At 38.6% G+C, this 70611-nt stretch overlaps 5 protein-coding genes across 7 annotated transcripts; 3 read left to right on the top strand and 2 right to left on the bottom strand.

The window, feature by feature from the left end:
- Nucleotides 1-34877: 34877 nt before the first annotated feature.
- Nucleotides 34878-35832, bottom strand: LOC111915237 (uncharacterized). The gene is made up of 3 exons (XM_023910914.1): nucleotides 35339-35832; nucleotides 35121-35268; nucleotides 34878-35030 (listed from the first exon to the last, which is right to left on the bottom strand). The coding sequence occupies exons 1-3, from the start codon at nucleotides 35830-35832 to the stop codon at nucleotides 34878-34880; spliced, it is 795 nt and encodes a 264-aa protein (XP_023766682.1).
- Nucleotides 35833-37929: 2097 nt separating this feature from the next.
- On the top strand, nucleotides 37930-43813 carry LOC111915217 (putative white-brown complex homolog protein 30). 2 transcript variants are annotated; one of them, XM_023910892.3, is made up of 14 exons: nucleotides 37941-38554; nucleotides 38641-38717; nucleotides 38808-39104; nucleotides 39192-39255; nucleotides 39365-39511; nucleotides 39603-39637; nucleotides 39744-39817; nucleotides 39906-40768; nucleotides 40872-41168; nucleotides 41265-41687; nucleotides 41752-41900; nucleotides 41984-42273; nucleotides 42363-42493; nucleotides 42583-43813. In XM_023910892.3, exons 1-14 carry the CDS (start codon nucleotides 38301-38303, stop codon nucleotides 42734-42736), a joined length of 3255 nt encoding a protein of 1084 aa, XP_023766660.1. In that variant the 5' UTR covers nucleotides 37941-38300; the 3' UTR covers nucleotides 42737-43813. The 2 variants fall into 2 exon arrangements, with proteins under 2 accessions (XP_023766661.1, XP_023766660.1); XM_023910893.3 differs by lacking the exons at nucleotides 42363-42493; nucleotides 42583-43813 and having other exon boundaries at nucleotides 37930-38554; nucleotides 41752-41896; nucleotides 41984-42148.
- Nucleotides 42842-46465, bottom strand: LOC111915218 (probable leucine-rich repeat receptor-like protein kinase At1g68400). 2 transcript variants are annotated; one of them, XM_023910896.3, is made up of 4 exons: nucleotides 46164-46465; nucleotides 43990-45943; nucleotides 43523-43909; nucleotides 42842-43449 (listed from the first exon to the last, which is right to left on the bottom strand). In XM_023910896.3, the coding sequence occupies exons 2-4, from the start codon at nucleotides 44894-44896 to the stop codon at nucleotides 42842-42844; spliced, it is 1902 nt and encodes a 633-aa protein (XP_023766664.1). In that variant the 5' UTR covers nucleotides 44897-45943; nucleotides 46164-46465. The 2 variants fall into 2 exon arrangements, with proteins under 2 accessions (XP_023766664.1, XP_023766662.1); XM_023910894.3 differs by having other exon boundaries at nucleotides 43990-45954; nucleotides 46164-46463.
- A 2936-nt stretch (nucleotides 46466-49401) lies between these two features.
- Nucleotides 49402-51340, top strand: LOC111915219 (uncharacterized). Its single transcript, XM_023910897.3, has 7 exons — nucleotides 49402-49814; nucleotides 50241-50337; nucleotides 50428-50543; nucleotides 50642-50683; nucleotides 50773-50798; nucleotides 50882-51017; nucleotides 51111-51340. The coding sequence occupies exons 1-7, from the start codon at nucleotides 49442-49444 to the stop codon at nucleotides 51218-51220; spliced, it is 900 nt and encodes a 299-aa protein (XP_023766665.1). The 5' UTR covers nucleotides 49402-49441; the 3' UTR covers nucleotides 51221-51340.
- Nucleotides 51341-56325: 4985 nt separating this feature from the next.
- Nucleotides 56326-57741, top strand: LOC122194420 (serine/threonine-protein kinase PCRK1-like). The gene is made up of 3 exons (XM_023910915.3): nucleotides 56326-56679; nucleotides 56820-57080; nucleotides 57160-57741. The coding sequence occupies exons 1-3, from the start codon at nucleotides 56326-56328 to the stop codon at nucleotides 57739-57741; spliced, it is 1197 nt and encodes a 398-aa protein (XP_023766683.3).
- Nucleotides 57742-70611: the final 12870 nt, after the last annotated feature.

Raw genomic sequence — 70611 nt, 5'->3', positions numbered from 1 at the left:
TTAAATGGCCGCGTATCTTTAAGGTCTACTTGATGAGTTGGAAGGCCCCAACTCGACGAGTTGAGGGATGAACATGAAACCCTAATTTTCAGGGTTTTGCACCCTTTTTAAAGACCTTATGACCCATTTTTAGCCTCCTTCACCGTCCCCTCAGTCCATAGAAACCCTAGTTTGCGCCTCATTTCTCATTTTGAGTGTGTGTAAGCTTGGAGTGTGATTTTTGGTGCTCTTTTGGAAGGAACTTGAAGCTTGAAGTGGATTGATTCAGATGAAGGCTCCATGCTAATTACATCAACCCTAGAAAACTAAAACATAAGTAAGAAAACATAACTCTTATGTAGCCCTTGATCTCCATGATTGAGATCTTGAACCTCCATGAAGTTGCTTGGATGAAAGGACCCAAACCAGAATCCCTCTAATGGTATCACACCCAATGACACCAAAGAGTGGAATAAAAATAACTAGGAGAAGGGTCAATTTCACAAACCCAAAGGGGTTAGGATTCGTCCCTAAGAGGGGGAGGAAGAAGGGTTGGCGAATACTTCAAGCCAATGTGCAAGGAGGAATGAAATCCCTAAGGCCCTATTTATAGCCTTGGATGTCTCCTAGGTTTAGTACTCCTTCCCATGTGGGATGGAGGCCTAACCATGAAATTTCACTCCTTTCCCATGTGGGATGGAGTGATTTTCATCCAACCCTAATTACATAAGGGTTTTGGAACATTCCTGATTAACCAACTATCGATTAATGAACATTCAACCCTTTAATTAATTAAACTATTAATTAATTCCCAAAATATATTTCCAATTAGTTTCTAATTAATTATTAACCATAATAATTAATAAACCAATTTCTCCTTTATTTATTCTACTCAATTTGGGTCTTGAGGGCAACCCAAAAGGACCCTGCTCTTACTAGAGATATTACCAATAGTTAATGACCTTGGACACTATTCCAACAGTCTCCCACTTGGACAAGTCATCAACTATATGAGGACTAATATTTCTCCAATAATCAACAGAGAGTTAGCCATCCAATGCAACTACTGAACTATTGATCTAATCAAGATTCTGTCCTTAGATAAGTGATCCATTATCCCTTCGTTCTATGATATTTGTATGAATTCGAGACATGGATAATGGTCAATCTCAAGAATTCAATATTATGTTTCCCGATATAGATTTGTGACGACTGCATCTAACTACTAAATTGAACACATCAATTCAGTCAGGGCTTGGCCAAGCACTTTAGTTGTCAGCACCAAATCATCGAGGGGCCCTTAGATATCGCTTCTCCTATTAAGGCAGAAGGAACAAATCAACTTTGACTACATAGTTTTTGTCTATTTCATCATGTCACACATGGACATACCCTTTATAACTACCAGTTACAGTTAGCATTGGAGTAGACCAATACATAACAGAATCATAGAGCAAAACCCCACATGCATCTAGGTTTGAAGAATAGAAGATATTATCGTCTTAGAATTACTCGTGATTAAATCCATGAAGTAATCTCTAAGCGTGGGTTGGTCCAATAGTTAAATCTCTATTAAGCACTCATGAGTATTAGCACAATCTCTATGTTATGTCCAATCAATATGCACAATCCACTAATACTCACGACAATCTTGAATCACTACTTACTTCCAAAAGTATGGACGAATGTGGACGTTTGAGTAAATTAATACTCGGGAAGTGGGTTCCAAACATGCAAAAGTGAGAACGCAGTGATAGGCTAATTGAAATGACCGAAATCCATCATATATTAAGATCACCACTTAATAATCGCCAAATCAAATTAAAATTTAATTGCTTAAAGTTCTCGGGTTTTAAAACAAACCAAACTAAGAGCGTTTAAGCCAATTCATTTGTAAATCTAATGCCTCTTGACTTTGTCCGATTGTCAGACTTGGTCAGTGACATTGGCTTAGGAATGGATTAACAAGATTATCTTTCGATATGAATCATTGACTATGATGTCTTTACATTTGACTCACTATCAAATGCGTTGGTACTTACTGAGTATGTGTAATGTGAGCTTGTGTGACTTGGGATCCATACTCGAGGTAAGTTCACCCCTAAAGTCACAAGAAACTTCATAAGGACCGTCAATGATTGAATTTCAACAAAGATGTCACTAATGAATCTCTTTCAGCCACATTGTCCACTTTGCAATTTAACCAACTGCAGCATACTCTAAATATGTTAAATCCACTATGGTGTATTATCTGGTACTCTTCCAATCTAATATATCACCATTTAGTAAAAGCACGAATTCCGGCTGCAAACGGAATTGCCTTTATCAATATGGAACTTAGCACCAATGTAACTCTTACATTGATCTCTTTGATATTATCAAGATCACTTCTTCTATCCTCCAAGGACACTTGAGAATGTTCTTGATTTAGATTCGTTGATTCTTACCAAATTGATCTAATCCAACTTGTCATGCACAAGGCATGCGAGTCATCGGATTTGGTACATGTTATGGCATATATGATCGATCCCATAGTAGAAGCATGTGGGACACAAATCATTTGCTTTAGCTCAATAGTAGAACCACTTAGCATTGCTCAATGTCATGCCGTATTGTAATAATCCTAAACTCCTTTTCGAGTTTCCTCAACATTCCATGTACTTTGGCTTAATCCAATGAATCACTTTGATCTATCTCCATAGATCCCTATTATGCACATGTCTTGTATCTCCCATGTATATCATAGTGAAACAGTTCTCATACCAAGCCAATCTTTTACACCTCCCAAGTTAGAATATTGTTTCCTATAAATTGTACATTGTCTATGTACAATACAAGGGTGACTACAGTGCTCCCACTAGCACTGACCACTACTAGAAAAAAGGTCTTTAATGACGCGCAATTTATGACGTGCACGAATTTACTATACGCAAAAGTGTGTAACGTAAAAATAACGTCATATCTACAAAATTTTGAAGGATTTTGGACGCGCATTTTTGCGTGCCCTAAAATTTGTGCCAGAAAAAAATAAAAATAAAAACACAGAGGGTACCCATCATAAAAGGCGTGTCGTGTAAGTAAGTCGCTTTATAATTCTTGAACGTGCCTCCAGACTATTTATTTTATCAAAAAAATCAAAGGGATCATTCTAGGGTTCTTTTAAAGATGGGAGTGCTCTCTGCAACATTGCTACCTTGGCTCACCTCATCTACCAACAATCTCGACTCATCTCTTTTCGCCGGCAAGCTTGGGCTAACCTTACCTCGACGGAGACCGCCACACATGCTCAAGTTTACAAGCCCTAGGTCAGGTTTAACGACCATCAGATCTTCTTTGTGATTTTTCTCGCACAACAAGCCTCCCTCTCAATAACGTAGTCTTCCTTGTGTTGATCAGAAGTCGCAGGGCTTGATTCCGAGAGTTCAACGACCATTAGATCTTATTTCACCCCTCTCTCTGTGCCTTCTGTAAATTCCTCTCTGAATCCTGTCTTTGATGTCGATATCTCTAACTAGCCGAGAGAACAAAGGAGAAACATAACTGATTTTTTTGTTGCTCCTTATCGGAAAACACACACAAACACACTTTTTATGTGCTTTCTCTTTCCTCATTCCTAAGCCCTAACTTCGACTCGGAATCCTACATCTCCGATCTACGAACCTTTGTCCCCTTTGAAACCCTAAGATCAGATCGCCTTCTCAAATTAGGGCTTGTGGTATCGATTCAAAACATGTATCCCACCGCATCCATCATCCATCAAAACATCTATATCCCAAAATGATTGTTTCTTCTTCAAAACCAATTGAACGATCGTGCGTATGAAAAGTTAGAGAAAAACATATGGCATGTCGAAGGTGAAGCATATTCATCCAGTGGATCGTGATTTTTGGTCAAGATAACTCCATTTTCCTATTATAGGTCAACTACAATCCATTATATGTCCTTCGCCTCTTCCCTTGTTCCCCCAATGCCTTCCCTATGCCACCTTCTTCTCTCTTCTTTCAGCGACACCCCAATTCCTCAATCAGACTCATCTCCGCTGCTTCACCAAGCGCCTCTCTATTGCACTGATCTTATTGTTTTCTTATAGTTGTCAATTTGAAGTGTATAAGGTATTTGATTCAGCGTTTGACTCTTTCTGGTCCCCTGATTCAGATTATTCTAGCCCTAATTTGTTTTTTTCATAGCCTTAATTGCATTTTTTACATTCTTTTGACTATATCAGCTAAACACTTAACCATGTTTCATAAGATACTTAAACACCATATATTTTTACAATTTGTAATGATGTGCTTGTGGTGTGATAGCAAACCAGCAATTTTTGTTAATATGAAAAAAAATCAAAGTTTGAAATGCCCTTGACTGTGAAAATTTGTTTATATACAATCTGGTCTTGTAAACTTAGAGTTGGCTTGCACCTGTTTCATAAAATAGAGTACCTAATCTTTTTGAAGATTTCTTATGATATCTAAATTGCATGAAACTTTTCAAAAGAAAATTAAACTGAATAATTAGTTGATATTTGCATTTAAGTATAATAATTTTATTTTTCTGTTAATTGATGTTGATCAACTTTTTGAATTGAACCAGATCTTGAAGTGCTTATAATATTGTTTGGCATCTATCTTTTAATATGCCATGTAGGAAATAAAAGCTTATTGGTAAAGGGATGCTTCATCCCTACTTGTTGCTATTGGTTCTCATTACCAGACCTTGTAAGTAGATAGAAACAGTCAAAAAGAATATCATCATTCTTTCACATCTATCTTTGTTCCAAAATGTATGCACAAAACTCAGCTCTTCCAGAAACTCAGCAGAAAGAGGCATCCATTACAACAATGGTTGATGACCCTGTAAAATCAAAGCACACTCGGTGGAATGCAAAGGTATATATTTTCTCTCCTAGATTTCTGACTTGAATTTGAGATTAAAATTTGTAATTTCTTTTGCTTATTTGATTCAGATTGTATTAATGAGTGGACTCAGTCAAAATGCTTTGATTCAGATTGTATGCCAAAGTCCTCACAGGACTTGATTTGAAAAACTGCCAACATTGGAATCCTTTCCTCGAGGTAATCCGTTATTGTTTCGAGAGTTTATCTAATTAATTAATTAGATTTTCTTGTTATCTAATCATTTGATTGTGTCCATTTTTGCAGATTCATTATGAACGAGTTAAAAAAAGATGAAATATTTAGCCATAAGGAGGTCAAAGTACTCTATGTTCCTGATTTATCAGATTGTTTACCTTCTACAGATGCATGGAGGGATCAATGGCTTTCACACAAGAAAGCTATTGCTGAGAGAGAGCATCGATATGCTCTTAAAAGAGAGGTATATTGTTACTGCTTCATATTTTACATATATATTTAAAAATATATTAGAAAAATGGACAGATAAAACTAACATATTAAAACTAAAAGTTGTTTCTTCCATCATATGTTTTGGTTTATATAGATAGCTCGAGGAAAGAAGGAAGGATTGAAAGGTAACTAACTTATTGATTTTATGATACCTGAAAGTTATTTGTTTTTATAAAAATGTTGTAAGTTTACCTTTTATAACTCTGTTGATTCTATTTAGATAAGGAACCTGGGACACCCAAAGATCTGAAGAAGGCACGCAGAGGTTGTTGCATATGATCATGTTATTTTTGGTTAAAGTTTTCTAATATGTTTTTATAAAGTGCAAACATCCAGTATCGGTAAAAAGCATAAGTACATTGTTGTTTTTGGTTAAACTTTTCTAATATAAGTTTTTATAAAGACTTTTAGGAGGCATGCAGAGGTTGTTGCATATAATCATGTTGTTTTCCCAATCTTTAACAAACATTACTATTTTATTTTTTTATTTATTTCTTACACATTATTATTTTACTTTATAACATTTACCATTTCTTATATTACTTTCTTATTATTATATTGCAGAAAGAGCAACAACAGCAGAATTGCATCCCAGATGAACATTATGTCCCCACCTTGCTTGCAGTAAGCAAAATCTTGAATCTTGATGTTTTGCCTTTTAGTGATGAAATTTTAAATGACAATTTTACCCTTCCAAATAAATTGTGATTAGATGAGCAAAACCATAAAAAGAGAACTTTTTTTCATCCATTACGAAAAAAAGAAGCAACGCCTTAAGTAACTATTCATGCTTTTCATATCTATCAAGTAAATGGCAATTTTACCGTGCTTACCAAATCTAACAGTTGTTCTTTCTCTTTTTTTGTAGTGATTCAATCTCAATCTCATTAATGGCAGCCGCAGCAAGCACAAGTGAAGCGCAAGGACTTGGCATGGAGGAATTCCATGGGTGCACCCTCCTCCATCTTGCTTGTGAAACTGCAGATATTTGGATGATTGAGCTGCTCTTGCAGTATGGTGCAGCTGAGATGATGTGAAACACTCAGAAGGTATTTCTATTTTACCCTTCTGCACTTTATCAAAATTACATGAGCAAATTAAGCAAATGGAAGTTGCAGTTGAGATGATGGTGCTAAAGAAGAGATTCACCAGGTGTATTGCGTGTCTGAAAGAACAGAAGGCAATCCCTTGCTAGGTGTATTTTGCTAAAGAAGACCTTCTGCCCAATTCATTATATTTACTTGTGATTCTTCTCGATTAATGATATCAGGACATGAGAGAATGTTATATGTAAGAAATCCTTCTATTTCTCCCAAATGTTGAGTTCTGTCATGATAATGATATATATTTCTTTTCAGGTTGTTAATGTTGGAAGCCAGAATTTAAGTCATTGATTTATCCCATGTTGTAAGGAGTCAAATTCAGAATTACCACCTGCAGTCAACTGTTTTGGAGATGAGTAATAATCAAGTAATCTAGCTAATATATGTGTATGTATGATATTTGTAGGGCTAATCTGATGTAATTTTGTTTGTCTGTTTGAGCAGGCAACACTAGTTCATTCCAAAAAGGTTAATTTTTTTGCATTCCCTAAATTTATTTTTAAACTATAAATACTTTATAATGAAATGTTGTATAATGTTTATCTGGATAAAATCCTATTTTATTACAAGAAGGTACCATGGTTGCTGCGTCAGGTATGTTCACAGATCATTATTTTGAAATATTTGGTGGCAGTTTGTTTAAATGTTTGTTGTTGACACATACATGAGTTGAAGACATGGAAATTGAGTTATCGGATAATAAGGGCATAAGATTGTCCCATTGTTCAAATACATTGAGAAAATGAGAACAACGACCATAAAAATAAACAAGGAAATCAAGGTGTGATTCATCTTTTTTATGTATATAAATAATAATACCATGAATAGACATTAAATTAAAAAAGGTCAATGTTGAGTGCTTTTAGCCAGCTGGCAGTTGCAACACTATTAGGCCCTGAAAGGAGAGAGAAATCAACTGGTACTTACAGCCTGGACATAAGGAGAAGCTGATTAGACAGTTGACACCAATTATTCACAAGATTTCAGAGATTGTTTTACGTTGTGCTATTAGTGTAAGTAAAATTAATCCCTTTCATATTAGTCAATATACTCATGCAAAATGCTTGGTCCATAAACATTACAGCCATAGGGCTATCACCTGAGGATTGGATACAAGTTCCACCAGCATGAATTTTTCCTCTTCTGTTTTATAAATTATCATCATCACTCAATCATGATGGCGAAGCATGAGCTTGTATAACATCATACCTTATTCGGTCATGGCTTGCATCCATACATTGCAAGAGCAAGAACTAGGTCTAGGTTATGCATATACAATATATTCTTAAAACATCTAACTAGTGATGTGCATGTTATTTTTAGGTCTGTAATGCAGGCATAGGAAGGAACATCAAACTTTTGAGTTACAACAGTTTGCCCACTTTGTCCCTTCTTTAAAAAAATTGTTACGGGCACCAAAAGAGTTGGGTTTTGGGATATGAGAGATCAGTTAAAGCTGTTGAAGAATTCAAGAGATTTGTAGTAGAAGGCAATGTATATGAAACCATATGTTCCAAGATTGCCCCTTCCATATTTGGCCATGACTATGTAAAAAAAGCTGTGGCTTGTCTCATGTTTGGAGGATCAAGGAAGGTATAATGCCAACTTTACCCTTGAATATTGTTGTCTGTACTTAATCATTTAGGAGCTCATTTCCTCTATTTCGACAGACTTTACCTAATGGTGTAAGATTGAGGGGTGATATTAATGATTTGCTCTTGGGAGACCAGAAGACAGGTTGGATTAAAAATTAAACAAGGTCTCTCTTAATAGCAATGTAATAATAGGTTAGATAGTTAGGGATTGTATTTTATGCAATGGATTGTATTTTTTGTATATGATTATTTGTAAGACATTAAATTTTATGCAATGGATTGTATTTTTTGTATATGATATTTTATTTTCTATTATGATACATTGAATACAAATTTAATTTGAAAATTAGTAAATCTAAAAATACTATTTTTTTTAAACATTTAAAATTATGATACGCAAAAATGTGTGTCATCTTTATTTATGACATGGCCTTTCTTGACATGGGCTTTCTTGATACGCATTGCGTGTCGTAAACGCGCGTCGTAATTGCGCTTCGTAAATGAGCGTCGTCTCTCTTTATGACAGAGCCTTCCTTGACGCCCATTTGCGCGTCGTCTGAGCCCTTTACGACGCGCAATGAGCGTCGTAAAAGGCTGTTTTTCTAGTAGTGGACATATATATAGCTTATCTATGTTTCTCGAAATTCAAACTCCTTGAACTTTTCTCATTGAAACAAAGATTCCAATTACTCCCACTAGCTTTGACATATATATGGCTTATCTTTATTTCTCGAAATTCAAACTCCTTAGACTTTCTCATTGAAATAATGATCCCACTAATGAGAAGCTTATTTCGGTCCATAGATGAACTTATTAAGCTTAAACATCCTTCAAAACCTTTCTTGGTTTAATTATGTGTTTGTTCTTATCCATGATTGTCTCTACTTAAAGATCCACTTGCACCTAAGGGTTAAGGTCAAGTGCTAGGTCTACCAAATAACAACATACATGGATTGAATCTCGCTTTCCAATTCCTCTTTCTATGTTGTTGCCTTTAGGGCTTACCATAGCTTCTAATAGCTGGTACACTCTACTTGCTATCTACCGGTGACTTAAATACCTTAGCAATACGAACTCTTATATAACTAGGTCCATGACGTCTTCTATCAGATCTATAAGGAAAAATGGAAATATGTTAGTTTCCTTAATAGCTCTTTCAATTCCAAATTGAATGATATCTCCAACTTTAGGCTCTTCGATGGTTGAATCTCGAATCTTATCAAGAGTAATGTGGCTCCCACTAGCTCTTTTGGAAATCAACTCCCTCTCTCGGAAGACTGCCCTTCGAGCAACATACACTTTTTCCTCATAAGGATTGTTAAACAATTATCCAAAATGATTGATGGGCTCACCAACGAGATAACACATCTTTATTCAAAGTCCTAGATTGTCGAGCGCTTCATGACGAGCGTAAGCCTCATAATCGTAGACTTCCATATATGGCAGTGAGGATAGAATCCCACTTCACATACCATAGAGTGTTTCAAGAACCTACTTAGTTGGCACAAGACCAAAGGACTTCTTGTAACATTATTCATGGTATAATCCACGAGTTGTTAGCAAACACAGTGCGACTCATCTATTACAAAATCAATGAACAATTTGTTTCTTTATCCAACTAACACTTCCTAGTGGTAGGGTTTTGGGTGGAGATAGATCATGAAACTCTTTCACGATCACTTAGATGGTCGATAAAGTTTGGACTGAGATTCCCACTATAAGTGTTTCATCCTTTTGGGCTTTGATTCTTGGGCCCTAATGGGCTATTTGAGTAGTGTGTTCTGGACTAATTGGAAGATTGGAACTTAGGATAAGGCCCACTAAGGATTTGGGCCCAATTTAGAAAATTAGGCCAATCATGGGCTTTGAAGTAGTTTGGACCTTTTTAGATCAAGAATTGGACTTGGGTCTTGGCCCAAATCGAGAAAGGGTAAAATGGATATTTGCCCTAAGTATCGATCATTAGTCAAGGATGGTGATCTAATTGTTAATTGGATGTTTGTTTTGTTGTGAAGTTCAGGATTCTTCGTGAGCCAGCAGTCGGAGGTTTTCAGTATGATTCGACATTGCAAGGTGAGTTTTCCTCACGGTACTTTCGGGTCGAAGGCACCAAGGCTGGCCCATTGGTTTGATATCCTGCTATTTGATGATATGTCGATTATGGAATAGATATGCATGAGTATGCTAGTTCTTGATATGCTAGTTTGGTAGATCTGTAGGACTACCTATGATTATGTCTGCATGATTTTTTGCGCATGTGGTTATCTGTCAGCATACTGTATTGGGTTGAGGTTGTACTGCTTCGTGCTATAACCAACAAACCCTAAGGCATTCCAGATATGAGCTAAGGGTCGGGTAGGGCATGTCAGACTCATATTGACGGCTCAATAGCATTCCAGATACAATTTGAGGACCCAGTTAGTATGCCAGACTCGTACTGAGGGCTTGAGGGTAGTGGAGCAATCCAGATATGAGTTGAGGGACGGGTAGGGCATGCCAGACTCATACTGAGGGCCCAATAGCATTCCAGATACGAGCTGAGGACCCGGTTGGTATGCCAGGCTCGTACTGAGGGCTAAACATTGACATTTCGGTTCGATGACCGTACACATCCTCGTGTTTTGGACTTATGATTTCTAGGAAACTCTGATAAAGTAAATGTTTTGAAAACTATGTCGAAAGGGATTCTGATTTTAAATAATGTTTTGGGAACAATAGTTTTTGTAAACACTTCTTTAAAAAAAGGGTTGTTTTGAAAAGTTGAAATTTTATGAATTTTTATGGATGTCACATACCACCACACAACACATAACATATAGAAATCAGCATGCTGGGTCCACAACCTCCCGATTAGATTACCCTAGCCCACAACCTCCCGATTGGATTGCCCTGCATATCACATATTAGGTCCATAACCTCCCGATTGGATTACCTTGGCCCATAACCTTCCAGTTGGAATGCTTTGGCTTACAACCTCCTGATTGGATTGCCCCAGTCTGTTGACTGATGGCACAAAACATAAGTCTCAACCCTAACATAACATGTTGACATATAATAGATAACATACATATTCGACGAATAGATAATCCTACAAACAATAATCATAGGATGTCCTACAGATCTATCATTATAACGCATCTAAACAACTATCAGATAATCATACATATCTATCGCATACTTATACATCATCACCCAATATATAATAGGATATCAATCCATTGGGTCGGCCTTGGTGCCTTCGACCCACAAGTACAATGAGCAAAACTCACATATCAGTCTGAAAAGATAGCTGAACAGGAGACAACTCCAAATATCAGCTCAATGGTAACCTATTTATTAGAAAATGACCAGTCTCAATTACAACTCTAAATACCCAAATATACCCGCATGTCAAACTTGGTCAAAGTCAAAATCAACTTCAGCAGGTCACCACACCATGGCCACCAAATGACAAAACATTCGAGTCTCAGCCCAACCGCCATGCCATGGAAGCCTTGGCTACGCCGTGGGCCTGGGCTCCCCAACAGCTTAACAAATTAAGTTAATTTCCTTAGTCTTAAAGGCTCCAAAGCCCATATCTGGTCCACTCTAAGGTCAAAGTGGATAAAGTTTCCAACATTAACCCTTTAGACTCTATAAGGGATAGAGATCCCATTTCTAGACCTAAAAAGGGCAAGACCAAAACTTAGCTTAGCCCATTAAGAACTTTCTCTTGAAGATTATTATATCCCCATTTCCATAATGTTTCTAGCATCAAATAACAACATAAAAATCCTTACTTTCTAGACATGCATGTTCAATGCATGTCTTAGACTCTATTAGGTCAAAATGAGGATTTTTGGCCAAATCTTCCATGCATGATGCTAAAACTCAATGCTACTCTAGATCCAAAACATCTAAGGTCCAAAATGACCTGGAGACTCATAAAGTTTCAAACTTTATGAGATCTCACCACCCAATAATCAAAGACATGAAGAGTAAGGCATAGAAACCTAGATCTATGCATGAGCAACCAAAAAGTTGGGAAATTGGGGACTTACAGGAGTGTAAAAGATGCACAATAATATGGTGAGAAGAGTTGCTTGCTGAATCTAAGCCTAGAAGTGACCTCCTTATTCTTTAATCCCCAAAAACCAACACAAAAAGCTTAGAGAGCAAAAATGGAGGCTAGGGTTTGCTTGGAGGCTGAGAGAGTGTGATAGTGGCTGAGGGTGATCAATCCTAGCCATCACATTCCCTTAAATAAGGCATAAACCCTAGATATTAGGGTTTCTTATTAAAAAGCTGCCACAATGTGGACACAGGCTGCCACGTCATGGCGGCCATTTTAACCCCGCGCTACAACGACCATCGCCACGTCACGGGATGCCTTCTCCACGACGTGCCACTGCCTAAAATCCAAAATATTATAAATTAAAGTACCTCCAAGGATCCAGATGTTACACCTTCTTAGGTCTGAAATAACAAGTAACTGGTAAAATTTGAGTCTTTTTGAAAAAAAAAAGTTTTAAGTCTAAAAAGAAAAAATAAATCAAAATATAAGGCTTTTTTTATGGAAATAACCCAACAAAAAAAAAGTTTAGTTGGTTATAAAATGAAGGGAAATTGAGTAATCTAACCCTTATAAACAGACTTGTTAATAAAAATAAGCACTCTATTTTTTTTAGAAATGACCACATTGTAACGTCCCAAAATTCAAGACTAAAAATTTCTTTTAATAAAACATTTCTTTAATCAAATCATCATTCCAAAACATAAATAGAGTATTAATTTCCAAAATACATGTTCGTTATCAGAGTAAACATTCCCAGGCTGTCTAATCTATGGTGTGTGTGCCATGTGATCACCCCGAGCTCTTCCCTCCGCTACCGGAAGTACCTGAAACCAAAACTAAAAACCGTAAGCACGAAGCTTAGTGAGTTCCCCACCCTACCACATACCATACAATCACATATCATACACACTGTCGGGCAATTCTGGGGTGCCCGACCTACCCGGTACGGCCATTCTGGGGCGCCGACCAACCCGTGTCAAGCCGTTCTGGGGTGCTGACTACCCATGTCAAGCCATTCTGGGGTGCTGACTACCCATGTCAGGCCATTCTGGGGTGTTGACTACCCATGTCAAGCCATTATGGGGTGCTGACTACCTATCGGTCCTAACAACCGATCCTCGGGGACTATTTCACCCCCTACTGCTACTATCACATATATTATAACATAACATATTATCAGACATATCTGGGGTGTCCGATCTACCCTTCGGTCCTAACGACCGAACTTGGGGACTATTCCCTTCCTACTACCACTATCACATATAACATAACTTGCCAGCATATAAACATATCATCACATACTGTCAGACGTTTCTGGGGCGTCTGACTACCCTCCGGTCCTAACAACCGAACTCTACTGATTAGTCATGGAACCCCATCCATGATCCTACTAATAGTGAGATACGGGCCCAGCCCACACTCACTCTTTCCCTAACTTGGGCCTCGCCTCTGATTTGCTGCTAATGAGATGTGGAACACCATCCACACTCTGCAATTGGTGAGACACAGGACCTCGCCCACACTCACCTCCCTACCAGGCACATACAAGTATCACACGGACAACAAGTATAAACTATCACATAAACCATTCCTTGGGCACCCGCCCTCTATCATTGGACCTCATCCCGAATATCATACTAGCATACTGTGCCTAGGGCTAACCCCCGGGTCTTATACTCATAACTACATGGGCCGGCATTGTGGCCGTAGACCCATTCATACAAAGGGAAACTCACCTGCACTTGCTGAACTCGCTGATGATCCCACTAGCTGCTGCCCGGCAACTCTCTGAACTCCTGCTCCACTCGCTCCCCGAGCTACCAATATCAATACAACACTGAGTCAAACTGACCCCCGACAAACAACCAAGTCAACTCTGGTCAAAGTCAAAGTCCTAGTCAAAGTCAACCTTCCAGGTCAACCCTACTCGCCGAGTCACCCTATTGACTCGCCGAGTTCATATGTTCAGAGTCCTTCTATTTGCGACTCGACTCGCCGAGTCAGTCCATGACTCGCCGAGTCTACCGATTACCGAGTCCTGACCTGTCCAACTCACCGAGTCTCCATTCGACTCACTGATTCGAGTCTCAACTTGAAGGGTTTGGGGTTTTGCGACCTAACTCGCTGAGTCCAAGAACAGACTCGCCGAGTCCAAGACAACCTTCAATAGACTCACCGAGTTATTCATCCAACTCGCCGAGTTCCTGCCCAACTTCATCTGACTCGACGAGCTGTTCATCCCACTCGTCGAGTTCCTCCTCATCTTCATGCTACTCGCCGAGTCCACTCAAAGGACTCGCCGAGTCCATTCAGATCTCCAAACATGCAGAGGACTTTTGAGTCATGCAGGGAATCCAAATCATAGATCCATACTTCCAAAGCTCAATCCCCACGTAAAGTTGCAAACTTTACGTATAACTAAAGAGATCTAGGCTCAAAACATACTAGGGTTTGGTTTAAGGACAAAAGAGCTTCACCAACTACTCATCTCCTGATGCTTTATGACATATTGGACCATCCCAACACTAGATCTGAAGTGGCAACCACATATCTAAGCCCCTAACTCGAATTGGGTCTCAATCAACCATAAAACCCCCAAATCTCATAACAAAAATAGATCTAGATGCAAAGAAGGGAAAATGGCAGCTTAATACCTCCAAGATGAACACAAACTGAAGTAGATCTCGGATCTACACCTCTCCTTTGAAACAACCTTCTTGATCTTCAAGTTCATTTCCAAAATTTCCTTCCTCCAAAGCTATTTCTCTCAAATGATGGAAGCTCCCACGAAATCTAAGGTTTACAGGTTCTCTAGGATGATATGGAGGCTGAGGGAGGGACATAACACCCTTTATATAGGATACAACTCCCGGAATTAGGGTTTTCCTCGTACAGACCAGACTCGCCGAGTCTCCTTGGCCGACTCGCCGAGTCGGTCACTTACTCCCCGACCCAGATCCCGCTCGGACTCGCCGAGTCGACCCCTAAACTTAGGGTTTTCTTTCCTTTCTTGGTCTTCAAAACTTTGGGTGTTACAACTCTCCCCCACTTAAACTAAACTTCGTCCTCGAAGTTTGCGATGGCCCACCGCCTGCGATCTGCCTCCAATATCCCACCAATTAATCCAACACTAGCTGCCTACCTTCGCTGGCCTCCCGCTCGGTCATTCTGACTATCATCAATCCTTGCGAATAATAAACTCGGGTCACCCTGACCCTGAACATCCTGGAAACACAACTTGCCTACCGACACTCCTTCTGGTACTCATCGAGTGCTGCACTGAACCTATAGGGGTTCACCCCTTCTTCCTTACGCGATTCCCTTGCCTTCCCAAGGCGATGCTCCATAACCGACTATCTCCTCTGTCACTGTGAAGATCCTATCTTCACCAATCCATTATTCCCGCTAAATCCAGTACGGTTCATCACTGCCAGTAACCACTGACACTCCTCTTTGCCAAAACTTGGTGTCGAGTACCCCTCGATTCAACTAATTGAATTCCACCATACACTGCTTACCCGCAGTACTACTGACTGAAAATTTTGCTATTCCTTGTCTGCCTTCTGGATGAACTGAGACCACCCTGGTCCCTACCAACCTATCAGTGTCTGGATTACCGGCTCCCACCGGTAGCTAGTCCCAACACCATCACTAGTCGCTCCCAGCAACTTCCGAAGAAACTTCGACCACCTATAACTGCTCAATCAATTCTGCCATTCAGGCACTACAAACCTGGGATCCCCGATCCCCTAACTTGACACTAAGGTCCCTACCAGGTCCCACCTGCGCTGCTAAAACTCATGGGCCTCACCCATGGGTCTCACCCAACTATATCCTGGAGCGGCCTCTCCCAAGGTCTCACCTCTCTAGGGCTATACAGGCAAACTCCCTATCATTCACATCTACTACCCATTCCTGACCCCTATCTGATCACTAAGAGATAAGGGCCTCGCCCCAACTCCGCTAACGAAGCTACTAAGGAATGCTACGGCTTACCCGTAGCCTTACATCACCATCCATTGCTGACTGCTAGTGAATGCTACGGCTACCCCGTAGTCTTACAACACTTCCACCACTGACTGCTAGTGAATGCTACGGCTGCCCTGTAGTCTTACATCACTTCCTACCAGTGACTGCTAACACGAAGGCACCCATGTGCCATTAGCTATCAAGATCCTCATTTCGACTCCCTCGAGTCCTACGGGCGATCAACAACCTGAATTCCCAACCACGCACTAACCATTACCATCACACGCACTAGCTGATGGGGAGTTTCTCAAACTGCCAACCCTGAAATCCTTAATTCATCAAACGCTGAACTACTTCCTTTCCTTCTCGGAGGTCGCGCACTCATCCTGGGTCTACGTGCTCCTACCTTTGCACACTCGGAGGATTCTCCCTCACTTCGATCCTGCTTACCCCTTGTTACTCAATACTCAAAAAGAAATCCCAATCCTTGCTACCATTCCATAATCAATCTGCTGAGGAACCCAAGCTTACCATAGCTAGGGATCTAACCAATCCATCTCTAACACTATACAACTCCGATCTAGCGAGACATACCAAGTCTCTCCCAAGCATGCTACGGTTACTGCATCCTATGTAACCTTCTCCAATAGAGCACATCCCCTCACTACCATTCGAATATCCAAGGTATGCAGATGGCATATAACTCGATCACAATCAACCGCTCACAAATAAAATACTCATACCGATAATGATGCAGAACCATAACTATATAATCATGCACAAATAAAAGAACTAAAAACGGAAATCGCATACCTGCAACGTCTGGTGCTGATCGCGCCTCCAAGGTAGTCATCTGAAGAGCTCTGCCCCCTACCGCAGACGCCTCTGCACGGCCCTGACGGTCGTCTGTGATCCTCAAAGTTGCAGGGGCAGGTGCCATCACCCGTCCTGCTGAAAACAAACTGGGGCACTGGGGCTTCTTGTGGCCCCGCTAATGGCAATGAAAACATAACAAGTCAGATCCCTGCGTGGTGGTAACAGTACAATCCCTGTTGTAATGACCAGTCCGACTGCACTTGAAACAACCAGACTCACCACCGCTACCACTCATGCACGCGCCCCTGTGTGCCCTGCCACACTTCTCGCACCCACTGCAGTCCTGATAATCCCTCGATCTCGGATCCGATCCCTTGGGCCTTTTTCCCGAACCTGCAGCTACCTGAACCTCATCTGGCTTCCTCTTCCGGATCTGCTCCAAATCAATTTCCCTCTCTCTAGCCCGAGAAATCATATCTTCCAGCGTCTTATAGTTGGATCTGCTCACGAACTCCCTGATGTCATCCCTCAACATCTCGTGATATCGGGCCTTCTTCATCTCCTCATCCACGACATACTGCGGTACAAGAAGAGCCCTCTCCCTGAGCTTGGCGGTGATCTCCGCCACAGTCTCAGTGGTCTGCGTCAAATCCTGAAACTCCCGTGCCAACTGCTGCACCTCAATAGTCGGCGAAAACTCTGCCCTGAAACTGGCCGAGAAATTGCTCCAAGTCATCGCGTCCAATGCAGAATCATCACCCATAGCATGACCAATCTCCTCCCACCAATCCCTCGCTCTACCCTTCAGAATACAGGAAACGAGTCTGACCTTGTCCTCCTCAGGGCACCGGCTCGTACGGAATGCGTTGGCAACATCAGCCAACCATCTGCTTCTAGCGATGGGGTCCCTAGCCCCATGATAATCTGGTGCCCCGCAAGCCCTGAACTCCCGAAATGTCAAGGTACGCGCTCCCATCAAAGCCATCATCTCAGTACGGAAGGCTCCCAGCCTCTCATCCAAAATCTTCAATATACCCTCCTTGACCGTGCCAAAGATCACAGGAGTCTGATTCAAAATACTGCGCGTAACCTCGTCGGATATCAACTCCCTCATTCGCTCCTTGAGCTGCTCGGCCCCTGAACCCGATCCTGATCCATCTCCGGTGCCTGATCCGCCGCTGGTCTCTCTCGCAACGTCACCATGCTGAAAATATACCACAACCACTATCAGAATACTCCTCACTGATGCGAGACCAAACACACCCTACCAGGTTCCCGGTCTTGCCTCGGCCTTTCCCGAATCGAGTACGGATCCTATGCTTTCAGTAGTACAGACTACCTTACACATATATCCGTACTTTCCTCAGGAATTGCTTTGACTCCACCAGGTCCCTTAACCACTACTACTGCTCCCAGCACTATCTCATCCTAGGCTTACCCTAGGGAAACCTATGACTCAACTCAAACCATTCCTCAGCTGCTGAAGGTCTCCTTGTGATGCCAATTAGCCATCACCTGGATACCATCACATGTGACGAGGCTCAGATAATCCTTCAAGTAAAGACTCGTCCCTACAACGGTTGGACTCAAACAAGAGCTGCGCAATAGGACCAAATCTAGCACTATGAGATTATTCAACCATGATCACATGTGACGTGTCGTATCCACTTCATGGCTAACCTCCATCACTCAGAATCCCACAATGCATAAAGCAAGCAACATTCAGACAAGGGAAAATCTAACCACAACATACTCAGGCAATCATATCCACATAGCAAGAAACTGAACTAGCATGCAACACGAACTCATAAACTCAGGCATAACCTAAACAGGCCATCCTACTACTCTCTAATCAGCACCTATCATGCAGCTCAACACATATAATAGGCACATAAGGCATCATCCCTAGATCCTTAGTCCTAATCTAGCATGTTGTTCTATCAACTGATAATCATAACATAAACTTGTATGGGTATTTTGGGGTGCTTACTTGAGCTCGGCTGATTGCATGCACCACACCCATTTTTCTCTTTTCAAAGTTCTTTCCTTTCTGAATTATTTTTTGCTTTTCTAAAACTGTTTTCTTTCCCAAAACTCTCTTTTTACAAAACTGTCTTTTCATTTTGAAAAACTTCTATACCAATTCCTCAGTTTGAGTTCACCCACACCCGAGAGCATGTCCGAATCCCTCAAACCAAGGCTCTGATACCAACTTGTAACGTCCCAAAATTCAAGACTAAAAATTTCTTTTAATAAAACATTTCTTTAATCAAAATCATCATTCCAAAACATAAATAGAGTATTAATTTCCAAAATACATGTTCGTTATCAGAGTAAACATTCCCAGGCTGTCTAATATATGGTGTGTGTGCCATGTGATCACCCCGAGCTCTTCCCTCCGCTACCGGAAGTACCTGAAACCAAAACTGAAAACCGTAAGCACGAAGCTTAGTGAGTTCCCCACCCTACCACATACCATACAATCACATATCATACACACTGTCGGGCAATTCTGGGGTGCCCGAACTACCTGGTACGACCATTCTGGGGCGCTGACCAACCCGTGTCAAGCCGTTCTGGGGTGCTGACTACCCATGTCAATCCATTCTGGGGTGCTGACTACCCATGTCAGGCCATTCTGGGGTGTTGACTACCCATGTCAAGCCATTATGGGGTGCTAACTACCTATCGGTCCTAACAACCGATCCTCGGGGACTATTTCACCCCCTACTGCTACTATCACATATATTATAACATAACATATTATCAGACATATCTGGGGTGTCCGATCTACCCTTCGGTTCTAACGACCGAACTTGGGGACTATTCCCTTCCTACTACCACTATCACATATAACATAACTTGCCAGCATATAAACATATCATCACATACTGTCAGACGTTTCTGGGGCGTCTGACTACCCTCCGGTCCTAACAACCGAACTCTACTGATGAGTCATGGAACCCCATCCATGCTCCTACTAATAGTGAGATACGGGCCCATCCCACACTCACTCTTTCCCTAACTTGGGCCTCGCCCCTGATCTGTTGCTAATGAGATGTGGAACACCATCCACACTCTGCAATTGGTGAGACACAGGACCTTGCCCACACTCACCTCCCTACCAGGCACATACAAGTACTACACGGACAACAAGTATAAACTATCACATAAACCATTCCTTGGGCACCCGCCCTCTATCATTGGACCTCGTCCCGAATATCATACTAGCATACTATGCCTAGGGCTAACCCCCGGGTCTTATACTCATAACTACATGGGTCGGCATTGTGGCCGTAGACCCATTCATACAAAGGGAAACTCACCTGCACTGGCTGAACTCGCTGATGATCCCACTAGCTGCTGCCCGGCAACTCTCTGAACTCCTGCTCCACTCGCTCCGCGAGCTACCAATATCAATACAACACTGAGTCAAACTGACCCCCGACAGACAACCAAGTCAACTCTGGTCAAAGTCAAAGTCCTGGTCAACCCTACTCGTCGAGTCACCCTATTGACTCGCCGAGTTCATATGTTCAGAGTCCTTCTATTCACGACTCGACTCGCCGAGTCAGTCCATGACTCGCCGAGTCTACCGATTACCGAGTCCTGACCTGTCCAACTCACCGAGTCTCCATTCGACTCACTGATTCGATTCTCAACTCGAAGGGTTTGGGGTTTCGCGACCAGACTCGCCGAGTCCAAGAACAGACTCGCCGAGTCCAAGACAACCTTCAATAGACTCGTCGAGTTGTTCATCCAACTCGCCGAGTTCCTGCCCAACTTCATCTGACTCGACGAGCTGTTCATCCCACTCGTCGAGTTCCTCCTCATCTTCATGCTACTCGCCGAGTCCATTCAGATCTCTAAACATGCAGAGGACTTTTGAGTCATGTAGGGACTCCAAATCATAGATCCATACTTCCAAAGCTCAATCCCCACGTAAAGTTGCAAGCTTTTGGTTTAAGGACAAAAGGGCTTCACCAACTACTCATCTCCTGATGCTTTATGACATATTGGACCATCCCAACACTAGATCTGAAGTGGCAACCACGTATCTAAGCCCCTAACTCGAATTGGGTCTCAATCAACCATAAAACCCCCAAATCTCATAACAAAAATAGATCTAGATGCAAAGAAGGGAAAATGGCAGCTTAATACCTCCAAGATGAACACAAATTGAAGTAGATCTCGGATCTACACCTCTCCTTTGAAGCAACCTTCTTGATCTTCAAGTTCATTTCCAAAATTTCTTTCCTCCAAAGCTATTTCTCTCAAATGATGGAAGCTCCCACGAAATCTAAGGTTTACAGGTTCTCTAGGATGATATGGAGGCTGAGGGAGGGACATAACACCCTTTATATAGGATACAACTCCCGGAATTAGGGTTTTCCTCGTACAGACCAGACTCGTCGAGTCTCCTTGGCCGACTCGCCGAGTCGATCACTTACTCCCCGACCCAGATCCCGCTCGGACTCGCCGAGTCCCTCCTTGGACTCGCCGAGTCGACCCCTAAACTTAGGGTTTTCTTTCCTTTCTTGGTCTTCAAAACTTTGGGTGTTACACACATTCTCTGGAATATTGTATTATGAAGCGCACAATTTTGTTATGGACTTGGGATCCAGAATATGATATTCCAGAGTATTTATGATGTTCCAAAGTTGGTGCTGGTTGGTGAAAATTTTGGTCTGGAATCTGACACGTTGTACGTTCTGTACTGATAAAGTGTATTCCAGGCTACAGTATGCAATGTCTGTACATTCTGGAGAGCTAAAATTTGGGTATTTGTATGGTTTTGTTACATATATGCAATATATTTGTGTGTTTGATATTTTCCATATACATTCCGGAATGAGTATGTACATGAGATTTTTTCGAGTGTCAGTTTCTAGTGGAGGGCAATGACAACATATCAACAAATGTATGCAATATCTTGCTCCAGACTACACATTCTTTGGTGTAGATATAAGCAATGATATCAACTGTTGGGTTAGTTACGTTGGTTGCTTCTAAGTCCAGGTTACACATTAATCAAATGCGTATATCTTTACAATAACATGGATCATATATAATTAGGCAGATTCTTGACGATAGTGATGTTAGATATTTTCTTAGTTTTGTTAGTACTATGCCTCCTAACATAGTACAATTGGTTTTTGTTAATAATGTTATGAAAAATGGGACTAGTCAATTTGTCGGGGAAAACCGTTCTAGTGGAAATGGGTATTACAATGCTGGAAGTAACCAAATTTGTAATTTATTAACTATGACAACCAACCATGTTCCGTCTTACAATAACCCAATAAATGGGGGTGATTATAGGTCTAAAAGTGACGTTGTTCACGTTGAACCTATTGTTGATGTTGATGAATTTGTGAATGATGAGACAAAACTAATGATGGTGGTTGATGATGGTAATATAATTCCACATGGAGAACCAGTTGAACATTTTCAGAGTTAAACTAAATTTGATATGGATGATCTTAAAGGTGGAGAGGAGGAAACTGATCCCTTACCTCCCCGAAAAGCACAAGAGGAAAATTTTCCTTTTTATTTTCCGATTATGAAGAAACACAAACCACCCACTGGGGTATGTCTGAACCTTTACCATTGCCCGAATTAGCTCAACAAAAATGTAACTATACTTCCCATGCGAAGTTATACTAACCCTTCAAAGGCAAAGAAACACTTAGGCTTAGTTTAGGATTCAAAAGTGTTAGTGAATGGTTCCAATATAACATGAAAAAATCTACAAAAGACAGGTTTGAAGGTGTTTGCTTTATGGATAATTATGAATGGCGGTTACGGGCAACAAAACATAATACTACTGATAGATTTAAAGTGGTTAAACTATCGGAGAAACACACTTGCTCAAACAGACAACTACGTCCCCATCACCGACAATCTAACAAAAAAATATTAGGTCACTTCTTTAAGACATATTAGCGGATAGTACGAGTAATATGTTGCGGGGGAAACAGATACAACGAACTTTAAATGACCGTCTTTGAGTACATATTTCATACTGGAAAACATGGAATGCTAAAATGTATGATCTAAATCTATTGAGAGGGACCCCTAAAGAAAGCTTTCAAAGACTAACTTTATATTGTTACAACTTGGAGAAGAAGAATCGACAGACGGTCACATATATAAGGACGAGTGATGCCAAAAAAATTGAATACTTTTTGAAGGCTATCGGTTGCACGGTAATATTTTTTATATACTGACTTCTTTATATTTAATTTCTATACACGTGCGTTCTTTTTAATTAGATTATTAATTACTTTTTAGGTTCGAGAGTTAAACAAGTTTGCATCCTATTATTATCATTGACGAAGCACACCTTAAAGGGAAATGCTTGGGCATGATGTTCCAAGCAGTAGGCATGGATGGTAATAATCAAATCCTACCTATTACATTTGGTGTTGGGAAAACTTAAAGTGGAGAGTCATGGATTTGGTTTTTATCAAGACTCAAAGAATGTATTGATGACATTTCATCTTTGGCTATTATATCAGATAAAGCCAATTCAATTGAAACGGTCATTCAAGCTGTGTTCCCGAATACATGTCACGGACTCTGTTGTCGCCATTTGTTGATGAATATGAGAGCAAAGATCGACAAACAAGAGAGAAAAAAGATTTTGTTTTGGGAGGCAACAAAAGCCTACCGAGAGTATGATTTCAAAGAAAGCTTGGGTAGGCTACGTCGTGTACTAAACGATGATCGTCGTACATTGCTAGACATAATCGGTAACGAGAGATGGGAAAGGTCATGTTTCCCTGTGGGTTGGTACAATCTTATGATATCAAACAGTGCTGAGTCCGTCAATGCATTATCAAGAGACGCACGAAAACTACCCATAACAATGTTGATTGATTTCTTTTGAGCAACTATGCAACAATGGTGGTATCAACGACGTAATGCAGGAGTTAAGTGTTTATATTGTAATACTTCCATGATAATTGTAGTGTAATTTATTGTGCATGAAAACATATACGTAAACGTTTTTTATAAATGGAAACAAAAAGATGTTACTAAGTATGCTGAGAAGGTCATCGATAGGATGATCAACAATGTAACGATCCAATTTTCAAGTCCAAAAATTTCATTTTTAATTAATTGACTTGCAAAAACATTTATAAGAAAACACCATCTAATCATAACTTTTCATAAAACCACAGCTCATGTCTGAAAACCATTCACAAAAATAAGAATAATGTCAGAGTACAATCCCAAGAAACTCTAGTGCGGAAAACCAACATGTGTGTATGATGTGCCGCTACCACGCCAACTCCTTCCCCTTTGCTGAAGAGGTACCTGAAACCAAAACTGTAAATTGTAAGCACGAAGCTTAGTGAGTTCCCCCATCGTACCACATACCATACAATCACATAGCATACATACTGCCAGGCAATTCTGGGATGCCCGACCTACCCGGTGCGGCCATTCTGGGATGCCGACCTACCCGTGCGGCCATTCTAGGGTGGCGACCTACCCATGCGACCATTCTGGGGTGCCGTCCTACCCGTGTCAAGCCTTTCTGGGGTGCTGACCTACCCGTCAGTCCTAACAACCGACCCTCGGGGACTATTCCACCCCCTACCACTACTATTACATATATCATAATATAAACATACTATCAGACATATCTGGGGTGTCCGAACTACCCTTCGGTCCTAACAACCGAACTTGGGGATTGTTCCCCTCCTACTACCACTATCCCATATAACGTATCATGCCAGCATATAAACATATAATCACATACTGTCAGACATATTTGGGGTGTCTGACCTACCCTTCGGTCCTAACAACCGAACTCTACTACTATCACATATAACATATCATGCCAGCATATAACATATCAGATAGCAGCAACCTAGATGATATCACAAACACAATCATCTAATCATACAACTCCTATTGGTGGGCCGACATTATCGTCGTAGACCCACCGCTACTGGTAGGTAACTCACCTCGAACAAGTAGCTGCTGATAATCTGTGCGGGAAACCTCTGCCTCCTGCTGCTCCGGAAATCCTCCGGCTATAATCCCCACAAAACACTCAGTCAGAAACTGATATCTACTCTTGGGGTAAAATGACTATTTAACCCCCAACCAAGTCCAAGTCAAAGTCAACTTCCAGTTTACCCGACTCGCCGAGTTGGGCCGTCAACTCGTCGAGTCCCTTTCCTTTACTCGTCCTTATCCACGACTCGACTCATCGAGTTTGGCAACGAATCGATGAGTTCCCCTTCTTTACGAACATCAATGAAACTTCATCCGACTCGCCGAGTCGGATGAACACTCTTCGACTTCACCTTCATCTGATGAACAAGTCCTGACCCTGACTCACCGAGTTGTATGAACAACTCGTCGAGTTCATCTTCATCCATAAGGAGATTGCCTTGGACTCGCCGAGTCTGTTCTAGCACTCGTTGAGTCCCATGAATTCCAGGTCTAAGGCTAAGTTTGACACGTTGGGTCACTCCCTCGGACCTTCTACAACCCTTCTAACACCCAACTGGGATCTTTTGACCCTCAACAGATAAGGGACTCTATGCCTTGGACTCGTCGAGTCCCAAGAACGGACTCGCCGAGTCGATAACGTCCACACCCTAAATCCTCGATTTCTGATGTAGAACCTTTGACCAAAAGATAGATCCAAGCCCCTAAGCTCGATCTAGCATGTAAAGTTTTGAACTTTACGTGCATGCATGGGACTTTTGAGCCAAAAAAGGCTCTAAAATGGCTCTTATGTTGCATGGTACCTTCCTTGGGTGCAAAAGCAACCCAAATCTGCTTTGTGACTCCTTCCAAGACTTAGATCCGAATTCTTGACCCCCAACCATGTTTGCAATCATGGTTGGCCACCTCATATGACTTAAAAAGCCCTAAATCTTCCCCAAAAAGGGATCTAACAAATGAACAAGCAAGGTACATACTTTATACCTTTCAAGGACTGAAAATGATGCAGCAAACTCGAATCCTTCAGTCTCCTCTTGATCCTTCTATGCTCTTCCTTCTTACTTGAGGTCAAAACCCACAAAAATCACTCAAAAGCCTTAGATCTTGCACTAAAACACTTAGGGTTTACTACAGAGGGTTTCTGGCAGCATTAGGGACGAGTGGTGGCTAAATGAGATGATTAAATAGGGTGCAAACCCATAGATTAGGGTTTTTGTCCAGTCAGAGCCTACTCGTCGAGTCTGGGACCCGACTCGACGAGTCCATCACTTAAATCCCGCGCCCCATCCCGCTTCTACTCGGCGAGTTGGTCCTTCAACTCGCCAAGTCCAAGGCCAAAATTGCAAAATATTTAAATAAATTACATACCAGGAACCATGTGCTACAAACAAATCCTTTGTTTTCGGGTATATCAGATTGATCAAAGCAAATATAAGGTGATTGACCAAATGAAAAATGGTATAGTAAACTTGGAAAGTCGTTGTTGCACGTGTGGGAAATGGAAATTGTAGAGTATACCTTGTACTCATGATATGGCGATATTTAAGGAACTAAGATATCAACACTGCAGTGCATGGGTGTCATCGTCATTCACAATGGAAACATACCGATCGACATATATAGAGGTTATGTTCCATGTGCCAGTTCCAGCTGAATACGAAGAACCGGATGAAGTCATGGTTGTATTGCCACCATTGAAGGACAAACGACAATTTGGACGGCCTAAAAACCATAACCATATCCCATCCCTAGGTGAAGGTCCGATTCAGAAAAAATGCAGTCGTTGCCAAAGGATCGGTCACACAAGCAGAAACTGTGACACTTTGTTTCCTGCAGAGTCAACAAAAAATGAATTTTCAAGTAGGACCATGTCAAGTGCCAAAAGTAAAGTTAAGTCTAAGAGTAAACCTAAAGTTAATACTAGTAAAAAAGTAGCCAACAATATGATGTTGTTGATCTAAAAAACTCATAGTGATGTTTGTACGAAATCATAATATTCTACAAAATGTTGTTCAGAATGATAAAAAAATTTTTGCTACATATTCCTAAGAAAATTGTTTTAAAACATAGACAAAGAAAACCAAAAGTCAAACATTAGCATAGTTTGCAACATCTATCCACGGGACACTCTCAATCCACCATAAAGCAACACACTCCTATGTAGTAGGCTGCAACAATTCGTTGGGGGGACGTTGCATAAAAACAATATATAAAGGTTAATATTAATTTATTTATGTCATAACAACTTATAACTTACAAGGTCGACTAAACTATTGGAATAGTGTCTAAGGCTGCAACTATATTAGGCAAGTATTTGACCCGATTGTGCATGGTCCTTTTGGGTTGCCTTCACCATAGCAACTTGACAGGATGGTTTATTATGAGAGAATAAATATTATTGATATATTATGAGAATAATATAATGAATAATAATATTTTTATTTGATTAATATAAGTCATAAATTAATTAGAATTAATTTGGTGACTTAAAGAGATTAATTAAATAAGAGGGTATAAACTGTCAATTGTTTGATAGTTACACTTTGGGCTGTAAATCCTTCTTGGATAGGGTTGGACGATTTCTAGGGCTTGGGATAAGCCACAAATCGTCTAAGGACTTATCATGGAAAGGATTTGGATTGCTTTAAGGAAAGATTATCCAACTAGGGTTTAAGGGTGAAACCCTAGGAGCCTTACAAGTATAAATAGACCCCTAGGGTAAGGGAAATCGGCACCTTTGCTAAAGCAAAGAAACCCTGGCCGATTTCTAATCCCTCTCCTCTTTCTCAAATAATCCTCTTGCTAGTTGGTGTTTGTAAGCTATTAGAGGAGTGACATTTGTGACTCTAGAGCTCCAAGAACAAGAAGATCAAACAAGTGTTTCGAGGTAAGCTTCTAACTTTGATTTTTTTGTATAGTTCTTATACTCAATTAGCCATTAGAATTCTTGGATTCAATGCATATTTAATTAGAGAAACCTAGATCCAAGCATTAGGGTTTGCATGTGCACGTAGGAATGTTCATATGGCCAAAACCCATCAGTGGTATCAGAGCCTAGATTGGTTTCTATTAAATTGATGCGTGATTGTTTGTTTCTTGCTTGCAAAATTCGAATTTCGTGTTTCTGAGTCATGGACTCGGCGAGTCACATTGTGGACTCGGTGAGTCTAGTTGGGCACTCGGCGAGTCCGAGCGTCAGGAAGGGCCAAATTCGGGATTTTTTGATATTTATCTTATGGAAACTTGCCTTTATCATATTAGATCAACCCTAATCCGATTTTTTGATATATATGACTATAATTTGATCTAATTAAAGATATTTATCAATTAATAAAATATTTAATTTCCTTATGTGATAATTAATTAATTATTTTGATTAAATTGGTAAATTATTTTGCAAAAAATCTTTAAATAAATCAAATATGGATAATTATGGAATTAATTGTTAATTAAGATTATTTGTTATTTGATCCTCCATGTTTTTAAATGTTTAAAACTTGCCCTCAAGTTTTGAAATTTATGTTTTGTGATTAAAAGTTTAATTTAGACAATTTAAATTTCAAACCCTAGAATTTTACAAGTTTAAAATACAACCCTATACTAATATAATATTACAAGATTAATATATATATATATATATATATATATATATATATATATATATATATATATATATATGTATGTATAACTAAAATGCTAGTGTTACCGTTAGTAGGCCTCATTCACGAAGCCGATCTATAAGGTGGGTATAAGGTTGCGGCCTATAAAATGGTGCTTAATGGGTGTACACTCACACCTACCGCTTGCTTGATCGGTGGAGGGTCGTTAGCTGAACGGGTAGGATAGGGAAACCTCATCCTCTCATTAAAAGTATAATATGAAATACAAAGTAACTACATATTTTTTAAAATTTCCCAATCTTAGTTACTTTAGGAAAATTGAATTGATGCAATCCCATGAAATTACACTTTGCACCCTTGCTAAGAAGTTAGTGGAGCGTGTGTGGTTTACCGGCACACTAATTGGTTCTAAGCAAAGGTGGCAAAGGGTGATTCATTGTTTATCATAGTTCGATGAAGCGTGTGTGGTTTATCGGCACATCGAATAGGTGATTGTTACAATGAAGGCACCATGTGAATTTGCATGGTAATTCACACCCGCTTTGTGATCCTCGGTATCCCAGTCACAAACAAGAGGGGCATATCGAGATTTAAACATGCCATTGAAAAGTTTCAATGAATCTCATCTAAACCTAGGAATTCTCGAATACATTTAGAACTCAAAGTTATGTTTTGTGGTGAAGAATTAGTGAATCGTCATTCACTTACCTTCAAATTGTTTACATGTTAGATCACGACATCCCTTTTCTAATATGTAAATATTGTTGTTGGATCCTAGCCCTAATTTTTCTTATTGGGTGATAATTAGGGATTCATATTCTAATCTATCTATGTCCTTTCTATTTGTAGATGTCAAACGCAAACAACGCTGATGCTAGTTCATTCACATTGATGAGCCTTTGTCAAAAGGTCACCTTCAATGGGACGAACTTTAGTGAATGGATAAGATACATTCACACTATTGCTCGCTATGAGGATAAGGAGTATGTCCTCGATGAGAAGCTCGAGAAAATCAACCCTGAAATCGCTACTCCGGCTGAAATGACCGCTTTTGAAACTCACGAGCATGATGCAACGAAGGTTCATTGCATCATGATAGCCACTATGAACTCCGAATTCCAAAAGTCCTATGAGGACATGTACCCGTACGAGATGCACCAAGACTTATTGGAGAGATACCACCAAAACGTGAGACAAGAGCGTTATGAGATTTTCACTAACATGATTTCCGCTAAAATGGGTCATGGAGAGTCTCTTACCGTGCACCTGTAAAAGATGCAAAGGTATGTCGACCGTCTTCGCAAGTTGAATGTTGACTTTGGGGAAGACTTGGCGATCGACATGGTGCTTCACTCTTTACCTCCAAGTTACAATCAATTTAGGATGACCTATCACATGAACAAAGAAGAGGTCACCCTAAGCAAACTCCAAGGTCTCTTGAGGGTTGCTGAGAGCAACTTCAAGGATAAGCCTGTTGGACCAACTCCCAATCCACCCGCTGCTCCTGTGTTGGCTATTGGACAAGGAAGGGGAAAGAAGAAGAAGGCTTCGTCTAAGAACCATCGCAAGTTTAAGCCCCGAGATGGTGCCTCTTCTAGTGGGACCAAAGTTGATCCTGCTAAACCCTGCCCTAACCCAAAGGAGGCAGAGTGCCACCACTGCCACAAGATAGGACATTGGAAGAGAAGCTGCCCAGAGTACCTGCAAGCCATCAAGGAAGGAAAGATCAAGCCGTCTTTCGCAGGGACTAAGAAGAAATAGAGACGTGGAGCATGGAAGAATAAATCTAATCATGGGGAACAGAAGATCGTCGCCTGTGACCAAGATTGGAGTGTATTCTTTAGTGCTTAGGAATAGTTTGTCTTTAGATTTGAACAATTGTTGCTGTTCGCCAGAAATGGATAGAAACATCATTTCATTTCATGGTTTGTTTAGACAAGGTTTTAGATTTTCTTTTAATAATGAGAATGGTTCTATTTTGGCTTATCTAAATGGTGTCTTTTATTTTGAAGCTATACCATGTAATGGAATTTATGAAACCGTTATGATTGTAGATAACATAGGAAATGATGTTTTATGCATGGATTCTTCCAATAGTATGGATAGAGCATCCTTGTGGCATTGTCGTCTTGGACATGTCAACAAGAAACGCATAGCCCAACTCCAAAAGGATGGAGTGTTGGAGTCATTCGACCTTAGGGAAGATGACACATGCGAATCTTGTTTACTTGGAAAGATGACTAAGTCACCCTTCACAAGTACGTGTGAAAGGGGTGAGGGTCTATTGGACCTAATACATATCGATGTATGTGGACCGTTTAGATCAACTACGAAGGATGGGAACCGCTTCTATGTGACTTTTACCGATGACTATAGTAGATATGGGCATATCTACTTAATCAAGCAAAAGTCAGAAACTTTTGAAAAGTTCAAAGAGTTCAAGAATGAAGTGGATAATCAATTGGGCAGGAAAATCAAGATGTTTCGATCCGATCGAGGAGGAGAGTACCTAAATCTTGAATTCCACGATTATCTCAAGGAGTGTGGAATAGTTTCACAATTGACGCCACCTAGGACACCACAATTGAATGGTGTGGCAGAAAGGCGTAATCGAACCTTGTTGGACATGGTTCGCTCTATGATGAGTCGTGCTTCACTACCTATCTCCTTTTGGAGGTATGCCTTAGAGACTGCCGCCCATATCCTTAACCGAGTCCCTACTAAGAAGGTTGCCAAAACACCTCACGAGATGTGGACAGGGAAAGCTCCCTCGTTGGCACATATCAAGGTTTGGGGTTGCGAGGCTTTCGTAAGACGAGATACTCACGACAAGCTCGAACCTCGTAGTGAGCGATGTATTTTCATCGGCTACCCGCAGAAATCCTTTGGATATCTCTTCTATAGACCGAAGGACAACGTTGTCTTCGTTGCGAGGAGAGGAGTTTTCCGAGAGCGAGAACTCATAAGCCAAGGAGACAGTGGGAGGCAAATTGAGCTTGAAGAAATTCAAGAGTCGATAGATGAAGGAACCTCTACCGCTGGCACTCAACCCGAGGAGGAAACTCCGGTTGAACCGATTGACGAATCCTTACCTCTTAGACGTTCCGAAAGAGTTAGAGTTCAACCCCAGTTTTATGGTTTTCATATTACTACCGAAGGGGACACGTATATTAGTGATGGTACACTAATAAACCTTGATGAACCTAATAGCTATAAGGAAGCCATGGCAGGCCCGGAGTCTGCAAAATGGAAAGAGGCAATGGATAGCGAGATCCAATCCATGTATGATAACCAAGTTTGGAATTTGGTTGATAATGTGCCCGGACGTAAGACCGTTGGGTGCAAATGGATCTTCAAGAAGAAGACCGACATGGATGGAAACGTACACACATATAAAGCGCGATTGGTCACGAAGGGCTTTACTCAAACTCCCGGAGTTGACTATGACGAGACCTTCTCACCAGTTGCGAAGATAAAATCTATTAGAGTGAAGCTACCTATTGCCGCATTTCATGATTATGAGATTTGGCAAATGGATGTCAAGACCGCTTTCCTTAACGAAAAGTTGGCTGAGGATGTTTACATGGCTCGGCCAGAGGGGTTTGTGGATCCGAAGCATCCGAATAGAGTGTGTAAGCTTGAGAAGTCTATTTATGGACTTAAGCAAGCATCTCGCAGATGGAATCTTTGCTTCGATGAGAAAGTCAAAGAGTTTGGATTTGTACGAAGCGAAGATGAATCGTGTGTATATGTCAAAGCCAGTGGGAGCATAGTTAGCTTTCTCGTTTTGTATGTCGATGACATACTGCTCATAGGAAACGACATCCCGACTCTGCAGGAGGTTAAGTCCTGGCTCGGGAAGTGCTTCGCTATGAAGGACCTCAGAGAGGCTTCCTATATTTTGGGAATAAGGATAGTAAGAGAGAGAAGTAAGAGACTAATAAGACTTAGTTAGAACACTTACTTAGAGAAGGTACTAAAACGTTTTAGTATGGAAAACTCAAAGAAGGGAGAATTACCGATACAAAGTAATGCCAAGTTGAGTAAGACTCAAAGTCCGAGTACCGAAGCTGAAATAGCATAAATGAGCCGAGTACCATACGCTTTCGCAGTTGGCTCAATCATGTATGCTATGACTTGTACTCGCCCTGATGTAGCCTTTGCCTTGAGCAGGGTTAGTAGATATCAAGGGAATCCTGGCAGAGCTCATTGGGTTGCGGTTAAGAATATCCTTAAGTACCTTCGGAGGAAGAAGGAATGGTTCTTAGTCCTTGGAGGGAGTGATGACTTGAAGGTGCGAGGGTATAGTGACGCCAGCTTTCAGACCGACAGGGACAACTACCGTTCACAGTCGGGCTAGGTCTTTACCCTGAATGAAGGAGCAGTGACTTGGAAAAGTTCCAAGCAGGAAACCGTAGCTGATTCAACGTGCGAATCAGAGTACATTGCAGCGAGCGAAGCGTCGAAGGAGGCGATATGGTTGAAGAACTTCATTGATGATTTACGAGTTGTACCTGCCATAAAGGAGCCCATGGAGATTTTCTATGATAATGAAGGAGCGGTTGCCTTGACCAAGGAACCAAGGGATCATGGTAGATCTCGACACATCGACAGAAAATATCACTTTATTAGACATCGTGTAGAAGAAGGACAACTCGTAGTAAAGAGGATATCGTCGGAAGATAACCCAGCAGATCCGCTTACGAAGGGATTGAGTAGGGTTAAGCACTTACAGCATGCTAGGAGTATTGGGCTGAAGGATGATATTAGCATAGATTAGATAGTAGTAGAAACGTGTAATAGATAAATGTAATTAACATTTGAAGATTAAATAAAAGAGTATTATTTATGAGTAATGTTACTGTCTTATGTTAATTGTTTACTATTGTTTCATTTTGCATGTTTTGACTTCCAGAATAATTGAGTTTATTAAGAATAATCGAATTATTCAAATTGTCCACAATCGTTCATATGTTGGAAGTAGATATGAATGAAGATTGTCATGAATTGGTGTGTAGATTGTCTAAATGGTTTTAGACATAGCAAAGGGTTGTTGCAACATTCATGAGTGCTTATGAACTAGTTTTGAGCATTGGAACAAACCTGCGCTTGCTGGAATCACCTTATGGAATATGATATAAAAGGGTGATCGCAAGACGATAATATCATATAGTCTTAAAACCTAGATATATGGTTTGTTATTTGTTAATTGGTTATACATTGATAATGCGAAAACGCATCAGTAACTCGGTGTTATAAAACACATTGTTGTGTATAGTTGATTAATGAATAAGTAAATGCATATAAGTCGAAGTTTATCTGTAACTTTTATCCGAAGAGGATAAAAGCGATATCTCGGCCGCTCGATGATTTGATTTGACTTATGTGCCGGGCCCGGTCAGAACTGAATTGATGTGTTCGATTAAGTTCTATGTCAAATAAATCGGAGATCGAGAAACCAAAATGCTAGACTAATTATTCCATAGAGTTGTCAGCATGATATCTAACAGAGGACTGTACGATCCCTTATTTAAAGGACAAGATCGATTAGATCAGAGTTTGACAGCGTCTTTGAGAGCTACGATTGCAAATCGAATTGTACTTGTGCATATAGTTACTAGACTTATCCAAGTGGGAGACTGTTGGAATAGTGTCTAAGGCTGCAACTATATTAGGCAAGTATTTGACCCGATTGTGCATGGTCCTTTTGGGTTGCCTTCACCATAGCAACTTGACATGATGATTTATTATGAGAGAATAAATATTATTGATATATTATGAGAATAATATAATGAATAATAATATTGTTATTTGATTAATATAAGTCATAAATTAATTAGAATTAATTTGGTGACTTAAAGAGATTAATTAAATAAGAGGGTATAAACTGTCAATTGTTTGATAGTTACACTTTGGGCTGTAAATCCTTCTTGGATAGGGTTGGACGATTTCTAGGGCTTGGGATAAGCCACAAATCGTCCAAGGACTTATCATGGAAAGGATTTGGATTGCTTTAAGGAAAGATTATCCAACTAGGGTTTAAGGGTGAAACCCTAGGAGCCTTACAAGTATAAATAGACTCCTAGGGCAAGGGAAATCGGCACCTCTGCTAAAGCAAAGAAACCCTGGCCGATTTCTAATCCCTCTCCTCTCTCTCAAATAATCCTCTTGCTAGTTGGTGTTTGTAAGCCATTAGATGAGTGACATTTGTGACTCTAGAGCTCCAAGAACAAGAAGATCAAACAAGTGTTTCGAGGTAAGCTTCTAACTTTGATTTTTTTGTATAGTTCTTATACTCAATTAGCCATTAGAAGTCTTGGATTCAATGCATGTTTAATTAGAGAAACCTAGATCCAAGCATTAGGGTTTGCATGTGCACATAGGAATGTTCATATGGCCAAAACCCATCATAAACTACATATATTAGTAACATTGAGAATACGTTGACAGTCAGGTAACTGCAAACGCCTCATCCTAGGGTATGAAACTGCCCGAGGGATAACACTTGGTATAGGGGAACCAACTATCCTACTGTTGGGAAATGTCTCCATGATCCAAATCTACAAAATTAAGATATCAAACAACTTACCAACTTAACAAAATTACAATACTTGTTGCTTAAAAACTCTTATTAAACATAGTGTACATACCTTAAATGCATAGACAAATCCCTGTAGAGTATATGTGTGTCTACTGCCGACTCTTGGCGTATTTGGGCTCAAATGGTCTTTAATCTTATCAAACACAGTACACATCTCTTTGTAAGTGAAATCCCATATCACTCTGCCCCATGAGTACCTATGTCAAAAATTGCACTTAATAAGTATATGTATCATTTTGCTATAATGTGTGTAAAAAAACTATGTACCTGTTAAACTTGTTTAAATTATAGACAAGTGTCATGCGTTCATTGGTAACTGGCTGTTGAGGGTATTTCCCCAAAAATCCGTGCTCTAGTATATACAACAGGGAGTCTCTCACCATGTCTTCATTACTTAATTGATGAAGTAAGTTATTGAACATATGCATAAGGTCATTCATACTTACCGAACGTGAAAGCGACACAAATGGAAACATACGTTCTCTGAACTCTGCAAAACCAAAACTAGGAGGGAAATACTCTCCGAACCGCAAACCGGTGACCAAGCATAATGCTTTCCTGTCAAAGCAAACATGATAGTCGCTAACCGGAAATATAAACGCTTTTATGTCAATTGGATCAAAAGTAGTAAATTCCTTGCACATAAGATAATGACATAGTAAAGGGTGACATTCGATACCCATTGGCATGTTCACGTAATCACCAAAACATGATTGCCTAAACATGACCCCACAAACTGGTCTATTTTGTAAATGTGTCATGATTTCGTGCCCAAGTTCAGGCTTGCATGTTGTAGTAACAACTTTGTATGTTACTACAAAATCGTACTACAATCAAAAGAATAATTAATTAGGCATTTTTGTATGTATGTTCCGGAACGCAAGTCCGAACCATAAATTCTGGAACGCAAGTCCGAACCATAAATTACGGACCAAAATTCCGGAATCGGTTCCTTGTATTCCGGAGAGTTCTAAGTATTCCAGACATGCTTTTCGGATTCCGAACATGTTCAAGACTAGTGAAAATGATGATTTTTTATAGCAATTTTTGATATAGTATACATGTATAAGTACATGTAATCCTATAATTGTCTTAACACGATAGAAACTCTATAATACTTATATAATTGCATAAACTAAATATGCTTTAACGTATAATCTAAAATAAAGACATATAATTATAAACAAAATAGAAACGTACATACAAAAACTACATCTCATTGCTGCTATCAGAAGACATTTTTAGTTTTAAAAGTGTTCGAAATGGGATGTCGGGTAATCCGAAACAAATGACGAAATCTAGTTCGAAACGAGGTTAAATGGTACTTATAGGAGAACCATATTACCGGTTCGGATCTATTACCCGATTACTGAATATAAAATTGGGTCCGAAATACCCCATTTTGGATCAAGTGGTCATTTTCAAAAAAAAAAAAAAAATTAAAATAACACGAAAAAATGGTTAAATTACTCATATTGAACTTTTTTTCATATACGTTCCGTGAAATTAAACTTTTATTTCATATACGGTCCTTGCAAAAATTGAATATTACGTCTATATCCTTGTAAAGTTTATAATTACATATATATCATTATTAACTTATTAAACTCACATTTATCATTATTATCTTAATGATGTATAAATCAATTTAATACCCACATTTATCATCTTAAAGTTTATAATTACATATATATCATTATTAACTTAATTAAATCTAGTAATTTAATGAGGTATAAATCAATTTAATACCTTCAAATATATTTAAAAATCAAAATAAAACATGAATGTACTAAAATATCCTTTCCAAATTATTAGATAATAGAACTAAATGAATCCAATTAACATTAAACCTAATTAAATAAAGAAAAACCTCAAACATATGATTTACAAAAACCTTTAGGACGTCGAACACGTCAAAATCCAAATAATCATTAGTTACAATATGCAAGTTAAGCCTTGTTAAACAATTGAAACCTCATAGCATACATCGTGGGTCATGTTGCTTCTTGTTGTGGCTGAGTTGACAACCTATAACGCTGTTATAACATCAAAAACACTGTCCCCCCTCCTTGTTGCATCTTGTTGTGCTGCTTTTTGTTGTCTCCATGACAAGAAGAAACGTGATCACCTATTGGCTGCCAAATTATCTCTCCCTATCTCTCTCCTCTTAACATGGTGTTATAACACAATGAACATCACTCCCTCATCTTGTTGCTTCTTGTTATAACACCACTTCAAGATGCCCATACCATATGCTCTCACAAATAATCGTGATGCACGTTAATTAATGTACATACTTCAATAGATTTGTTATACATACATACATAACCGGCAACTTGGAAACTTTAATAGTCTTTTATATTTAAAATGGTCATATATCAGAAAGTATTTTTGACTTACGGAATTCTCATATACAACGCATACTATCCACTGCCGGTAATGAAATCGCATGTATGATATTATGAGGTCAATGAAGAAATTTATTCAGGCAGCACATAGTGTATTTTGGTTCGAGACTTAATTTTGCCTCTAATTAACAATTTTTAGCAAAAAGTAACAATATTTAATTTGGGATATAATTTACAAAGAGTATTTTGGTAGATTTATATATACTTTTTATTTTTAAATATATTTTTGGTATTAAATTGATTTATATCTCAATAAATTATAAGATAGGATATAAATGCAAGTTTAATAGGCTAAGAAGAATATTTACGTTATTGTTATTATATATTGGAATGATATATACGTAATATTTAATTTAATGTTTGCAAAGGCTAGTATGAAATTTTTCCTAAAGTTTAAACCAAAAGAAAAAAAAAAAAAAAAAAAACTGATTTACCACACACGTATAAAATGGTGGTCACTTGAATCAGCGAATCCCTCCAGATCCCTGGCTTGTCGCCTCACCTTTCTCCTAACCATCTCTTCCGCCAAAAACCATGGCCTCCCTCTCGATTCTCAATCCATCACCAATCTTCTCAACAACAAACACACCTCCATTGACCAACGTCCTCCTCTTTTGTCAATTCAACTCAAAATCATTCAACCTCTGGTCAAAATTTCGTGGGTTCATCATCTTCAAGACTTATCCCCAATCCCCATTTCGCAACCTAAAACCTGAATAATTCGAACAAACAGAAACACGGTGATTGATTCCCTATTCCTCCCCAAACTAATTCCTCGTTTTTTGTTTCCCGGGAAAAGAAGTCATGATTCCGATTGCAGTATGCACGAGAAGATGAATGGAGAGAAGAGGGCAATCACCTCTTCGATCGGATGTTTGATCCTCATTCTCGTTGTTTCGGGTTATCTGCCACGCTGTGTTCGTTGTCAAGACGACCCCTATGATCCTCCTGCGAACAATAAACGACCTAGAATTGCCCCATTGTTTTCAAATTTCCTTTCTCAACAATTCAACAAGTCGATTAGGAGATACAAAACTTCAATCCAAAGAACCCTACACTATTGCACTGAAGATGTGTGAGTATCGAGTAATATGCACCACTCACAATCTCCTCCAATTTCACATTCCACTTCGTATGTTCACAATTTCCATTATGTTCTAGGGACAAAGACATAAACGGAGCTTTCAACTTCGAAGGCAAAGACCAATTCTTCACAAATTGTCAAGTGAAGTTCAAAGGTACAAAGTACAAACAAACCCTTTGCAATTTACATACATGATACATCCACTATATGCAATTATGCATACTAATAATAGCTTCAAAAACAGATCTTGCAAAGAGATTATGTACAGCAGCTGAACTTAGAGTATACTTCACAAGTTTTATAAAAGAAGTCGATGATTCCACAAAAAGCATTTCACAAGCTCATTTCTTGGACCCTAACAGAAACTGTAATCTGACATCATGGACAAGAGGATGTGAGGCAGGATGGGCTAGCGCTGTAAATCCAGGCCAGAAATATGAATTCAATGAGACAGATCCACGTAAAATCCCTTTCAGAACAGATAACAGTCAACCATGTTGTGAAGGGTTTTTCTGTCCTCAAGGTCTCACTTGCATGATACGTAAGAGTCTAATTCACCATTTTCTTCATAAAAAAATGTACTTTTTTTGCTTGTTATTGACAAATGTCTGTCAATTTGTGACTGAAGCATGCCCTTTGGGTGCATATTGTCCTGTTGCAAAGCTGAATAAAAAAAGTGGAATTTGTGATCCGTAAGTTATATATTATATGCTATTTTGGAATTCTTTTCTTATAGTTTTTAAGATTTGATTATGGTTTATATGGATTACTAAGACATAAATGGGTAGAGAAAATTTTCAGATACCACTACCAACAACCTGCAGGAAAGCCAAATTACACTTGTGGAGCGGCTGATATGTGGGGTCCTGTACAGATGGGTAGTGACATGTTTTGTGCGCCAGGGCATTATTGTCCAACGACAATTAAGGAAATCCCTTGCCCCAAAGGGTATTATTGTACATTCACACCCTTCACTGAATTTTATGTTCTTTGATAACAAGATTTTCTTGATGACATGTAAGTTTTTGTTTGGTTGCAGGCGTTACTGCAGGATGGGCTCTGTTAAAAGCAAGCGTGAGTTCCATTCATAATATCATATTATCATATTATATATTATATTCGTTACATATTTGTTATTTTGTGAATTACTCCTATGATCTAACATATGATATTTGTGCAGTTTGTTTTGCTGGATCAAGGTGTGAGAAAGAGACAAATATTCCAAGCATGAAGGCTTTCGGAATCATGCTCATTGTAAGTAATTGATCTCGGTAGTTATTTTTTCAAAAAATTGAGAATAATAATAATTAAACTAGTTGCATTTTCATTTTTGTTTTTGTAGGTTTTGTTGACGGCTATACTAATTATCGTGTATAATTGCTCAGACCAACTCATGTCAACTCGCTACAAAAAACAGGCAAAATCCCGAGAAGCAGCAGCGAAACACGTTCGAGAAACAGTTCAAGCGAGAGAAAGATGGCAAGCTGCAAAAGAAATGGCCAAATCCTCAGATTTATTAGGGTTACAACAACAGCTGTCAAAAACCATTTCAAGAAGAACAAGTGCAAGACACGATTCAAAACCGAAAATCCCCAATCCCTTTTCAATCGGAAGTAAAAAGGAAACAACGAAACTCACCGAAATGTTGGAGTCGATGGACGATGGATCCAGCAACAACAATGACGACAACAGTTGGTTCGGTTTGGAAGATGCGACGAAGAAAAAGGGGAAAACGAAGAAAGATCTTCACACGAAAAGCAAAATATATAAATACGCGTATGGTCAAATCGAGAAGGAGAAGCAAATGGAGGAGATGAATAAGAACATGACGTTTTCGGGATTGCTTTCCATGGCACAACGGAAAGGTGATGATATCAGGAAAAGACCTCGGATTGAGATTGCTTTCCAGGAGTTGACTTTGACTCTGAAAGGGAAACAGAGATATATTATGAGATCTGTTAGTGGCAAAATTATGCCGGGGAGAATATCTGCAGTCATGGGTCCTTCCGGCGCCGGAAAAACCACCTTCCTCTCTGCTCTCACCGGAAAGATAACTGGATGCACCATGTCGGGGATGATTCTGGTCAACGGAAAAAACGAATCCATTCATTCTTACAAGAAAATCGTCGGTTTTGTCCCCCAAGATGACATCGTTCATGGCGATTTGACAGTGGAAGAGAATCTCCGATTCAGTGCTCGCTGTAGGTATGCAGTCTTTAGATTAGAGAGAGAATCAGAAACTACTGAACTAGCACCTTTATAGTTTGACCAGTTGACTAATTTTGACTTTTTTCTTGAATTTTTAAAGACTATCCGCTGACTTGCCAAAACATGATAAAGTTCTTATAATCGAAAGAGTAATCGAGTCATTAGGACTCCAGGGAATACGCAATTCCACAGTTGGAACAGTGGAAAAGAGAGGGATTTCCGGAGGACAAAAGAAACGAGTAAACGTCGGATTGGAAATGGTGATGGAACCCTCGTTGTTGATATTAGACGAACCGACATCCGGTCTCGATAGTTCATCTTCCAGTTTGCTTCTTAGAGCTCTTCGTCGTGAAGCTCTTGAAGGTGTTAACATCAGCATGGTCGTTCACCAACCAAGGTAAGTAAAAATAAGTAAGTAAGTTCGCCGGAAAATTCTCCATCTCACACTTCCGGCGAAAAACTCACCGGATTTTAATTCCTTTTAATTCTTCAGTTACTCGTTGTACAAGATGTTTGACGACTTGATACTTCTGGCGAAAGGCGGAATTACAGTCTACCATGGACCTGTGAAAAAGGTGGAAGAGTATTTCGCAGGGTTAGGGATTACGATACCGGAGCGTGTAAATACACCAGATTATTTAATCGATATTCTCGAAGGTATGATAAAGCCAAACGGCGGCGTGACAGCTCAGCAACTTCCGGTAAGATGGATGCTTCATAACGGATACAGAGTACCCCCTGATATGTTACATCTCTGCGATCAAAGTTCTTCTTCTTCACTTCCACCTTCAAATCCCGAAGCCAAAACCAGTGAAATCCAGCGAGATGTTCCAACGTATAATTTCTTCAGAACTCCAGATTTATCCGGCAGAGTAACTCCCGGAGTTTTAACGCAGTATAAGTATTACCTCGAAAGGTGAGTGATTAGTTAATTTATAATATTTTTCCGTTCACTTTTAACTTGTGCGTATGAAATTTAGGGTTTTCCGGCAACGATTACGTGAGGGAAGAGTACAAGCTGCAGATTATCTGATTCTTTTGCTGGCGGGAACATGCTTAGGAACAATGGCGAAAGTGACAGACGACACATTCGGTGCTACTGGTTATCAGTACACAGTCATTGCTGTATGTAAGTGGTGAAAAACAAAAAACGAATTTGAATTTGAATTGATTTTAACAAAGTTTTAATTTGGATTAATCTTAAATTTGTAGCACTGTTATGCATGATTGGAGCTTTGAGAACATTTTCACTGGATAAACTACAGTATAAAAGGGAAAGCTCTAGTGGGATGAACAGTTTATCGTATTTTCTATCAAAAGATACAATGGACCATATAAATACAGTGATGAAGCCTTTAGTTTATCTTTGTTTATTCTATTTCTTCAACTATCCAAGATCAAGCTTCGGGTCAAATTATATAGTTTTGGTCTGCCTTGTTTATTGTGTAACCGGCATAGCCTATACCCTCGCCATCTCCCTCCAGTTTAGTCAAGCCCAATTGGTATGTAACATTTATCAACACCACTTTTATCAAAAAAAAAAAATAATAATAAATTAATAATTTAATAAATAATATTCTTCTCTCTACAGTGGTCTGTGCTTCTTCCTGTTGTTCTAACCCTAATCGCGAATCAGAGCAAAAATTCTGCTGTTTCGGTTATAACACCATTTGTGTTTCCAAAATGGGCTTTGGAAGCTTTTATTATTGCAAATGCAAAAGAGTATGTTCTATTGTTCTCTAGACATTAATTACGTTATAAGATAATAATATTTTAACACTAAGTGCATAAACTAAAATGTAAATTTTCAGGTACAATGGTGTGTGGTTGATGACGCGATGTGCTGCATTGAAGCATTATGATTATGATATTCATAACTCGAACAAATGTTTATGTTTACTTATTGCTACTGGTTTAGGTACACGTATTATAGCTTTCACTTGTTTGCTTACTAGACAGAGATAGCCGAAAAAACCTTTGTAATTTGTACAATCCTTCTTTTCACATTTTTTTTTTTTTTTAAATAGATACATGATTGAAACGAATATCATACTAAGAGTAGAACCCATTTTATGAGTTAACCTCTATGTTGACGACTTGGGATTGATGGATTTCTTGTAATCTGATTAAAATTTGGGTCATTTTAGGTCTTCTTTCAGGTGAAATGTGAGTACAATCAAGTGCTAACTCAGCAAGCTTCAACATATCTTCATGCCTTTCTTTTTCTCCTAATATTTCCAAGTCAAATATGTCCATTGACCAGTCGCTATTCAAAACACCTCTAACCCAATCTAAAAGATCCTCCTGGTTATTATTATCATTATCCCCTGGTACTTTCCCTGTAATCACCTCCAATAGCAAAACCCCAAAACAATAAACATCAGCTTTGTTTGTCATCTTCTTCCCTTCCACAAACTCGGGACACTTCCCGATCGCAAGTTTCTCAGATGATCTTTGCGAGGGTAAAAGTGGAAAGTAGCCATAATCCGTGAGCTTGGCTTGTACGCTTTCGGTTTCTTCTGTAAAGTTGATAAGTACATTTGACGATTTTAGGTTTCCATGAGCCACCTTTTGTGAAGATAGAGATTGTTCCAAGAAAATTAAACCCTTTGCAACATCCATCATGATTTCTACCCTTGTTGTCCATTCAAGTGGTACCCTCGCAAACCCTCGATTTTCTACACATTTCAACAACTATCAGATAGAGTTATATAAACAGATAGATAGACAGACAGATAGATAGATACGAACCATGTAATAACTCGAATAGGCTTCCATTTTGGATGAATTCGTGAATGATTAGCTTTTCTTCTTTGGAGTAGTAAAAGGAAACAACCTCTACTAGGTTTTGATGCTTTAACTTTCCGAGTATTTGCATTTGTTGTATGAATTCCTTTTTGCTCAAGGAATTCATCTCTTTCATTCTTTTTACAGCAACAACCATACCCGATTCCAATGTCGCCTTGTAGGTGGTGCCTAGTTTTCCATTCCCGAGTACTTCAGCTGATGACCTCAGCAAATCATCCAAGTCAAAAACCGGCTTATGTTTGTCAAAAAACTCCAAATCTTTCGTTTTTTCAGGATCATCTGTGCTTCGCGACCATTGAGCTTTAGCGACACCTTCATTAGGATTTTCCTCTGTACATATACGATTCATCAGCTTTACAGGAATTTCATCGAACACATGACATGCACTATATATTTAACGTATTACGTACCAATGACCTCCTGTTTCTTAGCTGCTTTTTCTTGAAATCTTTTGTAACAACAAAACAAAAGCAAAATCACAAAAAATGGCACGATTGCTGCTGCAGCAGCAATCAAAGCAACACTCCATATTTTAAGAGTTTTCTTCTTGTCTTTTGGAGGTGGAGAAAAAGGGCATGGTGTTTCCAGAGGCTTTCCACATAACCCTGTGTTGTGATCGAATGAACTGATTCCGAATCTTTGTAGGATTTTTGTTTCCGGGATTTGTCCAGAAAGCTTATTGTATGACAAATTGAGAGAAGTTAATGATTCCTGATTGAAAGGTGGAATTGTGCCTGTGATTTCGTTCTCCTGAAGCTCAAGTGTAGTGAGCTTCGGGAGGTCAAGGTAGTCCGATGGAATGGGACCGGAAAAACGATTACCGGAAAGGAATACGGATTCCAGATTCGTAAGATTGGTGAGGGTTGGAAGGTCTCCGGAAATGGAATTGTTGTTTAAGTTGAGTTTCGATAAGAAGGTGATGTTTTGTAGGAATGCAACCGGGAGTGATCCTGATAAATTTATGGATTCCAGAGTCAGGTGAGTTATATGGGAATTGGTACACCCAATTCCCATCCACCTGCTCATATTGGTCCGACACGGCGGACCAGTCCAGTTTCCATGTAAATTGAAATTGGACTTCATAGAGTCCCGGAACGGAATCAACGAATTCCTCTCCTCATCGTAGAATTCACGTGTTACTATGTCTGACTTAACAAACATGAACATGGTAAGCATGAGTTGAATTATGAGAACTTGGTAAAATCTTGCTATGTGAACCATGGTGGCTGCAGGGTGGTGGTGAACGGAGGATGGTGGTGGGAGTTGAGATTGGGGAGGACAATTGTGTGTTGAAGAATGTATCGTTATGAAAGACATGGAAGGAAAGTGATACCTTATTTTAACGTGTCAACCAATGAACCATCTTTAGCATTGTCACAAATTAATATAATTACAACTTATAATGACTTGTTTAACAACGTACGATACAATGCAAAACAGATGAATATTTTATCTTTTCCCATTTGTTTTTTTGGATCTTTCAGAAAAGAATATTTGAGTGTTAATTGGATCTTTCAGACAATAGATGAATATTTTATCTTTTCCGGTTGGAAATTTTTTGAAATAAGATAAAAGGTTTTTTAGACAATAGATGAATAGGTTGTAAATTTTGATTTATTCAAAGAAATAAAAAGATGATTAAAAATAATGTTGTTATATAATGTTTGAAAATTTATCTTGTATCAATGTGATACTATTCTTATGTATTATCATCTAAAAAAAAAGGTTTTACAGTAATATTGGATAAAATTGGATTTCACGTGGTGTTGAAAATGACGCGGAAAATAATTAATTAATGAAAGAAATTAATTACAAAGAAGCGGTTAACAGCTTTGCTTGACTTGAAATCTTAGTTGGAATCCTTTGGTTTCTTGTTGGGTTTTTCTCTTTGTAATCAACTTTCAATTTTCAACAGCAAGTTGTCCAGCTTTACAAGAGACATAAATTTTGATAATGTAAACTACTGTCTGAATATTCTTGTTGTTACGAAATAAATAACTTTATATGATTTAAGTATATATTATTACAGACTTCATGATTTAAGTGTATAAAAATATTATAGAATTCAATTCTGATTTGTCATCCGCTAATTTTTATAAAATAATCCTAATTAATTATCAGTTAGTTTATAAACAAAAAGGATTTTTTTTCAGCTATTCTCCCTTCCCATTCCACACAGTGTTTGACGATTCATATACATAACCTATCTTAGACTTAAGCAACTACCTTTCAATGGCTGCTAAGTGCTACCCATCTTTTTCTACTATTTACTATATTACATGATCAAGTAATAGAAGAAAAGGTACCCTCTTCAGAATCAATCATTGAACTGCTTCTGCTTGCCCAATAAATTGTACCCACAACCTGATTTAAAGCTGTAGAGAAGCAGAATTAATGTAATTGTATCACATCACATGTTACATGAAACAAAAATGTGAAACTAAGAACATCTAATCCAATCTACATAGAGGTAAATCCAATTAGAAGTTTGGAAATTTGATTATTTCAGACGTTAGGGTTTAAAGTGGTGGACATCTATATAAAAGTTAGCATATAGAAGAAGTTAGGGTTTTCAGGTTACAACCTTAAGGGTAAGAGTAGAAACAGCAGAAACAACGACAACAGCGTTTGAAGCAGTTACAGTAGAAGTAACGAAAAGGTGCTTGACGCGGCTTTGAGGAAGATGGTGCAGATGTCTCCATTCGTCGGGAATGAGAATTGGCGATGCCCAGGCTTTGCGGTGGCGGCAAAATCACGCCGGGTTCGTTTGATCTAGTTTCAAGAGTATGATTAGTCTGTTATCAGCTTTTTAAATGTCGAGTCACGAGTGTCGACCCTTAAACCCTTCCTTTCCTCAAAGGTGGCCCTTAACTTTGAAACTTCAATTTCATTGATGTAAAATATAGTATGATTTTATTTATTTATTTATTTACTTTTATAGTTTTATTTATTATTATTAGTTTATTTTTTTTTATTTCCTAATTGTTATTTTAGTCGGTTTAAATAAAAGATATTCAATGCATAACTTTTTAACGTACTATTTAACAATATAATCATTTTTGAGAAAATTATAAAAATAACCACTTTTGCTAATTATAGAAGATGGCCAAAAAATCAAGATTACAAAAATAACCCTTAAAATGGCATATGGATTAGGTCCACATGACCTTCTAACCCGCGAATGTACAAGCTTTTAAAGCGTGAACGTGCATTTAGGGTTGTACGTTCGCGGATTATGAGTTTCTTTTGGGTATAAAAACCAATTTTCACCCATGTTCGTAGATGAACTGCAGTTAATATGCGATGTACTATGCAATCCATCTATGATTTGTCGGTTAATTTTTTTTAGTACAAAAATGATTGGTTTTACTACGAAATTACCAAATTATATATATAAATTTGTAAAAAATTATAACTTTAATAGTTATTTGTTTGATATATTTCTTTAAAACCTCTGTAATAAAATTAATGAATATTTTGTTTGTCTGCATTGTGACCGATGGAAGGTGAGAGTTTGTAAAGAAAAATCTAGAATATGTATGTCCATAGCTCCCGTAGAGAGAGTTTTCCCCCAACAAAAAACTTGAAAATGAGTGTTAAAAAAGGTATTTATATGGGGATACGACAATGTTCACAGATGGACAATCAGGTTCGTAGATGGACAATTTTCATATGTGAATGTACAACCTCAATGCACGTCCACGGTTTAAAATCTTGTACATTCGTAGGTCAGAAGGTAGAATCGCAGATAAACCTAATCAATCTGCGATTTTAATGACTATTTTTGTAATTTTTTTTTTTTTGCTATTTTCCCGCAAACTGATTAATAAAAATGACTATTTTTATAATTTTCTTTTTACTAATCGTAAAAATTATCATAATTTTTGTAAATAGTCAAGTTACAAATTATGAAACTAACCCACAACAAAAGATACACAAAATACCTTAAAAGGTATTAAAACGTTTTTGAATAAATTAATGAAATCGTCCATTTAGTTTGCTAAAATTGCGTGTTTAGGCCCTAATATTTTTTGCACTTGGATGGTCCCCAGGTTTAGATTTTGTTGTATGTTTCATCCCTCACAGACTTAAAAAGACTATATTGCCTATTATATTATTTTTCCACTTTATTTATTTATAGAAAACGAATGAATTGTATTGACAATGGGACCCACTCAAATCCCATTCTCACTTCCATTATCGGTCACCCTCTCATCTCACTTCCACCATTCAACGTCGGTGGTCTTCTCCGATGACCCTCCATTGGCATCTGTCTTCCATGTAATCAGACCTATAAATCACAATCAAAGACTAGGTAAAGAAGACAAAAAGGTCAAAAGTTAGGGCTATACAGCAACAATAGAATAAAACATCGATTTGCAAATTTAGTTCCCTCACTATCTTAATAGATTGAAATCAAAACCGCATTCAACCACTATTCACCATCACACCAATTGAGTTAGTATTTTGATTTTAAAAAACAAAACAAACCCCAAAACCAAAAATAAATCAACAAAACCCCCCAATTTATACCTGATATGTTGACAATGACAGAAGGGGGGGGGGATATGCGGATGAGTGAGTCGGTGGTTAGGATCGCACACAAAAAAAGAAATTGAAGGAGTAGTAGAGGAAGTAGAAGATAAATGATAAAACACATGTCACCGTCCCAGCGAGGAGATTGAGTTAGCCAACTGTAGGAAACATGAATTATAGAGAGAGTAGGTGGGTTCTAGATTAGAGGAAGGTCATTGTGTAGGTCTGTTATGAATTAGTACACACATGGTGGTCGCATGAGGTGAATGTCGACAGAGGAGGCGGTGATTGGGCATGCCACAATACGACAGCGATGGTAGCATCATTGGACACTTAGACTTGCCACCATTGAGTTGAATCAGATGGAGGTAAAGCACCTTCGTCTCCGGCTCCATGAATGAATTTGATGGTGGCGAGTGGGGAGGCATTGGATGTCGCTGGAGTTTTGTGTGTAGGGGTTTCCTGCGAGAGGAAGGAGAGGGACGATCGAGATAACTGCGGGTGAGGGTGAGTGTAGGTTTAGGGGGAAAAGATGATGTAGGTGGGACCATATTTTTTATTAAATATCTTTTTAATTAGGTTATAAATTAATAAATTAAAAAAAAATAAACAAGGGTAAGATAGTATTTTTACATGTATTAGGGACGAAAAATGCAACGAAATGCATGGATAGTATGAGTGTAAAATAAAAGTTAAAGACTAAACACCTAATTTTAGTAAACCAAATGTACGATTTAGTAATTTATTCAAACATTTTATTATAAAGAACAATCATTTCTAAAATGTAAGAACCATTTCACAATTGCATAGCAATTTTAAAACTTCACAATTTTGTAAGTATTTTTTTTTTTAAATATTTTGTTTGTGTGTTGTGGAGAGCTATTATGATTTTTTATTTTCTTGAAATCTTGCAAACTTAATGGTCAATTTTGTAATTTGTGGAAAAAGATGATACTTTATTAAAGTATGAGCTCATTCATACACAATGTATTTATTTTTGTCATACATAATAATAACATGATTTTTATACACAATACTTTTTTTGTCATATATAATAATAACATGATTTGTATAACCTTTCTAAAACATAAATTATCGTACATAACAGAATTATTACATACAAATTAGCAAACATTTGTTAGATGGAACAATCATAAATTGATCATTTAGATATTAAGCTTCACATTTTTTTTGTTTATTTCACGTCTCACTTTTGAGGTAATATCCAAAAATGTAAACATATAAAGCACTATGTGCAAATATCTAATGCGTAGTATAGAGTAAAAAGCAAAAATTAGGCCACGCACAAAACACCATTAAACAATCATGATGAAGTCTGCCTCCCGGACCGCATTAATATTAGCCACCGCTCTATCCCACCGCTCCTTAAACCCTAACCCCAGCACCCCTTTCTTCCTTCGCAACGCCTCCGCCACCGTTTCTCTTCCACTGATCTCCTACACCACCACTGTCACGCGGCGGCCATCTAGCTGCAACAATTTCTGCACTTCAATGGCAGCCGGTGACTCCTCCCCTACTTCCGCTGCTGTCGAGAAGCAGTTTGATAAGTTTCGTTTCAGTCTAGAAGAATCTGGTAACTTACGTGACCGCATCAAAGCTGTTGCGACTGAGATTGATTCGACTACGAGAATCATGCACTCCATTCTTCTTCTAGTTCATCAATCTCGGCCCATTCCTGGTATTAATTTTCATTTTCTGAAATTATAAACAGTCTTCCGCTTTGTCTAACCTATGTGATGTTCATATCCTGTCTCGTTCTCGTTTACTCCGAGAGAGAGAGAGAGAGAGGAAAAACATGTTAATATGATAATACATTGACCTAAATGATGTTTTAACATCTGCAAAACAGGATCGATTTTGGTAGAAAAATGTCATTGGCTGCATTGCAAACTCTCTGTAAACAATCGGGCAATGCGATCATAATATGGACTAACTGATGTTGTAATGTGTAAAACGAGATGGATTTAGTGGCTATTTGGCTGCCATTGCAATTTTGTTTGAAAGCAACCGGTTGATGTTAATACATGATCAATTTGGGTCCTACTGCTAGAAGTAATATCAATATAACTTGTGCTTATTCTTTCCCTTTCTTTCTTACAATCAGAGGTTCTAGAGAAGGTTAACTCTCATGTTGACAAATTGAAGCAGCTTTTCAGTAAGCTTGCAGAAATTGTTGGTGAAAGCCCTGGCCAATACTACAGGTGATTTTCGACAATTTAAACCAAGTCTCAGTTATTAATTTGCATAACCACTTACTATCATTTCTTCTTGTTGTTAATGTTCACTAACAGGTATCATGGTGATTGGCGAAGTGAGACACAACAAGTAGTCTCTCTCCTTGCTTTTACACATTGGCTAGAAACAGGAAGCCTTCTAATCCATACAGAAATGGAGCAAAAACTAGAGCGTGAGTCTTTCTTTTAAACAATCATTGGCAAATCTATAAAACACCTTACATCAAAGTGTTAATTCACTCAATGCAATTGCTTTTGATGGGTAATGCAGTGAATTCAGAGTTTTGCCTTGATGTTGAAGACTACCTTACTGGTGAGTGACTGATGTTATTGTTCTATATAAATAATACGTATTCATGTTCAAATCTGTTGCAATTTTAGTAATGTATTTTCTTATTACAGGAATATGCTTTATGTCAAATGAATTGGTAAGAAATCAAGAATCCTTTCTTACTATATTTTGCTGTGTTTTTTTTAAACAAATATAATCAAGTAGTTTTGTTTTTTGCAGCCTAGGTATGTGGTGAATCAAGTGACAGCAGGGGATTATGATTGCCCTAGAAAGGTGTTAAAGTTTTTAACTGATCTTCATGCTTCATTTCGCATGCTTAATCTCAGAAATGATTTCTTGCGAAAAAAGTTTGATGGTATGTTTTCGTTTTTCCATTATCCCCAAATTACCCCTGTCATGGCAGATTGACAGTTAAGTTATTAACTGTTTATTTAATCTTATTTTGCAGGAATGAAGTACGATTTGAGGAAAGTTGAAGAGGTTTATTATGATGTGAAGATCCGAGGGTTGGGATCTAAGGGTGTTGCGGAAGGAGATCAAAGTGTACAAGAAAGTTAGATCTTTTTGGAATATGTAAAGGATGTGCTAAATTATGGGGATTGTAGGTGAATTGTGGTCAATTGTTTTTTGGACAATTTTTTATTTGGTAGCTTATCTTAGTGTCTATGGTGTTTTGTATTGTGTGTTTTCATATTCGAATTAGACTGATGCTTAAGGGTGGACGGGGTCGACATGGTTAGTGTGCGGGTCAGTGGCGGTACTGCCAATTGAATCAAACCGTGATCAATCCCTCCCTACGCTCTCTCTACCCTTATATTTGCTTTTGAAAAAAAAGGGCAACTGCAAAAATGGTTCCTATGGTATTTATTTTTTCTGGGTTTTGGTCAAAACCATATCTTTTTTGGATTTGTGGTTTTTTGAGCTAATTTTGTTGCGTATTTGGTCCCTTCAAAAATTAAAATGACTATAATACCTTTGGTTTTATTATTTTCCATTGTTCTTTTGTTTTTTCAAACCTGTGAATTTTTAAATCCCATATGATATTTACAATATTATTATGAACATTTTGAATTTTACGGTGTGAATTGCGAATACTATCATAACTTAGGGGGTGTTTGGGATATCTTTTTACCTTTAAAAGTCTTTTTTGTAAAAGGATTTTTTACAAAAGTTGTTTTTGAAAATGTGTTTGGATTAGCTTTTGAGAAACAAAAGTCAAAAGTTGTTTTTAAAAGGTGTTTGGTTTAACTTTTATATGTAAAATTATTAAAAGTTCCAAGGGCTTATTGATTACGGTAGTGATAGTTGGGGGGTATATGAATAATTTAAGTGTTAAGGGCTTTAAAAGTTCCAAAAGTCACGGATACATGACTTTTCCAAATGCTCATTTTCATTCTTTCTGAAAAGTTGGTTTTAAAAGATCTTTTTCCTTTCCCAAACATCTTTTACTTTATTTTTAACTTTTTTGAAAAGATAAAGACTAAAAGTTGATGAAAAGATAAAACAAACACCCCCTTAATCTTAAATAACCAATTAGTTATTAAATGACAATTTATTTGTAGGATATTGAATGACAATTTATTTGTAGGAATGTAATCACCCTATCCATTAACAATATTGAAAATCATATTTTTCGGTTTATTTTTCAAAAATATTTATAAAGCATAAATGTTGCCATTATTATATCTATTTTAGTATTCTCATTAAATTTTGATATTTTGTTTTATATTTTGGAATCTTCAATGCTTCAAACAAATATAAGACACCATATATATATATATATATATATATATATATATATATATATATATATATATATATATATATATATATATATATATATATATATATATATATATATATATGTGTGTGTGTGTGACATCAACAACAAAAAAATTAAATAAATAATATTTTATAAGCTGAAATTAATAGAATTTTGTTATTCTTGTTCCATGCTTATTGTTAGTTTCAAGGGCCGACCCAATAAGGTGGGCAAGGTGGGCGACGGCCCCGGGCTTCGTTATGGTTTCGGGCCCCAAAAATAATTCTGTTTTATACTTAATATATATGTTGTGTGTTAAACAATTGCATATAATTTCACTAGATCAGTTGGTTAGCCTTCTGGTAAAGGGCATAGGTAGGTGCTCATTCTTTCTCTTTTTAAAACTAATAATAAATAATCAACATTTGCTCTCTTTCATAACTTGCGACCTCATTTTATCGAAATTGAATTCAAATTACAAAAATAGTCCCTGCATTCTTCTTTGTTATTCATAGATCATCCAAGTTATTAATATGGTCCTTTTTTTTCGACAAACTACCCAAACATTTATTTCATTTATAATTTTAGTCTTTTCTAGCCATTATCAAACATAATTTTCCAGCTAAGAGATTTTCTACATTGCATGGTGTGTTAATATATAATTATTACTATCTGTATATTTGTTTATAAAAACCATGCTAACATGTCAATTAGATAGGTCATTCTTCAAGTTATTTTAGAGTTTTCACCAAATGTGATTTTTTTTCCAAACACTCATCTTTTTGTTTGTTTGGTCAGACACCAAAGTGACGGTTTTTTCAAAATGGTTTGATTGTTCGTTTCTTTTATTATTTTGCTTTGTTAGTAGTTTTTTTACTAACCTAGTGGTTTATTGGTTTTAATATTTAACTCGCATCCTTTTAACCCGTTTCAAATTTCTTTCATACTATATAATAACAAGTGCTTATGTATTTGTCTCCATATCATCATTGTATTATTGTTTGCCATTACTAAATTTTAAGGGGCCCCATTTTTTGTTTTTGCCCAGGGCTTCAAATCGTCTTGGACGACCCTCTTAGTTTGGTTCTCATGATATCAATTAATTATCTTATATAGTTTGGATTAGGATTCTTTGATCTAAACTATTACTATATATGTTAAAGACAAAACTTCAAAAATGGTCCCTGTGGTTTCCAAAAATCTGAAGTTTAGTCCTTAATTTACAAAAACCTTACATATCATCCTTGTGGTTTCAAAACTTTTAACAAATGATCTTTTTCGTTAACTCCATTAGCTTTTGGCCGTTAAGTGAAGGACATTTTGGTCATTTCACTACTACAAGGACCATTTATGAAGTTTTGCCTTATTTAAAAAAAGAAAAATAAATATAATTATTTAATATAAAGGGGCCCCACCCACCCATCTCTTTCTTTCTTTCTCTCTCTCTCTCTCCCTCTCTCTCTCTCTCTCTCTCTCTCGGGTACACTCTAAACAACCAAGAAACCACCATAACCACCACCTAAAACCACCCTTATACCTCCCTCTTCTGATAAAAAAACGTCACCCCAAACACCACTTCACATCTCCCTCTCATCCGTTTCTGCCCAGAAAAAGGAAGGAAGAGGTGGCATCCACCTTGCTGCCACCAAACTGCCACCACCCCACCCATCACTGCTACCACCGAAGAGCACATCCCCAACGCTTTGTTGCTGCTGTTTTCGATCACCATAACTCTCTCTCTCTCATCTCATTTGGTTTCTCTGGCAATTTTAAGCAAGAAAGAAGAAGCAGAAGGCCACCGAAGCAACCTCCTACTGCCCAACTCCACCTCCTGCCGCTGCTTTAAAAATCACCCGCCACCACACTTTCTCACTGAAAAACCACCCTTAAGCTGCTTAGTGACCTTCTCCACACTCCCTTCATTGAATACAGTCAAAGGAAGCAAGAACAGGGCATCCGAAGACCACCAGAGTGGCCTCCTGCTACCCCCGTCGTTGTTCCAAATCACCGCCATCACCACCTGTGCGGCTGCTGCTACTCCACCACCATAAGTCCTCCTAAACCCTTCGTAAATAATAAACTCCAGTCAAGTTCCACATTCAAAGCCACGCAAATCGGTTTCTTTTTTTTTTTCTCTGGTGCGATAACCTGAGAACGAAGAAGACGCAGGAGGATGTTTACCTCCTACATAATCAAACTTGAATACAAAATAAATATATACCACACTCACATTTTTTTTCTCGTTTTTGCCATTGTTGTCTTCCACACCTCACGAGAGGAGTAGAAAACCCAATTCAACAACACTAAATCTCAGCGAAGTGAATCGAAATCAAAGTGCTCCACCAATTGCAGAAGCTGTAATCAACTTGATGGAGTCTCCGACTTACTACCAACCACCGCCGCCGCTACATCACTTCGACTCATCTCGCCCCACCTTATGCTTTCTGATTATCATTGATCATTCAATATAATCCTGAATTTGGTCAGCCGGTGAGATACGAACGAGAGGGAAATAGTAGTGGGTGGATATTTGGTTTCGTTGTGATGTTCGAGAGAGAGAGAGAGAGAGAGAGAGAGAGAGAGAGAGAGATGGGTGGGCTCCTTTTATATTAAATAATTATATATTTTTCTTTTTATAAAATAAGGCAAAAGTTCATAAATGGTCCCTGTAGTAGTGAAATGACTGAAATGCTCTTCATTTAACGGTCAAAAGCTAACGGAGTTAACGAAAAAGACCATTTGTTAAAAGTTTTGAAACCACAAGGACGATCCGTGAGGTTTTTGTAAATTAAGGACTAAACTTCAGATTTTCAGAAACCACAGAGACCATTTTTGAAGTTTTGTCTATGTTAAATTTAGAGGACACAGTTGACCAACCTCAATTGGGGATGGTAATACCCTGCAAAAATGGGTATCCGGAGATCCACATTAAGTTAAAATTGGGGATGGGTTGGGGCTGGATATATCAATCCCTAACTCGCCTCGTCCCCGCTTTGATGACACATACACACAAGTATATTGAAAAATTTATTGAATTTGAATTAAGTCCACTAAGTATGAATCAATTTGTATTAGACTGTATTAGACCAACAAAGATATAGTCCATATACTAAATTATGTTCCCAATTCTAAGAGTTTGCCAATCGTTAGTTCCTACGATGGTCCGTATACAAACTCGTCATTTCTTATTTTGATGTTTGTTAAACTTTATTGATATAACACAATCTAATTATAACCTCAGTTTTGATGGCTTATTAACCTTGAAATTATTTTTTTGCATAAGTTGAATTTATTTTGTTGATATATTAGGAATGAACCGGGAAATAGCCTAAAATCTAAAGGGGAGGGAATTCGATTTTCTACGTCCGTTTAGGATGAGCATTTGGTTAGACACTTAAGGATGTGTACATGGCCCCAATTTCATCCATACACACCCACGAATACATATCCAATCATTACAGGGTTTTTTAGCACCATCCTAAATTTATATATAAATTCAAGCACAATTACTGTTTGAAAATAAAGAACTAATAAATAAATAAATAGAATATTTAATTGAAAGAATTTAACAAAATTTCATAAGCAGCTTTTAAATATCTTTGCCAAACATAACAAAAGGAAAAAAAAAACAAAAAAGCTAGCTGTATCTTATTTTGCACTTAGAAAATTTATATAATTCGATATAAGCGAGACTCCTTTCCAACGATAGCGGAAGCTTGCACGGATGAAAGTACACCTTTCTAAGTTGTAACCTTATCCTAAAAGTTAAGCGTTACCTCCGATATGTGAACACCAATAACAATTTTGGGCTACGCACGTTGTGATTCACGCCTACTCAAGTACTCAACATAAACGAACCGGCCCTAATGCTGTGAAACCAGATAACTGAAGGAGCATTGCAATGGTGTTTTCTTGCAGGTGTTTCTCAGTCTATTTTGGAGAAGAGACCGAGTACCTAACCATAGCAAAATCTTCAAGCGAAAGCTATCATACTGCTTGTTCGGAATTCGATGGAAAACGATTTGTATCCGAACCTAATTTTCAGGATGAGTTACCCGATTTAGCAGAGAGATCAAGGAATCCGCGAGTATTTACACTTACTGAGCTCAAAGCAGCCACTACAAATTTCTGCAGGTCTTCAAAGATTCGCGAAAGTGAATCAGGAAGTGTTCGTATGGGCAGGATCAAGAGTTCTGTGTATCCGTATAAGACGATTAAGGTGTCTGTGAAGCTACGTAATAGTGGAGTACTGCAGGCACGTGTTTCTTTCTTTAGTTAACTTTCTCCATTCCTGACATTCAATACTTCCTCAATATTGCTTACGAACGCTTAAACCTTGATCTTATGGATGACAGGCTAAAAGCTTATTGATTCTGTTACATTTTTAGCAAACAGGGTGACAAGCAGTTAGCGACAGAAGTCAATGAACTGTGGAAGATTGAGCATCCAAACCTCGTCAAGCTAATTGGTTACTGTGATGAGGTTGAACGAAATGGAACCCTTGAGCTTATAGTTCATGAATATATGTCTAATGGAAGCTTGCATGATCATTTATCAGCTATGTCAGATGCACCCATTTCATGGGCCAGAAGATTGCGTGTAGCACGTGATACTGCATGTGGCTTGGCATACCTACATGAAGGAATGGACTACTCGGTATTCAATTCCGACAATATCCTTATTTTTGCTTCAGTTTTCTTTCTTTATCATGCTAAACGTTAAACATATGGTGCAGATTATCTTCAGAGATTTCACACCCTCTAACATTCTTCTGGATAAAGAATGGCATGCTAAGCTTTTAAACTTTGGCAACACATCAGTAAGTACTTCAGAAGGACAGACCCATGTATCAGGGTATGCAGCTCCTGAATATCTGAAGACGGGATATCTAACAACAAAGAGCAACGTATGGAGCTATGGAGTCTTGTTGTATGTGCTTATCACAGGTTGGCCTCCATTAGATCCTCATCGCCCCATGAACGAGCAAAAGCTCTTGGACTGGGTGAAACCCTACTTATCGGACGACAAATTTTGCCAAATAGTCGACTCTAGGATTGAGATCGACGATTTTGGTTTACGTGAAGCAAAAAGACTGTCGATTATAGCCAATAATTGCTTGCGCAAAAACATAAAGCTACGACCAAAGATGAGCCGTGTTTTGGATATGCTTGACCAGCTCATGACGAAATCTGTAATGGAAAGAGCTAGTGACAATGCAGACCGAGTTTTGCATGAACCATATAGTTCTATGAAAATGAAATTCAAAGGTAAGAGAAGATTTGAATGCTTGTCTTGTATATGTTCATCGACCAAATAGGATTTGGATGGGAATATTTATTATGAATTATTAATTTATGTATAGTTAAATCATTTTTGCTTTGTAAAATGAATGATACAATAGTGTGGGAAATGTATATATATACATACTATAATCCACATAGTCATGTACACTAACTTCCGCTTGTGATATAGCTTAACATCCCCCATCTAGCTCAACGGCAAAAAGAGCTTCCAACTTAGATTGAAAAGTGAAGTGATGGGTAGGCGGTCCTTTGGCAAAAACATCAACAAGCCAAAGTTTGTGTGGGAGGAGGTGAACGGGTGGTGGAAGGGGAGTTAGGAGGCGAGTTTTCATTTGTAAGGTTTGTGCATGGTGTGGTTGGAAGATGATAGGAATTGTTTGGATTTGAGGAAGGTGTCGGATAGTTCATCCAAAAAAGTGTAGGAGATGTGAGTTTGGTGTCATCTAGGCAAAGGGAAACTATTGAAAACATGACGAGAGATTTATGATATTTTTTGAAGTGAAGTCTAAGCATCTAAAATCATCTAAAATCTCATGTGGATCCTATTAGTATCACATAGACAGGGCCGGTCCATAAGATTTCTATGCCCCGGACGAAAAGGTTTAATAGTGCCGATATATTTGTACAGATCCCATATAAAACTTGTGTTTATAAAACAAAAAGGCAACATTCCATTTTATTTGAAAAATCTATATATATGGATACACACTAAAACTTGTAATGTTGCAATCACCAAAAATGATGCATGTATTTTTATACAGCAACAACATTAGTTACATCTTAGATTATAAAATTATACTTTTCAGAGAAAGGATTAAACTTGGAATAAGTTTCTGTTTTAAGTGTTGGTGGAAATTGCTTGAACTTTTGAAGCAAATGTATCTGAAAAGTGAAAAACAAAGAAAACAAGAATTAGTAGATAAGTGACACTAGACAAATTCATCACATAACATCTAGTTCACAGCAATGGCCTATCAAATCCATGAAACTAAACATAAAACAACATTTAATTTTCAAACAACAATCGGACTTTTGGTTACTCGACAAATTTAATGGCCATTACATATCAAAACATCTTTCCTCCATGTTATTAGATCAACACATCAAAACAATGAAAATAAACACAAAAAATAGAGAAAAGTCTCTTTAAATACTATAACAATGGTAAATTGGTAAAGGCATGTGGCCTAAATTTCCAACTTACATATCATCATAAAGTATGCGCATTAGATCTAAATTTAGAATTTTTGTTCATTCCAAAAGATGTTATAACCTTTTTCTATAATCAGACAATTAAACCTTTAATCTGTAACATTTAACAAACTATTATGTTGACAAAAGATCTCCAGTGCAACAGATAATGTAAACTTTCAGTAATATTTTTTATAACTTCAATCAACTTCATACAACCATTAGATAACCCACATCCACAAACTGATTTTGCTTTCAATTTGCTTAATTTCTACTTACTGCATAATAGGAAATAACTTACAATGGTGGAGGGATGTGACAATGTTCAACGAATGGTAGAAAAAAGATTTTTTTTGCACCAAATTGAATTCAGAAAACTTACCTCAATGCTTATTGCCTTCAACTTGTAAAAAAAATTAAAAATTCTGAGGGTCACTGCTTTACAACAAAAATTTAGAAATAAAAAACATTTATAATTGAGAAAATGAGAAAAATAATATCATAAATCAGAATAATTACCTCAACAAAGAAAAAATATATTCAACAATTTGGTTCCCCCTGTACCGACTTGTTGCATGCTACCGGACAAACGATGATCGATTTGAAGATTTCAAATCCACTCTCAACATCAGATTGCATATATTTTCACCAAAGGCCTTCCACGCGCACCATTTGAAGATTTCAGATCCACTCTCAACATCAGACCTCCTATACTTTCGACTGTGGGGGTGTATTAGTCGTGTATCTTCTGTTTATTATATATATATATATATATATATATATATATATATATATATATATATATATATATATATATATATATATATATAGAGTGTAGGTAACTAAGTGGAAATATTATGTTTATGTCAACCTCATGTGTCACACCCCCAAATCGGAATGACAGAAACGTTTGGGGGCGGAGGACGTCATGTATAGTATCACAACAATTGAATAATAGTAATCAAAGCAACAACAACCATTGTATTGATACTAAAATGTTTACATTGTATTCGAATCATATAGGACTCACTCCAAAAATAAATAACAACGTAAAGACTTGAAGCTACTATGCTCCGTCTTCTAAGAACCCATGCGTGTACCTGTATACTAGTGTCCTGAGAATACAAGTGGTTTTGAAAGAGTGTCAACATTAAAGTTGGTGAGTTCATAAGCGTTTTGTTTTAGAAAACAAGCTCTTTGTTCTTTGTAAAACATGATGTGTTTCTCCAGAAAATCCTATATTTTCTTATGTAATGAATGATAAGTAAAATGACTTGTACTAGTTCCTTCTACGAGTACTTAGTGTATACAGGTCATATACAATCCTGATCGAACAGACAATCGATTGTGCGGTTCTGCCCCAAGCCCACAACCAAACAAGGAACAGGAAATCAGGCAGAGGCCACACATCCCACTGTCTGTCGGATCCTCATGTATATAACCTTGACGTATTCACTAGGTACTTACAGAGTTACCTGTATTAGTCCTTTGAAATATGATGAAAGTGTTCCTTAAGAAAATCCTATATTTTCTTTGTAAGAATATGATAATACCAGTTCCTGCTATGACCTCTTAGTTTATACTAGCTATATATAAACCAAGATCGAACAGACAGTTGATTGTGTGGATCTGTGTAACGCCTGTGTTTCTGGGCTTGTCATTAATTTTGATATAATAGTCTAGGTTAACCTTTGTAACCCCTTTTGAAATAATAGAAGTGTATTATTTGAGTATAATGTGTTTTGTGCTTAATTGCTTAATTATGTGATTTGATTAATTAAGAATAGAAATAAGCGTCAAAACTTAAGTGTAAAATAAACTCGATATCTTTACATAAAGTTGTAATGGCCGAATCGAGGTTTCCGAACATATATAGAACACCCAAATCTGACTTCGTATAAGGAAGTTATGATTTTCTGAATTTTCGACTTAGCAGTATGCAGCCCGAATACTCGATTTCAGATCGAGCAGTTTTTAGCCGAAACAATCTAAACGATAATCGAAGATCTCGTTAGTGGTAGTGAAACGATAAAAAGATAGGCGAGAATGGATGTCGGATAAAGAATTTATGAATTTATAACGAAGTTTTCCTGTCCCGGCCTACTAAAAATAAATAATAAAAATAAAGTCAAAATTAGCCAATGGAGTCTAAACGAAAGTTGTAGAGCGTAGTCTCACCTACGCGTAGATATAAAGAACGTCGAAAACGGAGTTCGTATGAAGAAGATATGAATTTTTGAAGTTTATTAAATAATTAATATATAAATTTAATTATTAAATCCGACATTATCCGAAGGGGAGTCATCGGACTTATCCGAAGTACGCCCAGCGTACAGCGAAGCATGACGACCCTCGCACTCGAGTTCTTCAGATGACGCATGCAATGGCGATTTCGGAGGAGTACGCCCAGCGTACTATGAGGCCTCGACCTCCTATAAAAGGGATGCGAGGGCAGCCGGCTCATTTGCTCATTTTCTCTTCTCTTTCTCCTGTTTTGCATCGTTTTGCGTGCCAGAAGTATCCCGAAGCCCCGGTATCAATCCCGAGCCCCGAAGCAAGTTTCGAAGCCCCGAAGATCCCAAGAAGTGCGATTCCCGAGCCGAAGCTCTGCCCGCGAGGAGCCCGATTTTTGTGAAGATCTTCCAGATCTACCGAAGAATACTACTTCTACAAGTCGTAGTGCTGTCCGATCATCTTCTGATCAAGTGAGTGTGTAGTTACTTTCTTCTAACGCATAATTATGAAGTATTTTATACGAAATACGTGTTATGTGTATAATTTTGTTGTTATGTGTGTGAATGTATATTCACTCTCTTCTATCTCATAGATCTGATTTATTTTCTATGAAATACGTGTTATGTGGGTGTGCCTCATCTGTTATGTGGAATATATATTGATTGAACATGCTATACAGTTTTTAAACTATATATAAAAATATATATTTTTATCTACTAATATGTTGGGTAAAATATGGGTAGATAGTTGGTGTGTAATAAACAAATGAGAGGCCTCGATGTTGTTGTTTTTGATCTAGTTATTCAGCGGAGTATGGATAACGACCACAGACTCTTTCTAGACAGTCATGTGGAACGCTAGCAGGTTCATAACCTGTAGGTGTTGTGAACGATGTGTTCACCGGTGTACTCTATCCCCCTCATGGTTGCCTTTAGGATATCTATTGTTAAGGAAACCCCTTAGCAGTAATGTCCGTCCCGATGAAAATCCTAGATTAGGTCCCTTGAGATAGATGTTGTTTTAGGGACGTAAAGTGAGGATAACGGGAATGGGTAATCGGGTTATCGTAGGTTGGTGAAATTAAAAATAATTTATTTATTGTGGGTTGAAAACCCTATATGCTCACCAGGCTCCCAAGCCTGACCCACTCAGGAAGTGGCGCAAGGGCATAAGACGGATGAATCATCGAGTTGTTTTGTTTACAAGTCTGTATATGTATATATTTGTTGAATGACTTGTAATGTTATCGTTTATGCTTTATGGTCTGTATCGGAACATGACATCCCGAGTTTTGATTATATAATGAAAATGCATCTCTTGATGAAATGCTTTGAGGTATGTCCTTGTTAACTTCTCCAATTTATCCGTCTCTTTGATTGGTAGGAAATGCGCTGACTTAGTTAACCTGTTGACAATTACCCAAATGGTGTCGAGTCCGCTTGTTGTTTTGGGTAATTTTGTTATGAAATCCATGGTTATCCGCTCCCACTTCCATTCGGGTATTTCTGGTTGTTGTAATAAACCCGAGGGCTTCTGGTATTCCACCTTGACTTTGGCACATGTCAGGCATTTGCTCACGTAGGTAGCAATTTCGGCTTTCATGTTTTGCCACTAGTACAACTTCTTGAGGTCGAGATACATCTTATCGGAGCCGGGATGTATGGAGTATCGTGTTTTATGGGCTTCGTCCATAACGATTTCTCTGAACCCACCAAACTTCGGTATCCAAATTCGATCCATGAAATAACGAATCCCGTTGCTCTTGGTCTCAAGGTTCTTATCCATTCCCCTTAGGGCTTCTCCTGTCACATTTTCGGATTTCAAGGCTTCTATTTGGGCTTCCTTGATTTGCGTGAACAGGTGTGATTGGATCGTCATAGTTAGGGATTTTACTCGACGACCTGAGTACTCCTTCCGACTGAGTGCATCAGCCACTACATTAGCTTTTCCAGGGTGATATCGAATTTTGCACTCGTAATCACTTAGTAGTTCTACCCATCGTCTCTGTCTCATGTTGAGTTCCTTCTGATTGAGGATATGTTGGAGGCTTTTATGATCAGTGAAGATGGTACATTTTGTGCCGTAGAGATAGTGTCTCCATATCTTCAGAGCGAAGACGACTGCTCCTAGCTCAAGATCATGCGTTGTGTAGTTCGCTTCGTGCGTCTTTAGTTGCCTTGAGGCGTAGGCGATGACCTTCCCTCTTTGCATTAAGACACACCCAAGTCCTTGGTTTGATGCATCACAATAGACCACGAAGTCCTCCATTCCCTCTGGCAGGGTTAAGATGGGCGCACTACATAAGGCTCGCTTTAGTGTCTGAAATGCGCTGTCTTGTTTTTCTCCCCAGTCGAAGGTCACATTCTTCTGGGTTAGGGTGGTAAGTGGCTTGGCAATCTTTGAAAAGTTCGGTATGAATCTTCGGTAATACCCGACGAGTCCCAAAAATTGCCGGATTTCTGTAGGGGTTCTTGGAGTAGTCCAACTATCTATTGCCTTTATCTTGGAGGGGTCCACATGTATTCCTTCTTTGCTTACAACATGTCCTAGGAAATCCACTTCCCGAATCCAAAATTCACATTTGGAAAATTTTACGTAAAGTTTCTCTGCCCTTAATGTTTCCAGTACTTGGCGGAGATGTTGGCTGTGTTCTTCCTGGCTTCTTGAATAGATGAGTATATCATCTATGAATACGATAACGAATTTATCCAGGAAGGGACGGCATACTCGGTTCATCAAATCCATGAACACTGCTGGAGCATTCGTCAATCCGAAGGGCATTACTACAAATTCGTAGTGACCATAACGTGTTCGGAAAGCCGTTTTGGGGATGTCTCCCTCCAGCACTCGCAGTTGGTGATAACCAGATCTTAGATCGATCTTTGAGAAGTAGCTTGCTCCCTGTAGTTGGTCGAATAGATCGTCTATGCGCGGTAAGGGATATCGGTTCTTGATCGTGAGTTTGTTTAGTTCCCGATAATCGATGCACATGCGAAAGGATCCGTCCTTCTTTTTCACGAATAGGACTGGCGCTCCCCATGGTGAGAAGCTCGGTCTGATGAATCCCTTGCTCAACAGCTCGTTTAATTGACTGGATAGTTCCTGCATCTCGGCTGGGGCTAAACGGTAAGGTGACTTTGCTACAGGGGTAGCTCCGGGGATTAAGTCGATTCTAAACTCGACTTGACGTTCCGGTGGGATTCCTGGAAGATCTTCTGGGAAAATATCCAGGAAGTTGCAGACTTCCGGAATATCTTTAATGTTTTTCGATTCTCGTTTCTTGTCTACTACGTGGGCTAGAAAGGCATGATATTCCTTACGAAGATACTTTTGTGCTTTAATACAGGAAATGATTTGTAAACTTGAACTAGGTTTGTCGCCATAAATGACAAGAGTTTCGCCGTTTGGCAGATTTAGGCGAACAGCCCTTTCGTGGCAAAGGATATCGGCATGGTGAAGGCTCAACCAGTCCATACCGATGATGACATCGAAACTTCTTATGGAAATGGGCATAAGATCGACTCGAAACAAGCGCTCGTTTAAATTTAGTGTGCACCCTACGTACAAATCGTTTGCGTGTTCTGTTTTACCGTTTGCCATTTCTACAGTGAATATTTTATTGAGTGGTTGGGGTTTTTGATTAAGTAGGTGTTTGAATTTATGACTCACAAAACTTCTCTCCGCACCGCAGTCAAAAAGTATGCACGCATAAGTGTTGTTGAGTAGGAACGTACCCGTAACCACCGTGGGGTCCGCTATTGCTTCATTCTGTCCTACTGCCAGCACTCTCCCCACACCGCAAATATTCCTTTCCTTGGGACAATCCCTCCTAAAGTGTCCAGTCTCCCCGCACGCATAACACGCCCGACTTACTCCAGTGCCAGAAACTTGAGTGATTGGTCGTGCCGGTGCTTTACAGAAACGGGCTGTGTGCCCCTTCCTGTCACAGTTCTTGCAGTGCATCTCGCGACAAATACCATGGTGATTGTAGTTGCACTTGCTGCACTTGGGCAGATTCCCCGCATATGGTTTTGTTGGTGCAGAGGTAGCAGGAGTTGTGGTGGGGGTAGTAGCAGCATGAACCGCAACCATTTGCTTCTTTGAAGGTTCTAGCAAAGTTTGCCCCTTCCTTTTGTTCCAAAATTTCTTCTTCTTGTTGTTGTTGGCATTGATCTCATTGTTGTTGTTCCCTTTGGTTGGTTCAACCATGATAGCCGTGACTCCTTGACAGACACCATGATCAACAAAAGATTGCGCTAGTTCTTTGGTGCTGACGAAGGTCAAGGGTCTGGAAGCTAGCACACTTCCTCGAAGTTGGGGTGATAGTCCCCAGATGTATCTCTCGACCTTTTGGCTTTCTAGGGTTAACATTCCTGGGCAAAGTGTTATTAAGTCACTGAACCTGTTGGTGTAACCTGCTATATCCGAACCTACCATCGAGAGGTTCCACAGTTCCTGTTCAAGCTTCTGAATCTCGCCTCTTGGGCAGTATTCTCGAAGGAGCATTCTTTTCAGGTTTTCCCAACCCATGGAGTTCGCCACCACTAGGTTTAGTTTCTGGATGTGGCCGTTCCACCATGTCAGGGCGCGTTCAGAGAAAGTAAAAGCGGCAAACTTTACTTTGCTTTCTTCAGGACATGCACAGATTTCGAATACAGCTTCCGTTTTCTCTATCCATTGAGATAGAGCCAATACTCCCCCAGTCCCGTAAAAGGGAATAGGTTTTCCGTTGGTGAAGTCTTTGTAAGTGCATACCCCTGAACGGCTTTGACCTTGGCCATTTGTAAAACTGTTTGTTCCTCCCCCCGATCCGTTGTTGCTCATTTGTGCCATTGCTGCAGTTACATCAGCGGTTACAGCAGTCTGGAACATAACGGTGTCCATAATTGGAGGAGGTGGTGGAGATGGTGTTGAAGTTGAGTTTTTGCGTGTTGATCTACGAGGAGGCATGTTCTGGTAGAGAAAAATAAGAATGAATACTATAAGTTTCTAATGTTTTGACAATCGTGTGTTAGTTGTATCTTGTAATTTGTTTTGACTTTAGTTTATGGTTTCAAGGTAGGCATAGAAATTTAAAACTCGTAATTTTTGAGAGGTATAAAATAAGAAATACTTCATATTCATACATATAGGTCACACCTGAGGTGTGTTACATTACATGTTTTTGTTTGGAAAATTTGATCCTCCTAGAGATCTCCGATTACGGATACAACAGGGAAAACAAGGGAAATAAGGGAAAAACTTTTATCCGAAATCCTACTCTATAACAAAATTGTTGGGGCTCGAACAAGTTCTACTTGCGGCGTTTGGAGCTAGATTCGGCATCCGACCGTTTGACTCCCATCAGTCGCCTCTCAAGATCTGCTTGTTGTTCCTTCATCTCTCTTATTTCTGCCAGAGCCGTTATCATTTGGTTCTGAAGTGTCCCCGTGTAGATTTGGGTATTCTCATGTAGTCCTTCCAAACGGCGGCTGTCATCGGCGTTACCTTGGGTAGCAGCATTGACCTCGCGAACTCTGGCTGCTTGCCTGTCCGTCTCGTAGTTCTGGGTAGCTATAGCGTTCACAATAACAGGAAGTGCTCGATCAGCTGAGCTTCCCCCACTGACATTGTAAAAATCTCGGCACATGCCGAAAGGAGGGCGTACACCTTGCTGGCGGCTCCAGTAGTATAGGTGACTTCCCCACATGGGAATGGGTCCCGGTTGATATGGTCTGATTTCGGGAGGATGAGGGATAGGAGGGTCGAACACTTCTGGCTCGGAGTCTGTCCCGCTAGAAATCTCCTCGATCTCTTCGTCGACTTCGAATTCCTCTCCGACTTCGACTTCGAATTCTCCCTCGATAACCCCTTCGGGTTCTTCCTCGACCTCTTCTTCGATTTCCTCTGGGTCTTCCTCCGTGTCTTCTTCTATCCAACCGCCGTTGCCTTGGTTTGGGTAGTAGGGATCTCCTGGTAAATGGAATCCGGCCATTTGTCTGTACTAGGATAGATGTATGAGAACTTTTATAAGAAAAGAAAATTCTATTTTAACGACTTACTATTTTTAACTATAATTTGTACAACTATTTTTAATAATACTCCTATAATATGTCAATTTGGCGAAACTAAAATAATTTGTATTTGGTAAGTTCTTGGCTTGTTGTCCACTACGACCATTCCTCGACGTACGTTGGTCAAATCCATGATAAATATAGTTGATCAGGCTATATTTATTCTCGACCTGATTACATACCCCGGGGCTCAATCGTAGTGTCGTAACTTGCCTTAATACTTTTTAGTAAAACTTGTTATGATACGAGATTAATGCATGCTTGTAAAAATGTATATATGTTTAAAAGAAAGTATTTTGTTCATGAAAATGTTTCGTCAGAGGGTTTTTGGTCCCCTTTGCATTTATAGTTTGTATATCGTATGTGGTTCGATATACTTAGTTCACTATAAACCTGGCTCTGATACCAATCTGTCACACCCCCAAACCAGAATGGCGGAAACATTCGGGGGTGGATGACTTCACGTAGTATCACAACCATTGAATATTGTAAAGAAAGTAACACAACCATCACATATGTAATGAAAACGTATGTTGTTGCGTTATGCATATTAGCAAAAGAATATTACAATAAGATGATAAATGTTCAATAATAAAACATCCTTAGTGTTCCCTTCTCCAAAAGCTGGTGGTTACCTGTATTACTGATTCCTTGAGAAATACAAGTGGTTTCGAAAAAGTGTCAACAATTAAGTTGGTGGGTTCATAAGTGTTTTGCATTGAAAAGTATGTCCTTTTTGATAGTAAATCGATGAACGAGGTTTTCAGAAAATCCAATATTTTCTATAAATGATTTGAAAAGTTTCCCGTGTTGGAGTGTGTTAGTGTTTTCCATACTTGAATAATAGTGATAAAATTTGTGTTAACAATAAAATGGAAAATTGAAATGCATATATGAATCTCGTAAATCAAACTTGTTTTTATACTTTTATGCGAGTTTTATAACCATACTATTGACACTGACGGCCTGTAACAACATTCTTCAGGTGTTGTAGTGTTATGGCATTTGTCACCCCAGACCTGCCGGTCTAACTGTAGCTAATAGTTTAGGTGCGGGGTTGTCAATCCCGTATAGATCTATACACAAGTATCACGCTCTCTCTCCAAGAGATTATGGTATATAATACAGGACTTGAAATGCATACATACGAGTACGTTGAAGTTTAAATGTCTCACATTACTTGGTATAAACAGATTTACGATAATAAAGACTTTACTTCTTTTGAAAGCATTTCATTTGTCGAGATGTATATGTAAAATGTATGAATCACTTGAATACTACACTCATTATAGTTTCTCAAAAGTATGTTTCCATTTAGTAAGAACAACTTGGTGATATATTAGCCCTTTAAACATAACGTTATTTTTGTATCAAAACCCTATAAGAACGATATTATAATTATGTTTATGAAATGATACTTTGACTTGTAATGTACTTGTATTCCCCCCCTAAAGCGTGAAAAGAATTGAAAAGTAGGGGTATGAACTCACTCGTTAAGTTTGAAGAGAGTGGCTAGAGTTGAGCAGAGTTCCGACCGCGGAAAGTTGCGTCTTCGGGTTCTCGGGAATCTCTGCAGCGTAGATCCTTCGTCGGGGGCTCGAGTGCGGAAACCAAGGTAAGGAAATGGTCTCTGGAGCTGGGAGAATGGCTGAGGAATTGTGAAGGTGTGCCAAAACTCGAAGCTCATGCCATCTATTTATAGTGCTGGAAGAGTGAGTACGCGGGGCGTAATTTTGGAGTACGCGGGGCGTACTCACGTACGCGGCGCGTACCTCGTTACGCTGGGCGTAGTATGGCGTCATGGCTTACGACTCCTGGCTAGCTAAGCGTAGAGGGGGCAGGCCGATGGGACTCGACTCTGGGTCTAGTACGCGGGGCGTACTCCCAGAGAACGCGGGGCGTAATCCGGCCTGTCCTCTTCTAAATTCCGTAACTTTCGCGTACGAGCTCCGTTTTTCGTGTTCTTTATATCCACGCGTAGGTGAGATTATGCTCTACAACTTTCTTTTAGACTCCGTCGGCTAGTTTTGACTTTATTTTTAATGATATATTTTTAATAGGCCGGGCCTCCTAAAGTTCGTAAAAAAATTCATAGGTTCTTTATTCGACGTCGGTTTTCGTTTGTCTTTTTATCGTTTTATTACCACTGAGGAGATCTTCAACTTCCGTTTAGGTGGCGATAGCTAAATAACACTCGATCTTCAATCCGAGTTTTTAGCCCTCTACTACTGTTACGAAACTTTGAAAATTCGTAACTTCTTCATACGAGGTCCAATTTGGGCGATCTTTTTATGCACGCTCACCTTTCAACGAGATCTACGACTTTTGTTTAGATACTTAAGGCAAGAATGTATTTTATTGAGATTTTACTTTCTACGTCAAATAATATTTTAACGTCGTGTCGTAAATATACGAGTGGTTATACTTTCTTCAATATAACCCGGTTTTGAGCGTTCTTTATGTTTTTGGAAACCTTGGCATGATATCAAATATTTGAGGCATCCCAACTTAGATACTTGAACACTTTATTTTCGAGGTTAATTCCGTTGTATTTGGCTTTCGAGCGTTACAATGCTTTTGGAAAATATAGGGTTGTCACAGATTACTTTACCGATGATTGACTATATGACAATACTCATTTCAAACGTCGTTTTCGTATTAGTAAACGTTTATTCATGTGTATAACGAATGATTTAGAAGCTACTTACAAATACTTTTAATGGAGATACGATGCTAAAGGTAGACTAGGTTTTAATCGTATTGAAAAGTGTACTACAACAATTAAGATTTTGGCATACGACAACACCGCCGATGCACAAGATGAGTATTTGAAGATGTCTGAAAAAACCGTTCGGGAATGTCTATACAAATTTTGTGAGTGTCTTATATACCTATACCGTGAAACATATTTGTGGAAGCCTACGAGAAGTGACTTTAAACAGATGTATGCTGCACATGAAAGTAAACACGATTTTAGAGGAATGCTCAGTAACATTAATTGTACACATTTTGAGGAAAATTGTCCAAAAAAGGGTGATCATGGAGTGCCGACTATAATGCTAGAAGCAGTAGTGTCAAACGATCTATGGTTTTGGCATGCTTTCTTTGGTATAGAAAGGTTAAATAATCACCTGAATGTACTAGGTGTGTCGCTGATATTCATTGACATTCTTCAGGGTAAAACACCTAATTTTCTATATGTTGTGAATAGAAATGAATACAAGTTTGAGTGTTACCTTGGAGATGGGATACATATTCAGAGTATGCTACTTTTTTCAAATCATACACATATCCACCAGATGAAAAAAGGAAGTTGTTCAAGGTAGCACAAGAATCGGCAAGGAAGGATGTTGAAGGTGCTTTTTGTGTGCTAAAAAAGAAATGGTACTACATAAACCACCCGAT

Source organism: Lactuca sativa, chromosome 1, assembly GCF_002870075.4.
Source record: "Lactuca sativa cultivar Salinas chromosome 1, Lsat_Salinas_v11, whole genome shotgun sequence".
Lineage (NCBI taxonomy): Eukaryota > Viridiplantae > Streptophyta > Magnoliopsida > Asterales > Asteraceae > Lactuca > Lactuca sativa.
This window is presented reverse-complemented; position numbering and strand designations above follow the sequence as displayed.

Coding starts and splice junctions, on each gene's coding strand:
- LOC111915237 (XM_023910914.1), bottom strand. CDS start 35,832: ATGACACATTTACAAAATAGACCAGTTTGTGGGGTCATGTTTAGGCAA. Junction 35,269..35,338: donor AATTTAAACAAGTTTAACAG/GTACATAGTTTT, acceptor TTTTTGACATAG/GTACTCATGGGGCAGAGTGA. Junction 35,031..35,120: donor GATTTGTCTATGCATTTAAG/GTATGTACACTA, acceptor TTAATTTTGTAG/ATTTGGATCATGGAGACATT.
- LOC111915217 (XM_023910892.3), top strand. CDS start 38,301: ATGCACGAGAAGATGAATGGAGAGAAGAGGGCAATCACCTCTTCGATC. Junction 39,512..39,602: donor GAAATCCCTTGCCCCAAAGG/GTATTATTGTAC, acceptor GTTTGGTTGCAG/GCGTTACTGCAGGATGGGCT. Junction 42,494..42,582: donor ATTATTGCAAATGCAAAAGA/GTATGTTCTATT, acceptor GTAAATTTTCAG/GTACAATGGTGTGTGGTTGA.
- LOC111915218 (XM_023910896.3), bottom strand. CDS start 44,896: ATGTCTTTCATAACGATACATTCTTCAACACACAATTGTCCTCCCCAA. Junction 43,910..43,989: donor TAAGAAACAGGAGGTCATTG/GTACGTAATACG, acceptor GTATATGTACAG/AGGAAAATCCTAATGAAGGT. Junction 43,450..43,522: donor CCTATTCGAGTTATTACATG/GTTCGTATCTAT, acceptor TGAAATGTGTAG/AAAATCGAGGGTTTGCGAGG.
- LOC111915219 (XM_023910897.3), top strand. CDS start 49,442: ATGATGAAGTCTGCCTCCCGGACCGCATTAATATTAGCCACCGCTCTA. Junction 49,815..50,240: donor TCAATCTCGGCCCATTCCTG/GTATTAATTTTC, acceptor TCTTACAATCAG/AGGTTCTAGAGAAGGTTAAC. Junction 50,799..50,881: donor GCTTTATGTCAAATGAATTG/GTAAGAAATCAA, acceptor TGTTTTTTGCAG/CCTAGGTATGTGGTGAATCA.
- LOC122194420 (XM_023910915.3), top strand. CDS start 56,326: ATGGTGTTTTCTTGCAGGTGTTTCTCAGTCTATTTTGGAGAAGAGACC. Junction 56,680..56,819: donor GTAATAGTGGAGTACTGCAG/GCACGTGTTTCT, acceptor TTTAGCAAACAG/GGTGACAAGCAGTTAGCGAC. Junction 57,081..57,159: donor ATGAAGGAATGGACTACTCG/GTATTCAATTCC, acceptor CATATGGTGCAG/ATTATCTTCAGAGATTTCAC.